Genomic DNA, 71,461 nt, shown 5'->3' on the forward strand with positions numbered 1-71,461 from the left:
CGGAGTTGCTTGGTGAGGTCCTCGTGTGTCTCCTCCCTCTCGTCTTAGCTCCCCTTTCTGCTCTACGTCCTCGGGTCCCGGCCCTCGAGCGAATCTCAGCCGTCGCTGGTATGCCAGGTCGCGATGCCGTGGTCAAGGCCAGAGGGTGAGGGCTGGAGAGCCAGTAGGAGCCCTGAGTCACGATGCTCACGCACCCCCCTTTAACGTGCAAGCGGTTCGCGCGGACGAAAGCGAAGGAAGCACAGTAAGAGCCTCGCCTGATGCAGCTCCTTCAGGAGGTCCTGCAGGTCCATCATAGAAAAAGCAAGGGATTGCCATACAATTGACGGTCAGCCGTTGTTGGGGAACGTAGTAATTTGAAAAATTTCCCTACGCACACGCAAGATCATGGTGATGCGTAGCAACGGGAGGGGAGAGTGTGATCTACGTACCCTTGTAGATCGATAGCGGAAGCGTTAGCACAACGCGGTTGATGTAGTCGTACGTCTTCACGGCCCGACCGATCAAGCACCAAAACTACGGCACCTCCGAGTTCTAGCACACGTTCAGCTCGATGACGATCCCCGGACTCCGATCCAGCAAAGTGTCGGGAAGAGTTCCGTCAGCGCGATGGCGTGGTAACGATCTTGATGTTCTATTGTCGCAGGGCTTCGCCTAAGCACCGCTACAATATTATCGAGGATTATGGTGGAAGGGGGCACCGCACACGGCTAAGAATATGATCACGTGGATCAACTTGTGTCTCTATGGGGTGCCCCCTGCCCCCGTATATAAAGGAGTGGAGGAGGGGAGGGCCGGCCCTCTCTATGGCGCGCCCTAGGGGAGTCCTACTCCCACCGGGAGTAGGATTCCCCCTTTCCTAGTCCAACTAGGAGTCCTTCCATGTAGTAGGAGTAGGAGACAAGGAAGGGGAAGAGGGAAGAGAAGGAAGGAGGGGGCGCAGCCCCTCCCCCTAAAGCCCAATAAGGCCCATATACTTCTTCTCCCATATTCCCGTAACTCCCCGGTACTCCGAAAAATACCCGAACCACTCGGAACCTTTCCGATGTCCGAATATAGTCGTCCAATATATCGATCTTTATGTCTCGACCATTTTGAGACTCATCGTCATGTCCCCGATCTCATCCGGGACTCCGAACTCCTTCGGTACATCAAAACTCATAAACTCATAATATAACTGTCATCGAAACCTTAAGCGTGCGGACCCTACGGGTTCGAGAACAATGTAGACATGACCGAGACACGTCTCCGGTCAATAACCAACAGCGGAACCTGGATGCTCATATTGGCTCCCACATATTCTATGAAGATCTTTATCGGTCAGACTGCATAACAACATACGTTGTTCCCTTTGTCATCGGTATGTTACTTGCCCGAGATTCGATCGTCGGTATCTCAATACCTAGTTCAATCTCGTTACCGGCAAGTCTCTTTACTCGTTTCGTAATACATCATCTCGCAACTAACTCATTAGTTGCAATGCTTGCAAGGCTTATGTGATGTGCATTACTGAGAGGGCCCAGAGATACCTCTCCGACAATTGGAGTGACAAATCCTAATCTCGAAATACGCCAACCCAACATGTACCTTTGGAGACACCTGTAGAGCTCCTTTATAATCACCCAGTTACGTTGTGACGTTTGGTAGCACACAAAGTGTTCCTCCGGTAATCGGGAGTTGCATAATCTCATAGTTATAGGAACATGTATAAGTCATGAAGAAAGCAATAGCAACATACTAAACGATCGAGTGCTAAGCTAACGGAATGGGTCAAGTCAATCACATCATTCTCCTAATGATGTGATCCCGTTAATCAAATAACAACTCTTTGTCTATGGTTAGGAAACATAACCATCTTTGATTAACGAGCTAGTCAAGTAGAGGCATACTAGTGACACTTTGTTTGTCTATGTATTCACACATGTATTATGTTTCCGGTTAATACAATTCTAGCATGAATAATAAACATTTATCATGAAATAAGGAAATAAATAATAACTTTATTATTGCCTCTAGGGCATATTTCCTTCAGCCATTGGTTGCTTCCGAGGGGTAGTGAGGCACTGAAGGCTTGACGAGGTGACGCTATGCGGGGCTGCCGCGGCCAGAGCTCAGCCATCCAGGTTTGTCGGCATTGCAGGGACGGACCCATGTGCAAGCGTCGTGCCGTTCAGGAGTAGCTCCGTTAGTTGGCGTCAGCTGGGTAGGCAACTAGGTAAAACACATTAGCTGCGAAGGAGTGGATTCGTTCAAATAGATGCTGGGAATGCGGAGATCACTGGGTCAGGCCCGAGCGACTTGGGGGTGATGCAGCTCAAGTGGCGCCCCCAACAAGGTAAGCTAATCGACGCGAAATAAAAGGGATACACGCCGCAGGGACGGACCCACGCGGCCTGGGAATAATGCAGCCCTGGGGGCGCTCCCAGCTGGAAGTAAAACTCGAAAGATGTCACCTGATAATGTTGAGGACGAAGGGGTGTTGGTGTAGCAGGCTCGGGGGCTGCGGGAGCCGATCCTCACGAGCCCCCAGGCCCAGGGGCCTCGGGAGGCTCCGGAGGCGCTGGCGGCTCCTCGCGGGCCACCTCCATCTCTGCCAGGGCTGCAGAACGCCTGGCCTCTCGTGCCTCCGTGATGCCCCTCATGAGGCGCCGATACGCGTCAGCCGCGTTCGGCAAGCCGTAAGGCATGCGAACATAGCTGTGGGGTGGACCTCCGCAGCGCCCCACTCGCGAGGGCCAGAGGCGCTCCAGAGAGACGACTCGGTTGAGCCCTGGTATGTCGATGCAGACGCACAACCCACCATCCTCGCCTGGATGGGGGGCCACTGCTGGTAGGCGGCGGGCGCCTCTCATGACTCTTGACTCCTGTAGCTCCTGAATGGCCTTGCTGACGAACTCATGTGGGTCTGGATCTCCTTGCCTTGCTCCTTATTGAGGGAAACATGCTTCAAAACATGCCTCCATGTGGTGCCCAAGCGCCTCCCTCGTGACCCTAGCTAGGTCGGTGGCCCTCCAGGGGAGAGCCCCCGAGCCCTGCCTGGGAGGGCGCCGGGCGCGCTTTCCTATGCGATGGAAGGAGGTTCCCCCTGGGCAGGCGCGGGCCCTGAGGGGCCCACCTCCTGAGGGGCCGGGCCGGACGATGTCTTCTTCTTCTTGGGGGTGGTCTCGGGAAGCCTCCTGCTTCCGCGATCCGGGTCTTCCAGTGATGCGGCCTGAAAGGCTCGTTCCAGGGAACACACCGCGTCCTTCTCTTCATAGGGCACCGTGATGACTCTGCCACTTCCTGGCATCTTGAGGACATTGTAGCCGTGGTGAGTTACGGCCATGAACTTGGCCAGCGCTAGGTACCCAAGGATGGCGTTGTACGGCAGTCGAATGTGAGCGACGTCGAAGTCGATGAGCTCGGTGCGGTAGTTGTCACGTGCCCCGAAGGTGACAGGGAGGCGGACCTGCCCAATCGGGACCGTGGAGCCGTCAGTGATACCGGAGATGGGCTTGGTTGGCTGAAGCTGGCTGTAGGGCACTTGGAGGTTGTTGAACGTCTCCATGGATAGGACGTTGGGCCCTGCCCCGCCATCGATGAGGGTCTTGGTGACCACCACGTTGCTGATGATTGGGGAACAAAGCATCGGGAGGACTCCGGCTGTTGCCGCACACTTGAGCTGATCTGCTGAGCTGAACGTGATGGCGCACGCCGACCACCTGAGAGGGCGTGTGGCTTCAAGTCTGGGGAGTACTGCGTTCACTTCACGGGCGAACTGCTTGAAGATGCGCTGAGAGGCTGGGGCTTGTGCTCCGCCCAAAATGCAGGCGATCGTGCGCGGCTCCTGAAAGCCCCCAGCCTCCTCGTCCTGATGGCGGTCATCGTTTCTCCTTGGCTACGGCGGCAGCGGTGGGAGGCCTGCGTTGCCTAGCGGGCGATCCTCGCGAGGCTGATCCCTCCAGTCTCCCTCACGAGGCTGATCCCTCCATCCTCTCTCGCGAGGCGGGTCTTGCCGGCGATCCTTGCGAGGTTGGTCGCGCCACCCTTGGCGCGGCCCACGGTCTTCCCAGCGTCCTGCGTTTCTTCCTCCTCCTCGACCGTAGCCTGGGTCACCGCGGTCGGGGCGACGGCCGATCCTTCCTTCACGCATGGCTCGGAGTTCTTGGCATTCGTTGGTGTTGTGGGTGTGGAGGTCGTGGTACACGCAGTACCGGCTGCCCTTGGGAGGTTTGGGCTGATCTCTGCCCCGCTTGGTGTCTGGTTCTGCCGCGAGCACTGCAGCCCCCTTGCGCTTCACATCCTTGGCCTTGAGCTTCTTCTCTTCTGGGTCCGCGGCAGGCAGCTCGAGGAGGGAGACACGCCCCTCCTCAGCCCTGGCGCACTTGTTTGCCAAGTTGAACAGGTCCAAGGAAGTGCACAGGTATTCATGCATCGCCAGCTCCTCCTTCATCTTGACGTCGCGCACTCCGTCGGAGAAAGCTGAGATGATGGCCTCCTCAGTCACCTTGGGGATCTTGAGGCGTGCGTTGTTGAAGCGCTGGATGTACTTCTGCAGGGTCTCCCCGGGTTGTTGCTTGATGCGGCGCATGTCGCTCACGGCGGGTGGCCGGTCGCGAGTACCTTGGAAGTTGGCGATGAAGCGGGTGCGCATCTCTTCCCAGGAGGAGATTGTGCCTGGAGCCAGGTTCAGGAGCCAGGTGCGGGCCCCATCCTTGAGCGCCATGGGAAACTAGTTCGCCATGACCTTCTCGTCTCCGTTGGCAGCTTCGATGCCCAGCTCGTAGAGCTGGAGGAACTCCGCAGGGTCGGCCGTGCCGTCGTAGCGAGGAGGCAGGTCTGGTTTGAACTTGCCGGGCCATGCGACGCTGCGTAGTTCGGGGGTGTAGGCGCGGCAGCCTGCTGTGGCCACGGGAGGCCTTAGGTGACGGAGAGCCTGGTCTTGCATGTCCCCACGCGCGGGAGCAGGGAGATGGTCGCGACGTGCTGGAGCAGGGAGCGCCCGGGCAGCTTCTGGCGGGCGAGGGACTTCTTGGCAGCTCTGTTCTTGCTGCGCTGGCACCTGACGGAGCGGGTTCCGCCCAGTGGCCATGCGCCTTGGAGCCATGGCGTCTTCTTGAGGAGGAGGCGGCCGGGGCACCACCGGAGCCTCTTCGCCCGCGCGGGGTGGGGTGCGGTGCAGCGGAACGGACGGCGCGGAAGAGGCCCCTGCAGCGCGGACGAGCTCGGCGACGCGGTCGAGCCATTCTTCGTAGATGTCATCGACGGGACGGTAGCGTAGGAGCTCGTTTGCCGCGATGAGTGCAGCCTGAGCCTCCATGGGCGCGCGGAGCGCGCGGGACGAAGATCCAGCTGGGGCGAGCGAGGGAGTTGCGGTGCGGCCGTCTTGCCGCACGGACGGACGCTGGGACGATGCTTGCCGCTCGTCCCCCGCCGGGCCGGTGGCGGCGTTGACGGCAGGTGACGGGGAACGGCATGGACGCCCGCCGAAAGGGGCCGTCTGGGCGACGCGGGAAGCGAGTGTGGCCCGGTGCTCGGCGCTGGCCCGACGAGCGTCAGACATGGGCGTGACGGTCGGAGGAGAACGGGGCGGTGGAAGATGAACTCCGGTGCACCCCTACCTGGCGCGCCAAATGTCGGATTTCGGGTTCCGGCAGACCCTTGAGGTTCGAACATTGGGGTGCGCGCAAAGATTTCGCCTCCTACCTACCTGCACCCCTCCGTCATGCTAGGATCTAAACTAAGGAAAGAACAACACAAGAGACACATGGTTTATACTGGTTCGGGCCACCGTTGTGGTGTAATACCCTACTCCAATGTGTGGTGTGTGGATTGCCTCTTGGGCTGATGATGATGAACCATACAAGGAAGAACAGCCTCGCGAGGGTCTGTTCTTGGCTGAGGCGATGAACTGCTGGGAGGAGTTCAGCCACCTTTCTCTCTCTCTCTCTCTCTCTCTCTCTGCTCTCCTCTGACCGACCCTTCTAACGGGCCTCTTCCTTCCTATCTCTTTTTCGTCCTCCTTTCAGCTATGCGGGTGGCTGGTCCTATTTATAGAGGCCCTGTTCCTCTCCCCAAATATTGAGCTGGAAGGGAGCCAACAATGGCGGGCTAATTTGAAGGGGGACAGCAAGTATCAGCTACCCTGATAGAAGTAGTCTTCGCCTGCGCAAAGCTCTGGTGATGACGCCGTCTTGGGCTCCACGGTGACCTCCGTCTCGTAGTCCTCCTGGTCTTGGTCTCGTTGCACCGAAATTGCAACCTTTGCCTGATGCCTCGGTACTCTGCGGCTACGCTTGCCCCCTTTGCACCAAAGAGGAAAGGAGGACGCTGCACAGGCTGGCACCCGCCTGGTGCCCTGAGTTGTCATGGCTTGCGTCATGGGCACCTCGTGAGGTACCCCGCCTTGATCTCTCCGCCTCCTCGCGAGCCAGCCTGACGAGGCCGTGCCTGAGGAAGCTCCGCGTCGTCCGCCCCGCGAGGCTTGGCCCCTCGCGAGGGTCTTGGGTTTGTGTTGGTGAAGATGGGTCGTGCTGGGCCCCCCCTTTGAGCCACGCCGCAGGCCGCAGGCAGGCAAGTCTGGGGACCCCCGTTCCCAGAACGCCGACAACGGTGATCTCGGCAGGGCTTCACCAAGCACAGGGAGACGGAGGAGTGTCACGGGAGGGAGAGGGAGAGGCCAGGGGCTAGGGTGCGGCTGCCCTCCCTCCCCCCACTATATATAGGGTCCCTAGGGGGCGCCGGCCCTAGGAGATCCAATCTCCAAGGGGGGGGCGGCCAAGGGGGTGGCTTGCCCCCCAAGGCAAGTGGGGCGCCCCCCACCCCTAGGGTTTCCAACCCTAGGCGCAGGGGGAGGCCCAAGGGGGGCGCACCAACCCACTAGGGGCTGGTTCCCCTCCCACTTCAGCCCATGGGGCCCTTCGGGATAGGTGGCCCCACCCGGTGGACCCCCGGGACCCTTCGGTGGTCCTGGTACAATACCGATTACCCCCGAAACTTTACCGATGGCCGAAACTTGACTTTCTATATATAAATCTTCACCTCCGGACCATTCCGGAACTCCTCGTGACGTTCGGGATCTCATCTGGGACTCTGAACAACTTTTGGGTTACCATATACTAATATCTCAACAACCCTAGCGTCACCGAACCTTAAGTGTGTAGACCCTACGGGTTCAGGAGACACGCCGACATGACCGAGACGACTCTCCGGTCAATAACCAACAGCGGGATATGGATACCATGTTGGCTCCCACATGCTCCTCGATGATCTCATCGGATGAACCACGATGTCGAGGATTCAATCAATCCGTATACAATTCCCTTTGTCAATTGGCACGTTACTTGCCCGAGACTCGATCGTCGGTATCCCAATACCTCGTTCAATCTCGTTACCGGCAAGTCACTTTACTCATACCGTAATGCATGATCCCGTGATCAACCACTTGGTCACATTGAGCTCATTATGATGATGCATTACCGAGTGGGCCCAGAGATACCTCTCCGTCATACGGAGTGACAAATCCCAGTCTCGATTCGTGCCAACCCAACAGATACTTTCGGAGATACCTGTAGTGTACCTTTATAGTCACCCAGTTACGTTGTGACGTTTGGCACACCCAAAGCACTCCTACGGTATCCGGGAGTTGCACAATCTCATGGTCTAAGGAAATGTTACTTGACATTCGAAAAAGCTATAGCAAACGAACTACACGATCTTTGAGCTATGCTTAGGATTGGGTCTTATCCATCACATCATTCTCCTAATGATGTGATCCCGTTATCAATGACATCCAATGTCCATAGTCAGGAAACCATGACTATCTTTTGATCAACGAGCTAGTCAACTAGAGGCTCACTAGGGACGTGTTGTGGTCTATGTATTCACACATGTATTACAATTTCCGGATAACACAATTATAGCATGAACAATAGACAATTATCATGAACAAAGAAATATAATAATAACCATTTTATTATTGCCTCTAGGACATATTTCCAACAAGGGGGGCTTTCCTTCTCCCCCCTCCCCCCCTTCTCTCTCTTTCCTTCCCCCCTCTGATGTATATGGAAGGAGGGAGACCGACTTAGAGGAGGCGCCCAAGTAGGATCCCTCCTACTTGGGGCGCCCCTTCCAGCCCCTCTCCCTCTCCCACCTATATATATGGGGGGGGGCACCGCTAGAACACACACCATTGATTCATAGCCGTGTGTGCCCCTCCCCCTTCATAGTTTACGCCTCCGGTCATATTGTCGTAGTGCTTAGGCGAAGCCCTGTGCGGATCACTTCACCATCACCGTCGCCATGACGTCGTGCTGACTAAACTCTCCCTCAACACTTTGCTGGATCAAGAGTTGGTGGGACGTCATCGAGCTGAACGTGTGTAGAACTCGGAGGTGCCGTACGTTCAGTGCTTGATCGATCGGAACGAGAAGAAGTTCGACTACATCAACTGCGTTGTCAAACGCTTCCGCTTTCGGTCTATGAGGGTACGTGGACACACTCTCCTCCTCTCGTTGCTATGCATCTCCTAGATAGATCTTGCGTGAGTGTAGGAATGAAACCCTAATCAAAAACAGTTCATCCGAGTGAACCGTGTGCCGTATATCGCACACACCTTGATCTGGCTGACCGTTTCTGTTGTGTTGCCTAATCACAAATAGCTCATCCGAGTGAACCATAAGTTGTATATCGCACACACCTTCATCTAGCTGCCCGTTTCTTTTGTTCTGCCACATCGGAAATAGTTAATTGAACTTAACTGTATGCCCTGCATCGCACATGCAACTAAAATCTGAACTGTGTTTGATGCATCCATCATCGCAAACGTTTTGCACCTTTTGACGGTTTTTTACACCACCGTTTGCGATTAATGCATCACGCACAGTTTCGTCAAAGGGTCTCTGATCGTAGTGTCGCGTTAGCAGCAACCTGCAGTAGTGTGTGTTCAACCGCGTACGATCGAAATGAGGTCATGTTGATCAGGAGGGGTGTGGTGTACCGCAAAACAGAGGAAACAGACTTGTGTTGGAGCGCCTACGGTAGAAACGGGGTCCTGTTCATCGGGAAGGGTGTGGCGTACCGCAAAACAGGACTCCACTGGCTACTGTTCATCCACCGTTGACTTCCCTAGCCTCCACGTGCTATTGTTCATCCACCGTCGACTTCCTCCAGGCTCCACCAGCTACTGTTCATCCACGGGGTCCTGTTCATCCAGCCTCCACCAGCTACTGTTCATCCAGCCCTCCACGAGATCCTGTTCATCCAGCCTCCACCGGCTCCTGTTCAACCAGCCCTTCACGGGGTTCTGTTCAACCAGTCCCTACACGGGGTCCTGTTATACCAGCCCTCCACGTACGCGGTCCCTCCACCGGCTACTGTTCATCCACCCCCACCTCCACGGGATCCTATTCATCCAACTCCCACCGGGAACTGTTCATCCAACCCCCACCGAGAATTGTTCATCAAGAGGCAGCTTCGATCGGCTTCAGTTAGCAGCAGTAGTGAAGGAATCACTCGGGTTCAGTTAACAGCAAGGGATCGATCGGGGTTGAGTAACATAGCTAGTGCAATCGCCCGGGTTCAGTTAGAACGCAACGCCTCGCACACACGCGCGTACATGTACGAGAGAAACACGCAAACCTCCGTGCATCGCTCGGCCCCGACCACCCACCGTAACCGGGAACTCACCAAAATTTTCCCCGCCCTCGCTTCTACCATGATTTTTCCATCATGAACGGCCCAAAGAATGTCATGCAGGTGCGTCTCCGGCCCGCCCAGGACGAAAAGCCCATTTTCTGTCGTGCTTTTTTTGTCATAGAAGTAGGAGCCCACCACATCTATGATGATACCAGGTTTTGTCACAATTATCGTCATAAAAGTGTCATAAGCATGACAGAAAAAAATCGTTCGCCCCAAAATGTCACGGGTGTGTCTTTTTTTTGTAGTGGCAGCACCACTGCCGATAGCAGAGACCGCTCCATTTCCTGTGGCATTTGAAGCCAGGACCTTAGGGACACCATTCACAGCAGAGGCCACCTTAGGAGTAGATCCACCAATTTTTGGCCCATTCCCAGTCTCATTCGTAGGATATGTCACCTTGAGTGCACCGTTAGGTCCATTCCCGGTACCATCCGCCACCTTGAGCGCACCATTAGGTCCATTTCCAGCCCCATTGGCACCGACATTTCCCTCCATGTTGTTCAAGCCACCATTTGATACCCCACCATTATTCAAGCCTTCCGTGGCATCCCCGGCACCTGGACTAATCGCCTCCTTGATTTGCTCTCCCATCATCCCTAAGGCCCCGGTCTCCAAGAACTTCACAAACTGTTTCACCCTCTGAATTATTTCTTTGTTATCCTCCAGGAACTTGTTCACTATCTCTGCATTCTCACTGATGCTTTTCCCTAACTCCACTTTCCTATTTAGATGTTGACTACTTTGTCAAAAACCCGAAACAAGAAAATACAATCAGAATAACTCAATTGCAACAGCATAGCTATCTAACAGAACAATCTAACAAGCTAATCTCGAAAAGTAAATTATAAACGATCAGAGTTAACACTTATGCTAATGTTTGGCCAGTTGATTTGGGTCGTTTCTGGTCGAATCCATCCATGTTCGTCGGTATGACGCTCGTGTTGAAGTGTACTAGTTTATACTGAACGTTTTTACTTTGAGATGACTAATATTGTCATTACAAATATGTTATTTCTATTTATATCAATTATTCAATATACTAATTATTTTATATTGTATATTTGTTATAATTTTCCACTATTTATATTTATAATTATTTTATCTAGCACCAACACGAAATTATACTTTGTTGTAGCATATATTTTTCATTTAATTTGTGATGCTTAAGAAACTGTATGGATCCAGTGGGTTTCATCACAGAGAAAAAAGAATCAATATTAGCTCTGTCTTTGTGTGTATATTTTCCATTGGATGTTTCATATCTATAAAACTTTAGAGTGTTTTACATTATATGCATCCTGTAAATAAATTGCAAGGGCTTTCTAGAATACAAGACTATCAAGCTTAGGGGTAGATAAGAAGATACTTCTAGATTGCATGAAATGTCATTCCATTTTCCACTCTAGCATTGCTAGACCCTAGTTGCCAGATTAATCTGGCCCAAGTGAATTTTGAACATTCCTTTCTCAAGTAGTGTCCCTCGACAATTTTGAGCATTCATGTGTCAAGTAGTGTCACAAAGGGCTTGAAGCCCCTTGAGACTTTTGAATATTCACGTCTCAAGCAGTGTCTTCAACATGGAATTGACATTAATCTTGTTTGTGGTTTCCTCGGATAAGGAGTTAGTTACCGCTCTTGCATTTGAAGAATTTGAGATAGAATATGAGAAGCATTTGATGATTTAGGCGATGAATTATCATTCTCATGTTCCAAGTATTTTAGGCAAGGAGGAACAAATTCTTCTTGACTAGCACTAATTTGTCGTGCGAGTGAGGGTCACTCTCAGTCATTAAATAATCATGAGCCACTTTTCGTTTCTTGAGATCTTGCTTCCTTTTGGGGAATTTAAAAGTAAGCTTCTCATGACCGGATGAAAGAGCCTCGTGATGAGAAGTGACGTCTTCAAACTTTGACTGAAGAAGCTTATGTTCATTAGTCATGGTCTGGTTTGTCTCTATTACTTCGATCAGTAAATCTTCTTGCTTATCATAAGTCCTTTGTTGTTTCAGACCATCATCACAAGAGTCATATGAGAGACTCCCTTGAGTGGACTCCATGTCATTTTTAGAGCCTATTTGTTGCATATTGATTGGGGTCACTCTCTAGTTCATGTTCTTGCATGTATGCCCTATGTAGAGAGACCTGGTTAAAAAGCTTGTCTCTCATATACAGTCCACCCTCTTACTTCGGGTCCATAAAGAAACTAAGGGTTATTAAGGTGACCTTGTTGGTCAACCGGAACAATGCATTAACACTCTATGAATACATTTTACCCTCAAATGACGGACAGTGAACATCAAAACACAGTACAACTAGTCCATACTTTTCTTCGATGCTAGTCTCATCCCTGTGTATCAGTATGGGTCTATAGTCTGACCTGGTGTACTCCAGGTTTTCTAGAACAGCATTAACAAATGTATCATTCCACATTACCGTTCGTGTGTGCATGACGGATACTTTCTCATTGCCAATGTGTACCGATCACCAACATAATGGAAGTCCGAGAGGTTACAGTCTTGTACGACATCTCAGAAGTTTGCATATATCTTTCTAGCCGAACATTCCCTTCCTTTTTAAAATGGATACATAATTTGTCTCAAGTCACCCCAACACCATCCAAGGCATAACACACACACACATGCAAACTCTCCGAGTCTCTGCCAAGTTAGATGTTTATCTCTCCACCTCGGCCCCCCGTACACGTGTGTCAATCTTCATATGTCATCCTCCTCACTTCCCACAAACACATCAATATAATCCGGTGTCTTATGCCTAAGAGAAGTCACCACCTCCTCATTCCAAAATAATACCAAGCCGCCACTCCTCCAATCACAGTAGACAACCTCTTTGTGATCCATCTCCGACGCCTTAAAATCTACAAGCACTTAATTCAATAAGCAAATGCATCATCGAGTTTCTGGAGAGAAGTAGTCCATGCAGTCGTCCTTCTCGTGCCATGACCACCTGTAACAACTTATTTATGTTTGCGTTATTCATAAGGTTGAATAGACAAAAGAACGCATGATCAAAAATGCAATGCCATTTTTTTCAGCTGTAATAGAAAAAAAAAATGAAAGGATGCTAGTTTGTGTAGAGGAAACCAGATGGTTCTTTTGAAGAGTTTCGATGAAGTGGACGGAAATGTTTGTAGGTAGGAAGGCTAGTGCAAGCGGGTCATCATCGAAAGAGAAACCATGCGGTTTTCACTTTTCAGCCCCACGAATCGATCAAATCAAAATCAACTACAAAGAATCAATCTTCACAACCGTAAATCAAACGTACGAGAGGCGCCCGAAACGGGCTCGCACGTAATTTGGCTTTTCCAAGGGGAGGCGGCGCGCAAAAGCGGCGCACACACGGCAACCTTGCCGCAGCGCGGCACGCTGAAATCCCGATACTGCCCTCCACGCGCGCACCGTCACTGCGATCCCCCACCCTTTCTTCCCACCTCCACACGACACGGAAGCGCAGCGCAACCCCTCCCAAAACCCCACCCACTCCGCCCCTCCCCTCCCCACCCCTCTCCCGTGCTCGCCCTCCGCACCGCCGCGGCGCCACCTCCTCCTCCGACCTCCTCGCGGCGCCCGGGATGTTCTACTCGCACCAGCTCCTCGCGCGGAAGGCGCCGCTCGGCCAGATATGGTGCGTCCCCTCCCCTCCCCTCCCTCCTCGCCGGCCGCCGCCGCTCGGTCCCCTCGTCGCGGCCGCCGGCCACCGATTTCGCCTGTCCCGCGTTTTTCTGCTCGGTCCCGGGCGTTTCCCGACGCGTCCGTCCGATCCGCTCCCAATGCGGGCTCCTCGTCGCCTCGCCTCCATCTCCTCTGACCCTCCTCTGTTCTGCAGGATGGCCGCCACGCTCCACGCCAAGATCAACCGCAAGCGCCTCGACAAGCTCGACATCATCAAAATCTGGTGAGCCACCGACCCGATCCCGCCGGTTTCCCTCTCCTACGACCTCGCGGTTCGCCCAATTTTAATTCGCGTGTGGCGCGATGTGTCTGATGCTGCTGCAGCGAGGAGATCCTCAACCCGTCGGTGCCCATGGCGCTCAGGCTCTCCGGGATCCTCATGGGTGAGCCGTCCACATGTCAATCTGTTATTTCGCTCCTTTTCTCGACGGATTTCTTCTTGTTCTCCCTCGGGGATGTGACGCGTGTTTGTTGCCTGTGTGTTTGGGCGGCGTGATGAGCAGGTGGCGTGGTGATCGTGTACGAGAGGAAGGTGAAGCTTCTCTACGGTCAGTCCATCTGTTGCCTTCCCTCGCTGCTTGCCGCACTTTTTTCTTGTCGAAATCTTCAGATTCTCACCGTTTCCAACTGTTCCTCGCAGATGACGTGTCCCGTCTCCTGGTAAACTTCGACTTCCAGTTTCCTCTGCATCCTGCTTGGTGATTTGGTGCTTGGGTTCATGCTTGTGCTCATTCCTTCCGCAGATTGAGATCAACGAGGCGTGGAAGATCAGGCCGGCCGTGGACCACACCGTCCTCCCCAAGGGCAAGGCTCAAGCCAAGTGAGTGCTCTCCGTCTCCATGCCCTGCCACAAGTTTCTGAATGTGCTTGCGTTGTGATAATGTAGATCCGGCGTCCATTTCTCTCTGGAGATGGGGTTTTCCTTGTGTGTTTAGACCGTGTGGTGTTAGCCTGATGGTTTGCATTGGAGGCTTTTGCAGGGTACCAAGGTGGCTGTATGTATGGACAGCTTAACTTTGTCTGTTTATGAAATTTCTTAGAGGCTCGATAGCAGTGCAGTCTCTGTCAGCAATTGGTGTGTTCTGCATTGTACAGTATTGAGTTTACGATGATATGTGATTTGTGATGTTTTCAGATGTTTCTAGTACAAGTTTCTGAATGTGTTTGCGCGGTGATGGTGGAGAGTTGGTGTCCATTTCTCTGTGGAAATGGAATTTTCTTTGTGTCTTTAGATCGCGTGGTGTTAGTCTGATGGTTTAGATTGGAGGCTGTTGCAAGGTGCCAAAGTAGCCGTATGAACAACTGAACTTTCTGTGTTTATGAAATTTCTTAAGATGCCTAATAACACTGTCAGTCTGTCAGCTTGCTTGGTAACTATTGGTGTGTGCTGCATTCCGCACTACTGATTTTACAATGACCAACGGCACTACTTTGTGGTGTTTTCAGATGTTTCTAGAAAATGCCATATCACTGATTGCGTGAAATGTAACTGGGATGCACAGCCCTAGCCGTGGGTCCTTGCTGTGTGATCCTGCTGTAACTTGACTCTGTTCTTGTGTTTCTGGGGCAGCAGCTATTCATATAGACCTTCATATGATTTTGTGGCTCCTGTCTTGATATTCTGATTGTTTGATTAAATTCATGGGTTGCAACTTTGGCTAAGTGGGGTCGTTTGGGTGTTATAGCTGCTGATGCAAGGGTTCATGCGGGTATTTATGTCTCTGTATGTTGCTGATTGTTATGTCTGGGTTAGCCAATTTTAATCGCCAATATGTATGTGTATTCTATGCAAGAATTTTTGCATTTTATAGTTTCTCCAGCTTTTTTAGGACATAGTTTGTCCATTTGTTATCTTTTAATAATGGGGTGGCTGGCTGGGACAGTGAGATTTCGGTTGGTTTTCGGTTGTTCAGTGCTGACTTATTATTTTGGTATTGGTTTCTTATTCAATATCAGTCAATCTCTTGAGACTGGATGATCTAATTATAGTAGATCTGGGGTTTTTATGGTACTTGAGAAATAATGCTATGTTCAGAGGGGATCTTTATCACCTTGGAAAACTGTTAACATATCTTAACATTCTGTCATGTTCAGAGCGCGGACTCTTGTCGCTCGCCTTTGAAAGTTTGTTAGCACTCCAAATGAGATATTTAACCTCTTGCTACTGTGCCATTGCCATTGAGAAAAGGGGTTTATGGAGAATGATTTGTCTTAAGATTAAGAAAGCAGTGTGTCATTTTATCTGAAAGTTCTGCTTCTTGCAGGTATGAAGCAGTAACACTGCCAGAGAACGCGATGGATATGGAGGTGGAGCAGCCCGTGCTTTTCACAGATACTGATACTGCCAGGTTCCGGGGAATGGTAATCATTGTCATCTGTGTATTCTGGAAGTTGAAACTCTGATTAAATGCATGGATGGATTTTTCTGTCTCCTAGTTTCTGTCTGAATTGCCTGCACTCATCTTGACTGAAGTCTATGCTTGTGCAGCGCCTGGAGGATTTGGATGAACAGTATGTCAATGTCAACCTGGATGATGATGACATCTCTCGCGCCGACCGTCATCATCAAGGTATTTCTTTCTGCTCTTTGGTATTGCTCTTTGAGGGTTCTTAAGGGCTACTGATTATTAACTCTTGGTTCTTTATGATCGTATCTCAGCTGAGGCAGTCAACATTACCCTGGTCGACAATTTTGAGTCTGGTCTTGCTGAAACTGACATCTTCAATCGTTTTGAGAGGTAAAGGAGACTTAAATTTCCCTAATTAAAAGAAAAGAAAAGTTATTCTTATTTTAGTGTGCCATTCTCGTATCATCAATGTTGCGTTTTCTTTTAATTTGGTGGTGAGTACCAATATTCATTGTGCAATACTACCTTGTCACCAGATTTGACATAGCAGATGATGACACTACAGTCCATATTACTCTCGATGAACACCCAGAGGCTCCAAGTACACTAGTTCCCTCTCCACCAAGGCCAGAAGACCCTCCTCAACAACAGGAACAGTGTGCTGCCCCATCCCCCATCCGCGAAGAACCTCAACAAGGTGAAATTAAGCACATGACTAGTATATTTGATGATGCTACAGTGGGAAATGGCTTATCACATTGTAAAATTGGAAATGATTTCGGTTTAACGCGAGTCTGCGACACATTTACCATGTTATTTCAATTCAGGGAAACTTCCACCAAGACTTGTTTGAACGCATTGACTTTTTCTTTGAGTTTCTTCTGGAATAGTACAACTTTAAGGTTATTTGTGAGAGCTTAAGATTTGCACTGGTGCTTAGCATATTGTGCGCTATGGCTATTCGGTCAAGTAGCGCTGGTTCTAAGCATATCATCTTCGCTCATTATCCCCAGTCGGTTTTGTAAATGGCCAATTTGAATGCGGCAGGACTATATATTATAGATTAAGTGGATAAGTAGTGTAGTATTGATTGCAGCTGAATTAACTACAGATTTTTGGTAATTTTCTATGTTATGACTGATCATGAGCAGCACTTATAATACGTACTGGATTTGCAAGTAAACTGATGTGGAACCTTTCTATTTGAAACGAATCTTGCATGTAGCTTATTGTCCTTTGGCTAGTTCACTGGTTGCATGTTATATTAGAAGTTGTACCACTGGACCCAGTTCAGCTACTCATATACTATAGGGCAAGTATCTTCTGCAGGGGATTCATTGAAGGAGCAAGAGGAGCAGAAGACGACGGTCTGTACCATTTACCTGATGAATAGTTGGCTTTAGTTGAAACTCTTATATGGAAAAGGAATTTGATGTTGTTTACATGAGGTTGCTTTTCGCAATACAGGAGCAACAACCAACTAAACGAGCAAAGAGGAAAGCACGCGGCAATGGCCCCCAAGTGATCATGGACAACCAGATAATGATCCCAGGAAATGTATATCAGTCATGGTTGAAGGACCCATCAAGCCTCATCTCTAAAAGGCGTCAAGTCAGGAGTGTATGTCAACGTGTTATTGATTGGAACCACCTATTTTCCGATAGTTCTGAACTCATGCATTGTACTTACCGAATTGTTGTTTTGCTGTTTACTATTTGCAGAAAATCAATCCTATTAAGGCAATTAAGATAGGCGAGCTCATGGACTTGCCACCGTCTGCCCTAATGTCTTGCTCCGATGACTCACAAGAGATATATTACCCTCAGCAGCTTATGCAGCTCTGGAAGGAATGCACCAAAGTCAAGCCCCCAAAGCCCTCATCTTCTTCAGGTAACTATAACACTGAACTTGTCACCCACCTTTTAACTTGCAAAAGTGCTAATTCCAAGCTGCACACTATCTCATATAGGAGATAAATCATCATCATCATCACAAGAAAAGCAGCCGAGAAACTCTCCGCCTCAGGTTGTTTCAGAACACATTTCTCTATTGATTTATTTTCATCAACATTTATCTCATAATTGGTTAAACTGGCAGCCTCAAGGAGATCAGAATGAAATGGGAGCTCAACCAATGGACTTCACAGATGGCATTGAAAAGATCAGAGCAAACAAGAGTGGAGAATTTGAAGGTGTTTTTGATGGTCCGCATGGTGACCCTAGTGTTACACCTGGAAGTCCTGGTAAGTTGAAAACCTTTCTTTTTTAAGTTCCTTCTTCTTTAGCCGCTTCATTACATCAACTATGCTGTAGGGCTAAGTCGCAGGTCAGCTTCAAGCTCTGGTGGCTCTGGAAGGGGGGGATTTCTGCCATTGGATCCAGAAATACTGTTACAATCTGGAAGCGGAAGGTGACTGTTGATACTGATAGTAACCTTGTTCTTTATTAGTTGCACGAATAATTGACTATGTGATCTTGTGATGAAAAAAAAAACTCGGTGATTAAGAAAGTTTTCTCTTTGTACTGGGTTATCCTTTTATTTCTATGCTCTGTCTAGAAACTGTTAGAGCTGTCTCCCTGACGTTGCGTTGTACATAAAGGAAAACGACTGATCATTGATGTTAACCATCATAAGTGGCAGCTTCCTGTGGTTTTTCATTGCCTTGCTTAGTTTCTTAGTGTAACTGTCTGAGGACTATTGTGCAGGGCCAAGAGGAGGCAGCTTTCATCTGGACGGAGCTTGGGGAACCTTGATCCAGTTGAAGAGGAATTCCCAATGGAGCAGGAAGGGAGGGAGTGCAAGCTGAGAAGGCTTTCAGATATTGAACCAACTCCTGGTTGGTTGCATTTCTGCCTTTCTGTCCTTACCTTAAACTGTTGTTTATGGATATGAGTATTTCAATCCTGTTTCCTCCACGAAAACAGCAGTTAAAAACATTTCTTGTTTCAGATCTTATGGTAGAAACAGAACCCACTCAAACCCCGTTCACAAAGCAATCCAGTCCTCCCGATCACATCACTGAATCAATTCACTCGTAAGTATCCTGAGAACATTGCTGATAATTCCTGGGTGGCTTATGTTTGACTCGCGGAGTACAAGTGTGTACATCCTGTGACGCTGGAGTTAAATTCATGCAGGTACCTAAAGCTCCACTTTGAGAGCCCGGATGCCCCGCCGTCTGAATCGCTAAGCCAGCTAACTTATGGGATGAATACAGCACAGGCTGCCCGCCTATTCTATCAAACATGTGGTATGGAATAGTTCTACATTGTGAATAAATCGTGCAATCACTAGAGTAAATAAGAAATCAAAGGTCTTACTGCATGATTTTATATAGTTGCTTTGCTGTTTATTGAGTATTCATAATTTCCATGGACGGTAACTATAATTACACACATTACATGCCATGCTTGCTTGTTCTTTTTCATTATACTGGGTCTTGGCTGGGTTAAAAAATTCTGACAGGTTAACTTAGCTGCGGTGTTAAAAGCAGATCATATATGTGTCATAGCATGAGAACCGGGGAAGAAACCACCAAGTTTCCTTGATAGCATCGACTAGACAGATAACCCCCTAGGACATTGAGTGCAACTCTTTTAACCGTTCTGTTTGGTCATGTCACTGAATGTAAACTATTGTTCACAGCGGGTTTTATCTTGTGCAGTCTTAGCAACGCTCGACAGCATCAAGGTCACGCAGGTGGAACCATACGGGCCCATCCTGATCTCGAGGGGCACAAACATGTGATATCTCCCTAATCTTAAACACACGGAAGAACCGGGAGCCTCTTGCACATCTCATGTTTATATATCTATAGTGTTTTAAGTCTGCACAGGAAGAAGTCTTGTAGGAAGCTGCTTAGTTGCATCTGCTGGTGGGAAGCAAGCGAGTGATGGTGCTGTGTTATTGCGGTAGTTTGGTCAGGCCACAGGGAAATTCTGTAAGATATGCCACGCTGAAAGAATCGAGAGGATTGACAGGCGGTGTGTAGGTTAGTTGCTTATACTATGTTGATCAGGGGGATATTTATTGTACCGGAGAGTAGCTGGTTAAGTATGTTTAACCGGATATTTATTATACTACTGTATGTTTTGCCTATCGCAAATGATGATGCACGTTTTGCCCCTCTTCGCATCATTTGGTTGGACTATGTTCTTGGACTAGTGATTCTTGTGCGTTCTTGAACTAGGTGCCGGTATGTCCGAAGCTGCAAGTTTACCATGCTTGCTGCTGCTTTAATCTGGTTGCCTTCAACATATCTTTTAGTATGTGGCAATGGCTTTTCTCATTGAAGCTTCAGTGTTCAACAAGAAACTGTGATTGTGATGTTGGTCTTTTGTTGCAATGCATGTGTTCAGGTGGGCGATCGCCCTCCCTTGTTTGCTCCTAAAAACAAAGGAGCTTGCTTCAGTGTTCAGGCAGGTGCCGAAAGTAGCAGATCTGTGTTTACCTTGCTACAGAGCAGAACAGAGCAACTTTCATCATATCCTGAAGGCTGAACTGTGTCAAGTTAACATGTGCACCAGGACTGCATCAGAGAAGATCACTCCTTCCAATGCAAGTTTACGGTGTTGTGTGATGGCTTTGGCGAGGGCATGAATATGACAGCGGGGGTGATGATTTGTCCGGCGAAGCGCCTGCCTGATCCCTTCTTCGGCATTCTTCCCAGCAACATTGCTACACCTACACTCCATGGGCGGCACCCAAATTCGCGTTCACATGCATATCAAATCATGCAAATTGGCTAGTATCTTGACTGGTGATGATTCTCGTAAAGGTCGGTTTTGGCAATCTTCACACCATAGTAGACTTGCTATACCCTAGTCTTCCACCCAACTCATAGGATATTCTTCTCATTGTTGACAAAGGCCATAATGTATGCAATCAATGGTGAATCATGTCACTTTTGACATTTCTTGTGTCTGCTGGATTCTTACAGCCTTTTCCAAGAATTTGCAGTTGCCCGACAATGATTCGACCTACACGCTTGTTTTTCCATGCAGATCCTTTGAGACAATAAGCGTGTCCACGTGTACATCAATGATTGCTCAATAATCGAAATGGAACCGAAGGCAATCTGGAAACTTCAATTCAAAGTGCAGCACAAGTCTCATTTCAGTCCCTCTTTTCAGCCTGCCGGTGAGGCCCGTGACTTGGACATTGCTGCTAATATTTAGCCATTAACCATGTGCGTGAACAAGCCCCGACCCTAGCAAGGTAGGATCTGAACACGCATTACATTATACTAATAGCACAAAGAAATAAGCACCACCATTAGTGACAGTGAGGGGGGTTGAAGCAATGATGCTCCTTTGATAATGGAACTTAGGCTTTGGAGCGCTTTTACCAACTTGGTAGTCATGATGCCGCTGCCTGTTTTCTCTTGCAGTTGTTGTCGCTTTGTCATCCGGTTTTGCCTATCGGGAAAAGACGGTGTGTGTTTCGCCCCTCTTTGTGTCATTTGATTTGAATATGTTCTTGGACTAGAGATTCTTCTATGTTCTTGAACTAGGCACCGGGATGTCCAAAGCTGAAAGCATGGTACGCTTGCTGCTGCTTCCGTTCATGCTTAATGTTGCAGTGACGTGTAGTGACGCGTCTTTGGCTTAATACTTTTGCTGTACTGGTTCAGTAGTTTTTTGGCACACTAACGCGGCTTTGATGATCTGCGTACGCTCTTGATAAGATGGGTATACTAAAGGCTGAAGTTTGTCAAGTTAATACTATGTGCATCAGGATTACATAGGAGAAGATCACTCCTTGCTCCACCAACTAATGAAGTTTGTAGCATCGCGTAGTGGATTTCAGCAGACATGAATGTGTCGGGCAGTGTGATGTTCCGGCGAAGCACCTGCCCTGATCCCTTCTTCTCAAGGGAACCGAACCACGGTCGAGCATTCAGTATTCTTCCTGGCAACATTGCCACACACTCACCCAAATTCGCATTCACATTCATAGGCCATGCAAATCAGCTAGCATCTTGACTGGCGATGATTCTTGTAGAGGTCGGTTTTGTCAATCTTTACACAATAGTAGACTTACTATACGCTAGTCTTCCGCCCAACTCATAGGATATTCTTCTCATTGTTGACAAAGGCCATAATGTCACTTTTGACATTTCTTGTGTCTACTGGATACTTACAGCCTTTTCGAACAATTTGCAGTTGTCCGCATGATTCGCCCGACCTACACGCTTGCTTGTTTTTCCATGCACCAATTATTGCTCAATAATCGAATGGAACCGGATGCAAATCAGGAACTCCAATCCAAAGTGCAGTGCAAGTCTCATTTCAGTCAGTCTCTGTTTTCATCCTGCCGGAACCACAAGGAAGCAGGTGAGGCCCATGACTTGGACATTGCTGCTAACATTTTAGCCATTACCCATGTGCACGAACAAGCCCTAACCCTAGCAAAGCTAGTATCCCGACCCACATTGCATTATACTAACACAAAGAAATGAAAACCACCATTAGTGTCAGTGAGGGGAGTTGAAGCAATGATGTTCCTTTGGGTGATGGAGCTTAGGCTTTAACCAACTTGATAGTCATGATGCCGCCCATTTTCTCTCGCGGTTGCCTTCGCTTTGTCATCCGGTGCTGACTTCGAGGCACCAAACCAGCAAGCCAGGGCCCTACCCTGGAAAACATTTGTCATGAACATGTCTAAAAAGAGTCTAAACCATCATCATCGCCGCTAATCTCCGCAATGATGGGGTGGCGATGGATCAACTCCTCCAAAGATGCACTAGCTGATCACACTACTTGCAGTAAGAATAAGAAATATCACTAATCAGTGTGGTATGGATGACCAGGACTAAAGCAAAGGGTATTTTACTGGTAGCTCCCCTCCTGACCCTTTCCCTAACCTTCTAGAGAAAGCACCTTTAAATCTCCTCTACTCATGGTACTACAAGTAGTAGATCATAGTCCTAAGCTACAATGCTAGTGAAAAGACAATTTGTACCGGTGACGTGTTGAGACCAGGATGCATGTGCGTCTCTAAAGAAAATTGGCTGTGGTTGGCACCTAAAAAAAGAAACACATGAATATTTGTTCATGCACGATATGACCAGGATTTTTTTTAAGAAAATCATGTGTCCTAAACTAGGCCATGGTCTGATTATCACTTTTTTCCCTTGATTAACTGGTAAACTCTGTTTTATATTTCTTTTTTTCTAGCAAAAAACTCTGTTTTTTCCACACTAAAAAACAGCTCCTTCTACTTGAAAGGCGGTGTTCCTGTCAGTTCCTTGAAAATAAAAACAGGGCCTTAGTCACACCCTGATCGCTGTCGACGGTGTTCGGACACGCAATGGCGGCATCTCAGGAACATGGAATCTGCAGCAAAGGATTTCCGTGGAGGCGACGACAAGGCGGCTCATGAACCGGAAGGAATTTTTCGGTTCGGGCCGGAATTATGGCGATAAGAACGGGGGCATTATTCAGAGAAAGGTGCTTTGTTGGGGCAAGTGGGGGTTCAGTAAAGCTGGGGAAGCAAGGGAAGTGGGAGAATTAGTGAGGCATCGGATTCTATTCGGGAACAAGCGGCACATATCCGTTTCTTAACACGGTTTCCCGGTTGAATTTCTTGGCAGGCGGCAGCCAGGGACGGACAGACAGGTGCATAATTGGATGTGAGTTGCAGAAGTGTTGCGGATTCGGCTGCTGTGCGTAAAGGTAAAGGTAAAAAAGGTGGCGGGTTGGAATATGTTGTGGAATTTTACGTCTGTGTGTTTTCTTCGTCTGTAACTTTCATCTGGAATATACAGTTAAAAAAAAGAACTTTCGTCTGGGATTATGCGTGTGTCTTTTTATTCGTTTGTAACTCTAACCAAGTTTTTGTAACTATGACCAAGTTTTTATTCTGTTCGGAAGAACAAAAAACTCAGTGTCGCCCTGGCTTGCACGGATGGAACTCGTATGGTACGGACAGGTTCAGTTAATTTGAAATTTGCAGTGTAAAGCGCCTGTAGCTCAGTGGATAGAGCGTCTGTTTCCTAAGCAGAAAGTCGTAGGTTCGACCCCTACCTGGCGCGTTTCTCTTAGTAATTGTTTTTTTATATATTCATTAAAAAAAGATTTTTTTTCCTTTGGATGAAGTAGGGTGATCATAACACAAAATTTAATTTTGTTTCCAAAGAGAAAAATGTTGAGCAAAACTTGCAGGCTATGCCCGCTAACTTTGTGCAGAGTTTGTGTCAAAACTAGACAGTACCTCCAAAAGGAGTGAGAATCTGAAACATAACTGGAGCAAAGGAGATGCTGCGCCTAATAAGCGTGCCACCATCGCATAGGTGAAAGTTGTTTTCGAACCTTTTTTCCCTTTGGACGAAGCACAAGGTGACCATAACACAAAATTCATTTTGTTTCCAAGTAAAAATGTTGAGCAAAACTCGCACACTCACTACCACCACCTTTAGGCAAAAAGTTGTGTTTTACTCATCCCCGCAACGCACATGGACACTAGCAAGTATAAGAATCTGAAACTTGCTTTGAGAAAAATCTGAAGCTTAACTGGAGCACCGTAGAAGCTGTACTGCCTAATAATAAGCGTGCCACCATCACATAGGACATGAGCTACTCTGACTCTGGTCTACACGTATCGCCTCGTTAATTGCACCGCGATCAGAATAGTGTCACCTCGTCAATTGCACCACCATCAGCCCAGAATAGTCAATCATTGCCGCCCGTCCGGCCGTCCGTCCGTCACCTTCTTTTGAAATTCAGAGCCACGTACCACATCCGGAGCTTCTTCTTCTTCTTCTCCTTCGTCGGCCTGCATGCGCCGTACACCACACGAGTCAAGTCCACGCAGCCGTGGCCACGACGAAAGATGGCCACGACCACGACCCGCCCATGGCCATGGCCACCCCTAGTTAGTTTAATCACGCTTGTCCATCATCACGGACGCTAAAGCCGATTTTCACCCGGGGTGGCCGGCTGCGGTGAACGGCGAAGCGGCGCCACCATCCGTGCATGTCCCCCCACCAAATCCCCTCTTTTTGTTAACATATGTAGACCCACTAATTAAACCACGATCGCTGCTAGCTAGTGCGCGTGTGAGGCGCCACAAACACGAAGGCTGGTTAATCAAGTGCCGCTTTGCATCCGATGGCATTAAGAAACTCGCATCATGGCGCCACCCCAGCGGCAGCAGCAGACCGGCACCCTCCTCCCTCCGGCACATGCACATGGGTGAGGTGAGCGGTAGACCAAGACGGCCCGGCGCATATTTAACAGTCTCCTACGCCAGATAGACGTGCCTTTCATCCATCCCGGCTAGCTTGTTAGCCTTTGCCTTTAGGCTTTTGGCGCAATCAAAAAATTTTGTTCCATGGATCCGTGTGCTTTTTGTTGTTGCACTGAACGAAAGAAAGAAATCGAAAGAGTGATCATGAATTCATGATGGATGGAGAGATCATGAATGTGTGCGATCCTGGGGAGTTCATGATCATGCGCGATGCGATCACACGTATCATTAGCTAGTAGCTCCTGTGGAATCGATCGATCGAGGATCTTTCTTTTCCGTGCGACGCGCGGCTAGCTTGCTAGCTAATGATATGTGTGCGTGCATGTGCCAGCGCGCGTGTTTGTGATGCTGCTCAATGCTCATACTGATACGCGATCGAGATCGGTCGGGTCGATCGATCCGCGGGTCAGGTGTTTGGTATGTGTGTTCTTGTCAGCGATGGGTTGACGGGGGTAGATGGGGGCTAGTTAATCTTACGCCGGTTTGGTTTAGTGGAAGTCGTGCACGTAGCCGAGGCTATGCCGAGGATCGCTCAGTTCGTTCGTCGCGTCCGCCTCCTTGGTGCTCTTGCTAGCCATACTAGCTAGTATCATTTGCTCAAAAAATATATTTAAAAATACTCTCTCAAACTGGAAATACTTATCAGCGAAATGAATGTATCTAGACGTATTTTAGGTCTAGATACATCCATTTTTATCCAGTTATGCAACAAGTATTTCCGGACAGAGGGAGTACTAGCTAGCATATATATCTGCAATATATGTGGGCCGGAGACGGATCATTTGGATTTGTGTTGAGTGAACGAGTGGTGACCGGTGGACGCGATCTTACTCCAGTTTGGTTCGGTGGCAGTCGTGCACGTAGACGTAGCTAAGCCTAGGCCGATCGAGGAATTCTCGGTCTGCTCGTCTCGTGGCTAGGCTACACGTACGTACGCTGGTGCTCTCGCTGGCTAGCTACATGCGATAATGCCCGGCCCGGAGATCGATCGATCATCAGCTAGTACGTGGTTGTTGGTGGAGTGAATGAGTGAGTGTGGCGACCGGTGGACGCGATCTTACTCCAGTTCGGTTTGGTGCCACTCGTGCACGTAGCTCAAGCTATGCTTAATTTGTTTCTTGCATTGGCTGGCTACTCCATTAGCTCCTTAGCTTTTGGCTAGGGTATCAATCGAGCGCGGGCTCGTGGCTACACGATGGCGGTCTAGCCTGTAGCAGCTAAGCTACGGCGGATCGGCGGGGAATCGTCCGGCCGGCCGGGGAGGTCGACCGGTGCGGCGTCGCGTCTCGTCGGCCGCTGGATCGATGGAACGACGTAAAGGCGGACACGTGTGCGTCTCGCGCCCCGTCCCGTCGCCGTCGTCCATCTCCTCGCCGCGCGCTCCCGGCGGGGGAGGGCAGGGAACCAGCCTATCTACGCGAAGCGCGCACCGGCCCTGGGCTGTGCGCGCGGCCGGCCTGTACTAGCTAGGTGCAAAAAAAAAGGGCATGCACGAGAAAAGGAAGGGAGGAGGGACGCGGACGCATCGACGCGACGGACGAGCGGCCATGGCGCACGGCGGCACATGCATGCGCGCTGCCAGCTCTTATCGTATCGCGGAGTGGATCAGTGGATTATCACGACGCCAGACGTGGGGGTGGGGGGCATGCCAGCCCAGCGGCGACACGCACGCACCAACGCACGGTGCCAGAGGAGGCAGCGAGCGATACGCACAGGCACAGGCATTGTTGGGGAATCTATGTGGCCGGGCCGGGGCGGGGCGCCGGGCTCGCCGGAAAACCCGTGGACGTACGCGCGTGGGACAGCTCGTCCATGGCGCGCAGGCAGGGTTCAGTTGGCACGAGCCCGGCCACGTGCAGACAGAGCCCGGAGACCGACATGTCGACCGACCGACCGGCGTCCGGCCATGGCGCCAGGGGCACAGTGCCACACGATGGTTCCTCCCGGGCCAGGGCCAGAGGCAGGGACAAAAACAAAGGAGCACCCCTCGCAGGAGAGCAACCGTGCGTGCGTGCATGCATGAGCATGGCAGCGACATGGAGATCACAGTGCTGGCACAGCGGACGCCACTGCCACTGCCATCCATACGTGCGTGCGTGCGTGCGTGTTGAGGCTGCCGCGACCGGGCCCTGCCCATGCACGCCCGCCCCGTCCGTCACGACGACGCACCACAGTGTACTACCACTACTACCAGCTCGTGGCTGGCAAACTGCGAACTGCTAGCAAGTCTGGCCAATCATATGCATCGCGCGATGAAGCGTCAATGACAAGTAGCCGGTCACTTCACGATCGGCAGGTGGCCGTCTCCCCAACACTTGCCATGAGACGTCCATGGCGCTTGAAGCAACACGATGGACGTGAAAGGGAAAACAAAATAATTAATTAGAGCTACCAGTGAGCGAGATGGCGATCGGAGTCGAGTGCTTTGGTCGAGGCCGGTGCATGGTGCATGTGCGGAGGCCGGAGGCAGAGGAAAGCAGCCAGGGGGAAAGGCCAGGAGAGACGGCGCGTCCGTCCATGGCCCCGGTCGTTTTCTCCTGGGCAGCAAGCTAGCCGGCGTGGCCCGGGGCTCAGCCCGAGACCACCCATGCGTCCCGGCGTCGCTAGCTAGCTGGAGCCCGAGCCCGTACTACAGTAGAGTGACGTGCGGCCAAATGGATCCGTCCCGAACGAACGAACAGGTTTGAACTGACCGAGGTCCGCATCGGCGGCCCCGCCACCGGCACCACGCGAATCTCCAGCCCGGCCAGGCCAATGGCACCCCTCGGGCGCCGAGCACCATGCAAGCAACCCGGCGGCCTCGTGATCCCCAGCGAGCAGAGCAGCCAGCTCCTGCTCCTCTCGCTACCTGCCGCCAAATGTTTGCTAAACTATGTTATCTGTTGGAAACCAGGCTTGTAGGTTCAAACAGTGCAGGAGGCAAGATTATGCGCGAGCGACGCATCTTGAGCTCGACTGGGCTTTTTGAGTTCTTCTTTTTATTATTCAGTTAGACAGGTAGACCACTTTGCGTGCTATTCTCCAAAGTGAGATCAAACTTCATGGAAAATTGCCTGGTTTTCTATTCGAATTTGCATGCTTTTCTACTTTTCTCTCATCAAACATCAAGCACCTGCTCCTTTCACAAAGTTCCTCTCCCAGCTGGTTCATCCAAAACTACTTTCTAGTACTCCCTTCGTTTCAAATTACTTGTCGTAGATATGGATATATCTAGATGTATTTTAGTTATAGATGCATCCATTTCTGCGACGAGTAATTTGGAACGGAGGGAGTATTACGCAGTGATGCATATATTCTGCCTTCTAAATTTCTTTGGGTGTACCGTGTCGTCGTGTCCAACTATTCGGTTTTTCCTTTAATTTGGTACAGTGAGCACACAACTTATATATATCAGGGTTTAGATGCACCAGAATTCTGCCCGCCTCGCCCGTGATTCCCAGCTACGTACCTCAAAGCTACTGCTGCTCATGTTCCGCGTTAATTTACGTTATCGCTTCGAAACCACGCTAGTAGTAGGTTCAAACAGTGTTGGCGCTAATTATGTGTGAGCAAGCACTGTGAGCCCCAAGCCCCGCCCCAAGGATATTTATAATTTGAATCATGCTGGTTTGAGTGTCAAACAACCCTTAAGATGACTCCGTGAATCACGAGATGATGTGTCGGCTCAGTCTCTAAGGGATGCTTACAAGGATAGAGTATGCGTGCACGTGCGCGTGTTCATAGGGTGAGTATATGTGCCCATGTACAACCGTCTGCATTTGTATTGTGTATCCGTAGCCCTGGATATTCTGTTGAATCAGACTTTTCTGGCTAGCGAAACAAGATGATCTACTCGTGCGAGAAAACTAGAGACTTTCTGCTCCTTGGAGATAGCATTCTTTAGAGATGGTTACTATGGAGCTGGTCTGATTTGTAGAATTAAAAACCATAGAAACTGTTTTCTCTCTCGAGTATGTTGCACGCAATTTTTCGAAAGGGAATTCTGCGCTCAGTCTAACATCGCAACAAATTCCCTGATTGTTTTAGAAATTTCTTCCGAGTTTTTGGTGATGTTACAACCAAAAGTACTTCCGCATGTAGTGGTTTATACATTTTAAATTCCTTTAGCATGCAACGTGTTCTCATGTCCAACTGTTTTATTATTTTCATTTATGCGCTATAACAGAATCCTGCAAAACAAAAGGCCCCAAAGGCCGATTTGACACGCTGGAATACTTATAGGAACGTGCTTTCGTTCATGGGGAATAAAATGGCATGTTGCAAATCTGGTTCCAGAGGTTACAACAAACGAAAAAATCCATCCAAAAGGTTACCCGTCCATCGTTGTACAAGGATCAAGATTATGTGCGTACCATCACTTTTGTAGTGATTTAGAGCATGGAAATTAATAGATCCCCATGTGTACTTTACCAATATTTTGAATAGCGCGCTACAAAATATAGCGAGGCCCTTCTCTAAATGCTACACAAGTTATAGCGCGCTAATAGCGTGCTATATTTCAAAATAGCGTTTGGAAAAAAAATCAAATATATCTAGAAATAAAGTATTTAAGCAACTAAATTTTTCATAGGAGCAAGCAATATATGCATAAGGGCCAAATCCAGTACATAAAAATAGTAAATCTCAAACATCAACACTCAACAGCCATAGTTTAAGAGTCTCTAACATGAACAGCCACCGGGGCAGCAACAATACGACACAAAATAACACATGAGTTTTAAGATAGTCTGCATCAATAGCCACCGAAAGGGACAACATTACAACATAGCACAATCAAATTATTCAGAATCACTCACTGGTAAATGCATTTCATCATCTTCCGATTCAGAAGAAGACTCAGCTGATTGCAACTCATCATCACGATAAATAGGAAGCAACTTCTTCTTCTTCCTAGGACGAGATTGAGACACTATCTTTCTTTTTGATGGAGCAACTTCTCCTTCTGATGTTGATTGTGCAACTTGTACATCTTCAGGTTCAACTCCTGTTTGCACTCCTTCAACAGACACAACACCAGTAATCCACTCATTACCTTCATCTTCTACAACATCTACAAATGTGTGGTCCTCAATTGGGTCCCTGTTTTTCATCCCTCTCTTTTCCTTTAGTTTGGAGTTGAACTTGATGAACACAAGGTCTCTCATTTTGTCATGAAGTAGCCTACTGCGTATTTTTGTGTGAATCTGTAGGTGATGGGATTAGAGCATTGATTTCTTAGTATGAAAAAACAAGTAAACAAATGCAAGAAAAGTATGGCAAAGATACTGGGTTGTCCTTCTAATGTGACAATAAACAAGTTGACATATGGCATGCATCTTTCTGACCTGCTGAAAAACACTGAAATTCCTCTCACAAGCCGAGGAGCTGCATGTCAAACTCAAAATCCGCATCGCCAATACCCTGAGATTTGGTGCACTTGACCCATGATTGGACCACCAATCAGCTTCATTAAGAGTAAAAATCGGAGTTAAGAAACCATTGCAAGTTCTGATATGAGAATGGAGAAAAAGTTAAAATGTAAATATGCACCTGGATCAAAGTTTTTGTTTTTCCGCTGCCTTTTAGCAATGTCTCTTCCAAATGACCCCTCTTCACCTTGATATGCCTTAAGTTCATCTGTGATTTTGTCTTGAAGGTGAACATCTTCCACCATTTTTCCCATGCAACTGACAACCCCATCTTTAAATGTTGGATCCAACCAAATTTGTAGCTTGTTTTCATAAAAGTAGTATGGATTTAAGTAGTGGCCTCTTCAATTTGTTGTCCCATCTTTTATCCACTATATCCAACACTTCTTGAAAACAAGATTCTTGTTGTTCATTTTCAAACTTGGCTGAGATCTCTTTCTTTGCATCCAAAAAGGCGCCGTATATGAATCCCATAGCTGGTACATCACTGTCCATTCTCCTCGGCAAGTTAGCCAATGGTTCAAAGAACTTCACGGCAATATCTACTCCTCTCCAGAAAAAATCAGAGCGCACAGTCTTGTTGGCTTCCCTTCCTTTAACCTTTTTTAGATAGCCCATTTCATCAAGTTGATCTGATCTAAATAGCTTCTGGAGTTGCTTCTTGTTATCCAATATGCTCTTCAAGTTTAAGTATGCTGTAGCAAACCTAGTAATACCGGACCTAACCAAATCTTTCCCAAGGAACTCCCTCATTAGGCTCAAAACCCTTGTGTGTGCATAAAGGAAAACTGTCACAGCTCTAGCTTTTGTAATAGTGGAGTCAACTGATGGCAGCTTACCGACGTCCTCTAGCATCAAATCAATACAATGGGCAGCACAACCATTCCAGAATATGCTGGGCCGCTTTGCATTCAACAATGTAGATGCTGCTTGATTCACACTTGCATTATCAGTCACCACTTGAACTACATGTTCATCCCCAATCTCTTCAATGCAATCATCTACAAGGTCAAAGATGTACTTGCCATCTTTCTTCACAGCTGAACAATCAAAAGAATCGAGAAAAACCACACCATATGCACTATGGACTACCAAATTCATTACCCCTCTTCCTCTTATGTCGGTCCACGCATCTGTCATGATTGTACATCCAGTGAGCTCCCAAGCTTCCCTGTGAGCCTTGAAGGATTCCATCACTTTCTTCTTCCTCTTCTTCAAGAATGGGCCACCCATTTCATAAGGACTAGGACCTGGCAAGTCTTCGTCGTATTGTCCAATTGACTGAAGCATAAGGGAAAAGCTTGGAAGTGTGACTGAATTGAAGGGAATGCATGCTTCATAGAAGAACTGGCATATGTACTCACAAGCACGGTTCCTTTTCTTCAATCTCTCCTCAGTTGTCAGCTTTAATTGAATGCTCTCACTAGATTTTGCCTTCCTTGCAGCTATAGCATCTTCAGGTGATAGTTGGCAGAATTTTTCCATAGGCCCACCTGAGGATTTAGATGTTTTGCCTCTCGCTGACTTAAGCATAACAACAGAATTTCTTCTGCCATCCTCATCACTTGAACCTTCCCCCTCTGAGTGGCTCAAGTCCACTTCACTTCTAATCCTCTTCTGCTCTGAAATTTTTGCTGCCTTTTTATCACCCTTCTTTGTCAAAAACTCAGTCATTTCATCCCTTACATCAGCTGGCACTTTTGTACAGGGAACAACACCGGAAGTTGGAATGTTTGCAAGGTGGAGCTTGATTCGAGTAATACCATTGGTGTACACATGATGACAGAAAATGCACTTCAAAGAATTCCTCTTGTTTTCATCAGGACAAATGCAATATTTCCATCCTGGGTCTTTTGATTTCACATTCACAACGGCAGCTTCTCCTTGTACCGTTGATGCTGCGCTTGAAGCACCAACGCCTACAATCAGACAAATTATATATCAAATTAGCAATGCCTACGTCTTCAGTGCAGTACATATATCTTTAGTATAGAGTAAAATCGGCCCATCCAAGCATTAACACAAGTTACTCTTGTTACTATAGTTCAGTTCAGTACCATATGGCCTGAGAACTCAGATACACACAAATATACATAGTTAATTAGTCAAACTGTAAACCATATTGAGGAAATCAACATCTTTCTATGAATATACAGGGATCTCCTTCTGAATCCTACTTCCCTTTGTTGGTGCTCTTGTCGGCATTCATTTGGTGGTGCTCTTGCCAGCGGCATAGCAAGAGACGGGGAGGGCATGGAGATGGCTCAAGGGAAAGTGGGTATGCGACGGTGTGGATGCTTGATTACCTGGTGGTTGACTTGCCGACGGTGCGGTTGACATCGCCCGTCGGTGTAGGATGGAGTCGAGATGGAGGACGTTGCCGCGGCGAGATGATGCTGTTGCCGCTGCTCAAGATATTGCCGCCGCGCTGATGACTAGATCTTGCCGCTGCCTGCGCTCACGACCAGATGTTGCCGTCGCCGTCGTCGCCGCCGGCGCCGCCGCCGCTCATCTGGGCTGGGAACTGGGAAGGGGATGAGAAGTGAGAACTAGGGTTAGCCGGTTAGGTCTCGTGGGAGAATATGTGAGAAAGCTAGTGGTCGGTCGTGGGTTGGTTTTGGGCTTTTGGCCTGCTGGGCTGCTCAAGATATTGCCGCCGCCGTTCATCTGCATGTTGTAACGTTGTAACATTACAAATTTATAGCGTGTGTAGCGCGCTAATTACGCGATTAGCGCCGTAGCGTCCGATTTTGCCAAAACGTAACGTCTCCCTTCCAAATATGCTATAACCGCGTTATAACGGCGAAATAGCGCGCTATTTAAAATATTACCACAATGAATTTGAATTCCGAGTATTCTTTTACTTCAATAGGTAGTACATTATTCCCCACACACACAAAAAAGAACCACCAATATAAAATTTGGTAGGTTCTATCGTTCTATTGAGTATTGATACCACCAATGATTGTCATCCGACAGTAACATCATATGCTCCATTCAAGTACGTACATTTCCATAACCAACATAATTATTTCAGAATGTTCTTTTGATTTTTTGGTGGTGTAACCAAAACTACTTTGTCATGCAGTAGTGTCTGCCTATCTTTTTTTACTTCATTTATATGTTACCAGAACCTTTTAAATCCATTAACAAAAAAGAAAAATCATGAAAAAAAATCAAAGGTCGATTTGACACACTGGAATATTATTGGAACATGTGTTGGTTCCTGGAGAATAAAATGGTACGTAGCAAACCCGGATCCGGAAGTTGTTAACAAATTGAAGAAATCCAACAAAAGGTTACTTGTCAGTCGTGGTACAAGGAACACAATTATGTATTTAATAAAACCTCTTTTGAGTGAATTCATCATGGAAATTTGATAGATCCCCTTATATGTACTTTACCATAACCAATTGAATTTTGGGTCTTTTTGACTTTGATAACCAGTACCGATATTCCCCACACAAGAAATAACTATAGACAATGCATAACTTGAGTGGTTCTGATATTCTCCTGAGTATTGATGCCACCAATCATTGTCATGCAACAGTAAGCACGCCATGTTGCATTTCTATTGTTCTGTTTGGCATATTTCCATAACCAACAGTAGTGCTCCCAGCAATGGCACATCTCGGGCGCCGAGCACCAAACAACCCGGCGGCCTCGTGATCCCCAGTAAGCCGCTAACTCCTGCTCCTCTTGCGACCTGCAGCTAAATGTTTGTTACATTATTTTATCTGTTCGAAACCAGGCTTGTAGGTTCAAACAGTGCAGGAGGCAAGATTATGTGTGAGCGGGCATCTTGAGCCTGAGTGCGCATTTATTACACAATTTAATTCGAAGAGGGAGGATTCTATATGAATTTGAAGAGGGAGGACTCTATTTTGTTGAAATTGTTTTCTTTTCGTAGACCTCGCTTTATTTGTTGGATTTGAGATTATCTTTTTATTCTTTAGGTAGACTACTTTGCATGCTAGTAGTTTTTTCTAAAGTGATATCAAACCTCATGGAAAAATTCCCGCGTCTCTATTGGAATTTTCTTACTTTTCTAGTTTTCTCTCATCAAACACCTACTTATTTTAGGAAGTTCCTCTGTGTGCTCCCAGGTTCAACCAAAACAACTTTTCGTCACGCAGTGGTGCATATACTCTACATTCTAAATTTCTTTAGGCACTTGATGCTTCTGTTGGAAATATGCCCTAGAGGCAATAATAAAAGCATTATTATTATATTTCCTTGTTCATGATAATTGTATTTATTCATGCTATAATTGTGTTATCAGGAAATCATAATACATGTGTGAATAATAGACACCAACATGTCCCTAGTAAGCCTCTAGTTGACTAGCTCGTTGATCAACAGATAGTCATGGTTTCCTGACTATGGACATTGGATGTCATTGATAACGAGATCACATCATTAGGAGAATGATGTGATGGACAAGACCCAATCCTAAACATAGCACAAGATCGTATAGTTCGTTTGCTAGAGTTTTCCAATGTCAAGTATCTTTTCCTTAGACCATGAGATCGTGTAACTCCCGGATACCGTAGGAGTGCTTTGGGTGTACCAAACGTCACAACGTAACTGGGTGACTATAAAGGTATACTACGGGTATCTCCGAAAGTGTCTGTTGGGTTGACACGGTTTAAGACTGGGATTTGTCACTCCGTATGACGGAGAGGTATCACTGGGCCCACTCGGTAATGCATCATCATAATGAGCTCAAAGTGACCAAGTGTCTGGTCACGGGATCATGCATTACGGTACGAGTAAAGTGACTTTTTGGTAACGAGATTGAACGAGGTATTGGGATACCGACGATCGGATCTTGGGCAAGTAACATACCGATTGACAAAGGGAATTGTATACGGGGTTGCTTGAATTCTCGACATCGTGGTTCATCCGATGAGATCATCGAGGAGCATGTGGGAGCCAACATGGGTATCCAGATCCCGCTGTTGGTTATTGACCGGAGAGCGATCTCGGTCATGTCTACATGTCTCCCGAACCCGTAGGGTCTACACACTTAAGGTTCGGTGACGCTAGGGTTGTAGGGATATGTATATGCAGTAACCCGAATGTTGTTCAGAGTCCCGGATGAGATCCCGGACGTCACGAGGAGTTCCGGAATGGTCCGGAGGTAAAGAATTATATATAAGAAGTGCTATTTCGGCCATCGGGACAAGTTTCGGGGTCACCGGTTTTGTACCGGGACCACCGGAAGGGTCCCGGGGGTCCACCGGGTGGGGCCACCTATCCCGGAGGGCCCCATGGGCTGAAGTGGGAAGGGATCCAGCCCAAAGTGGGCTGGGGCGCCACTTCCCCCTAGGGCCCATGCGCCTAGGGTGGGGGAAACCCTAAAGGAAGAGTCCTAGGAGGGGAAGGCACCTCCTAGGTGCCTTGGGGAGGAGGGATTCCTCCCCTTGGCCGCACCCCCCTAGGAGATTAGATCTCCTAGGGCCGGCGCCCCCCCCCCTTGGCCCTCCTATATATAGTGGGGAGATGGAGGACTTCTTACCTTGATCTTTGGTGCCTCCCTCTCCCTCTCCAACACCTCCTCCTCCTCCATAGTGCTTGGCGAAGCCCTACCGAAGTACTGCAGCTCCATCAACACTACGCCGTCGTGCTGCTGCTGGAGCCATCTCCCTCAACCTCTCCTTCCCCCTTGCTGGATCAAGAAGAAGAAGACGTTACGCTGACCGTACGTGTGTTGAACGCGGAGGTGTCGTCCGTTCAGCGCTAGGATCTCCGGTGATTTGGATCACGTCGAGTACGCATTCCTCATCCCCGTTCTTTGAACGCTTCCGCGCGTGATCTACAAAGGTATGTAGATGCAATCCAACCGCTCGTTGCTAGATGAACTCCTAGATGGATCTTGGTGAAACCGTAGGAAAATTTTTGTTTTCTGCAACGTTCCCCAACAGTGGTATCAGAGCTAGGTCTATGCGTAGTTCTCTTGCACGAGTAGAACACAATTTGTTGTGGGTGTTGATGTTGTCAACTTTCTTGCGGCTACTAGTCTTATCTTGCTTCAACGGTATTGTGGGATGAAGCGGCCCGGACCAACCTTACACGTACGCTTACGTGAGACCGGTTCCACCGACTAACATGCACAAGTTGCATAAGGTGGCTGGCGGGTGTCTGTCTCTCCTACTTTAGTTGGAGCGGATTCGATGAAAAGGGTCCTTATGAAGGGTAAATAGAAGTTGACAAATCACGTTGTGGCTTTCACGTAGGTAAGAAAACGTTCTTGCTAGAACCCTACTTCAGCCACGTAAAACTTGCAACAACAATTAGAGGACGTCTAACTTGTTTTTGCAGCAAGTGCTTTGTGATATGATATGGCCAAAGTTGTGATGAATGATGAATGATCTATATGTGATGTATGAGATGTTCATGCTATTGTAATAGGAATCACGACTTGCATGTCGATGAGTATGACAACCGGCAGGAGCCATAGGAGTTGTCTATATTTTTTTGTATGACCTGCGTGTCATTGAGAAACGCCATGTAAATTACTTTACTTTATTGCTAAACGCGTTAGCCATAGTAGTAGAAGTAATAGTTGGCGAGCAACTTCATGGAGACACGATGATGAAGATCATGATGATGGAGATCATGGTGTCATGCCGGTGACAAGATGATCATGGAGCCCCAAGATGGAGATCAAAGGAGCTATGTGATATTGGCCATATCATGTCACTATTATTATTTGATTGCATGTGATGTTTATCATGTTTTTGCATCTTGTTTGCTTAGAACGACGGTAGTAAATAAGATGATCCCTCATAATAATTTCAAGAAAGTGTTCCCCCTAACTGTGCACCGTTGCGACAGTTCGTTGTTTCGAAGCACCACGTGATGATCGAGTGTGATAGATTCTAACGTTCACATACAACGGGTGTAAGACAGATTTACACATGCAAAACACTTAGGTTGACTTGACGAGCCTAGCATGTACAGACATGGCCTCGGAACACAGAAGACCGAAAGGTCGAGCATGAGTCGTATAGAAGATACGATCAACATGAAGATGTTCACCGACGTTGACTAGTCCGTCTCACGTGATGATCGGACACGGCCTAGTTAACTCGGATCATGTTATACTTAGATGACTGGAGGGATGTCTATCTAAGTGGGAGTTCATTGAATAATTTGATTAGATGAACTTAATTATCATGAACTTAGTCTAAAATCTTTACAATATGTCTTGTAGATCAAATGGCCAACGTAGTCCTCAACTTCAACGCGTTCCTAGAGAAAACCAAGCTGAAAGACGATGGCAGCAACTACACGGACTGGGTCCGGAACCTGAGGATCATCCTCATAGCTGCCAAGAAAGATTATGTCCTACAAGCACCGCTAGGTGACGCACCTGTTCTCCCTGCAGAACAAGACGTTATGAACGCTTGGCAGGCACGTACCGATGACTACTCCCTCGTTCAGTGCAGCATGCTTTACAGCTTAGAGCCAGGGCTCCAAAAGCGTTTTGAGAGACACGGAGCATATGAGATGTTCGAAGAGCTGAAAATGGTTTTCCAAGCTCATGCCCGGGTCGAGAGATATGAAGTCTCCGACAAATTCTTCAGCTGTAAGATGGAGGAAAATAGTTCTGTCAGTGAGCACATACTCACAATGTCTGGGTTACATAACCGCTTGACTCAGCTGGGAGTTAATCTCCCGGATGACGCGGTCATTGACAGAATCCTCCAGTCGCTTCCACCGAGCTACAAGAGCTTTGTGATGAACTTCAATATGCAGGGGATGGAAAAGACCATTCCTGAAGTATTTGCAATGCTGAAATCAGCAGAGGTAGAAGTCAAAAAGGAACATCAAGTGTTGATGGTGAATAAAACCACTAAGTTTAAGAAAGGTAAGGGTAAGAAAACCTTCAAGAAAGACGGCAAAGGAGTTGCCGCGCCCGGCAAACAAGCTGCCAGGAAGAAGCCAAAGAATGGACCTAAGCCCAAGACTCAGTGCTTTTATTACAAGGAAAGTGGTCACTGGAAGCGGAACTGCCCAAAATACTTAGCGGACAAGAAGCCCGGCAAAACGAAAGGTATATGTGATATACATGTAATTGATGTGTACCTTACCAGTACTCGTAGTAGCTCCTGGGTATTTGATACCGGTGCAGTTGCTCACATTTGTAACTCAAAGCAGGAGCTGCGGAATAAGCGGAGACTGGCGAAGGACGAGGTGACGATGCGCGTCGGGAATGGTTCCAAGGTCGATGTGATCGCCGTCGGCACGCTACCTCTACATTTACCTACGGGATTAGTTTTGAACCTCAATAATTGTTATTTAGTGGCAAGTTTGAGCATGAACATTGTATCAGGATCTCGTTTAATACGAGATGGCTACTCATTTAAATCCGAAAATAATGGTTGTTCTATTTATATGAGAGATATGTTTTATGGTCATGCTCCGATGGTAAATGGTTTATTCTTAATGAATCTCGAGCGTAATGCTACACATATTCATAGTGTGAGTACCAAAAGATGTAAGATTGATAATGATAGTCCCACATACTTGTGGCATTGCCGCCTTGGTCACATTGGTGTCAAACGCATGAAGAAACTCCATGCAGATGGACTTTTGGAGTCTCTTGATTATGAATCATTTGACACATGCGAACCATGCCTCATGGGCAAAATGACCAAGACTCCGTTCTCTGGAACAATGGAGCGAGCAACCAACTTATTGGAAATCATACATACTGATGTGTGCGGTCCAATGAGTGTTGAGGCTCGCGGTGGCTATCGTTATGTTCTCACCCTCACTGATGACTTGAGTAGATATGAGTATATCTACTTAATGAAACACAAGTCTGAAACCTTTGAAAAGTTCAAGGAATTTCAGAGTGAGGTTGAGAATCAACGTGATAGAAAAATCAAGTTTCTACGATCAGATCGTGGGGGAGAATACTTGAGTCACGAGTTTGGCACACACTTAAGAAAATGTGGAATAGTTTCACAGCTCACGCCGCCTGGAACACCTCAGCGTAATGGTGTGTCCGAACATCGTAATCGCACTCTATTAGATATGGTGCGATCTATGATGTCTCTTGCCGATTTACCGCTATCTTTTTGGGGCTATGCTTTAGAGACTGCCGCATTCACTTTAAATAGGGCTCCGTCAAAATCCGTTGAGACGACACCGTTTGAATTATGGTTTGGGAAGAAACCTAAGCTGTCGTTTTTAAAAGTTTGGGGATGCGATGCTTATGTCAAGAAACTTCAACCTAAAAAGCTTGAACCCAAATCGGAAAAATGCGTCTTCATAGGATACCCTAAAGAAACTATTGGGTATACCTTCTACCTCAGATCCGAAGGCAAGATTTTTGTTGCCAAGAATGGATCCTTTCTAGAGAAGGAGTTTCTCTCGAAAGAAGTAAGTGGGAGGAAAGTAGAACTTGATGAAGTATTACCTCTTGAACCGGAAAATGGCGCAGCTCAAGGAAATGTTCCTGAGGTGCCTGCACCGACTAGAGAGGAAGTTAATGATGATGATCAAGATACTTCTGATCAAGCTCCTACTGAAATTCGAAGGTCCACAAGAACACGTTCCGCACCAGAGTGGTACGGCAACCCTGTCTTGGAAATTATGTTGTTAGACAACGGTGAACCTTCGAACTATGAAGAAGCGATGGCGGGCCCGGATTCCGACAAATGGCTAGAAGCCATGAAATCCGAGATAGGATCCATGTATGAAAACGAAGTATGGACTTTGACTGACTTGCCCGTAGAGCGGCGAGCCATAGAAAATAAATGGATCTTTAAGAAGAAGACAGACGCGGATGGTAATGTGACCATCTATAAAGCTCGGCTTGTCGCTAAGGGTTATCGACAAGTTCAAGGGGTTGACTACGATGAGACTTTCTCACCGGTAGCGAAGCTGAAGTCCGTCCGAATCATGTTAGCGATTGCCGCATTCTATGATTATGAAATATGGCAAATGGACGTCAAAACGGCATTCCTTAATGGTTTCCTTAAGGAAGAATTGTATATGATGCAGCCGGAAGGTTTTGTCGATCCTAAGTATGCTGACAAGGTGTGCAAGCTCTAACGCTCGATTTATGGGCTGGTGCAAGCATCTCGGAGTTGGAACATTTGCTTTGATGAGATGATCAAAACGTTTGGGTTTACACAGACTTATGGAGAAGCCTGCGTTTACAAGAAAGTGAGTGGGAGCTCTGTAGCATTTCTCATATTATATGTAGATGACATACTTTTGATGGGAAATGATATAGAGCTTTTGGACAGCATTAAGGCCTACTTGAATAAGAGTTTTTCAATGAAGGACCTTGGAGAAGCTGCTTATATATTAGGCATCAAGATCTATAGAGACAAATCAAGACACCTCATAGGTCTTTCGCAAAGCACATACCTTGATAAGATATTGAAGAAGTTCAATATGGATCAGGTTAAGAAGGGGTTCTTGCCTGTGTTGCAAGGTGTGAAATTGAGCTCGGCTCAATGTCCGACCACGGCAGAAGATATAGAAGAGATGAGTGTCATCCCCTATGTCTCAGCCATAGGTTCTATTATGTATGCCATGCTGTGTACCAGGCCTGATGTAAACCTTGCCGTAAGTTTGGTAGGAAGGTACCAAAGTAATCCCGGCAAGGAACACTGGACAGCGGTCAAGAATATCCTGAAGTACCTGAAAAGGACTAAGAAAATGTTTCTCGTTTATGGAGGTGACGAAGAGCTCGTCGTAAAGGGTTACGTCGACGCTAGCTTCGACACAGATCTGGATGACTCTAAGTCACAAACCGGATACATGTATATTTTGAATGGTAGGGCAGTAAGCTGGTGCAGTTGCAAGCAGAGCGTCGTGGCGGGATCTACATGTGAAGCGGAGTACATGGCAGCCTCGGAGGCAGCGCATGAAGCAATTTGGGTGAAGGAGTTCATCACCGACCTAGGAGTCATACCCAATGCATCGGGGCCGATCAAGCTCTTCTGTGACAACACTGGAGCTATTGCTCTTGCCAAGGAGCCCAGGTTTCACAAGAAGACAAGGCACATCAAGCGTCGCTTCAACTCCATTCGTGAAAATGTTCAAGATGAAGACATAGATATTTGTAAAGTGCACACGGACCTGAATGTAGCAGATCCGTTGACTAAACCTCTCCCTAGAGCAAAACATGATCAACACCAGAATTCCATGGGTGTTCGATTCATCACAATGTAACTAGATTATTGACTCTAGTGCAAGTGGGAGACTGTTGGAAATATGCCCTAGAGGCAATAATAAAAGCATTATTATTATATTTCCTTGTTCATGATAATTGTCTTATTCATGCTATAATTGTGTTATCCGGAAATCGTAATACATGTGTGAATAATAGACACCAACATGTCCCTAGTAAGCCTCTAGTTGACTAGCTCGTTGATCAACAGATAGTCATGGTTTCCTGACTATGGACATTGGATGTCATTGATAACGAGATCACATCATTAGGAGAATGATGTGATGGACAAGACCCAATCCTAAACATAGCACAAGATCGTATAGTTCGTTTGCTAGAGTTTTCCAATGTCAAGTATCTTTTCCTTAGACCATAAGATCGTGTAACTCCCGGATACCGTAGGAGTGCTTTGGGTGTACCAAACGTCACAACGTAACTGGGTGACTATAAAGGTATACTACGGGTATCTCCGAAAGTGTATGTTGGGTTGACAAGGATCAAGACTGGGATTTGTCACTCCGTATGACGGAGAGGTATCACTGGGCCCACTCGGTAATGCATCATCATAATGATCTCAAAGTGACCAAGTGTCTGGTCACGGGATCATGCATTATGGTACGAGTAAAGTGACTTGCCGGTAACGAGATTGAACGAGGTATTGGGATACCGACGATCGGATCTCGGGCAAGTAACATACCGATTGACAAAGGGAATTGTATACGGGGTTGCTTGAATCCTTGACATCGTGGTTCATCCGATGAGATCATCGAGGAGCATGTGGGAGCCAACATGGGTATCCAGATCCCGCTGTTGGTTATTGACCGGAGAGCGATCTCGGTCATGTCTACATGTCTCCCGAACCCGTAGGGTCTACACACTTAAGGTTCGGTGACGCTAGGGTTGTAGGGATATGTATATGCAGTAACCCGAATGTTGTTCAGAGTCCCAGATGAGATCCCGGACGTCACGAGGAGTTCCGGAATGGTCCAGAGGTAAAGAATTATATATAGGAAGTGCTATTTCGGCCATCGGGACAAGTTTCGGGGTCACCGGTTTTGTACCGGGACCACCGGAAGGGTCCCGGGGGTCCACCGGGTGGGGCCACCTATCCCGGAGGGCCCCATGGGCTGAAGTGGGAAGGGATCCAGCCCAAAGTGGGCTAGGGCTAGGGTGGGGGAAACCCTAAAGGAAGAGTCCTAGGAGGGGAAGGCACCTCCTAGGTGCCTTGGGGAGGAGGGATTCCTCCCCTTGGCCGCACCCCCCTAGGAGATTAGATCTCCTAGGGCCGGCGCCCCCCCCCCCTTGGCCCTCCTATATGTAGTGGGGAGATGGAGGACTTCTTACCTTGATCTTTGGTGCCTCCCTCTCCCTCTCCAACACCTCCTCCTCCTCCTCCATAGTGCTTGGCGAAGCCCTGCCGGAGTACTGCAGCTCCATCAACACTATGGCGTCGTGCTGCTGCTGGAGCCATCTCCCTCAACCTCTCCTTCCCCCTTGCTGGATCAAGAAGAAGGAGACGTTACGCTGACCGTACGTGTGTTGAACGCGGAAGTGCCGTCCGTTCGGCGCTAGGATCTCCGGTGATTTGGATCACGTCGAGTACGCCTTCCTCATCCCCGTTCTTTGAACGCTTCCGCGCGTGATCTACAAAGGTATGTAGATGCAATCCAACCGCTCGTTGCTAGATGAACTCCTAGATGGATCTTGGTGAAACCGTAGGAAAATTTTTGTTTTCTGCAACGTTCCCCAACAACTTCTTTTATTTAGAACATGGTTAATAATAACAGCCCATATCCGGCTATATGAAGTGTTTATAGCCAACCTAATAGCTTGTTTATACAATAGTAAGTCATATTTGTATACTATGCCATTAATGCGTGGTCCACTTTTTCTATCTCACAAAGGGTGTTGGAACACGTGCTACAGCCGGCTGTAAGTTTTATAGTCAGCTTCTCTTCTTTCCCCTCTCCTCTCTCCTCCTCCTAGGCAAAAATCTTATGTGGCATGTCTTATATCCCGCTTACATTATCCTATTGTACTTGCTCTTAGTACCGTATATGCTTTGAGAATCCCGATGCACTAGAATTCATTTGCTACGTGTTGCTCATGTTCTGCGTTAAAGTTTAAATTACATTATATGTTTGAAACCAGCCTAGTAGTAGGTTCATACAGTGTTGGCGCTAAAAATGTGTGAGCAAGCACTGTGACCACCAAGCCCCAAGGATATTTACGCAATGTAATTTGAATCATGCTGGTTTGCGTGCCAACAAGGGGATATTATTCTTTTGAGATGATTAGTATGGAGCTCATCTGATTTATAGAACTAAATAATATATATATATATATTGTTTCCCTATTGAGTATGTTGCACGAATTTTTCGAAAGGGAATTCTCCGCTCAGTCTAACTTCACAATAGATGTCCTCATTGTTTCAGAAAGTTCTTTCGAGTTTTTTGTGGTGTTACAACCAAAACTACTTTTGTCATGCAGTAGTCTATACATTTAAAATTGCTTTAGCACGCAACGTGTTCTCGTGTCTAACTGTTTAGTTATTTTCATTTATTTGTTATAGGATCCTGCCAATCAAAAGCCCCCAGAGGTCGATTTGACACACAGAATATTTATAGGAACATGCTTTCGTTCCTGGAGAATAAAATGGCACGTCGCAATTCTGGTTCCGGAAGTTATCAAGGAACGAAGAAATCCATCCAAAAGGTTACCCGTCGATCACCATACAAGGATCAAGATTATGTGTGTACCACCCCTTTTGTAGTGAGTTAAAGCATGGGAATTAAATAGATCCCCTTATGTGTACTTTACCATAACGATTTTGAATTCCAAGTCTTCTTTTACTTCAATAAGTAGTACATTATTCTCCACAAACGAAAAAGAAGAACCACCGATATAAATTTTTGGTGGTTCTGCTGTTCTATTGAGTATTGCTACCACCAATCATTGTCATTCGACGGTAACTCTATATGCTCCATTCAAGTACATTTCCATAACCAACATAATTATTTCAGAATGTTCTTTTGCTTTCAATGGTGTAACCTAAACTAGTCTGTCATGCAGTTGTGTCCTGCTATTTTGTTACTTCATTTATGTGTTACTAGTACCTTTTAAATCCATTCGCAAAAAGGAAAAATAATGCAAAAAAAGTGCCCCCAAAGATCGATTTGACACACTGGAATATTTATAGGAACATGTTTCGGTTCCTAGAGAATAAAATGGCACATCGCAAACCCGGCTCTAGAAGTTGTCAGCAAATTGGAGAAATCCAACTAAAGGTTACTCGTCAATCGTTGTACAAGGGTCTTGTATTTGGTAAAGCCTCTTTTGAGTGAATTCATCGTGGGAAATTTGATAGATCCCCTTATATGTACTTTACCATAACCAATTGAATTTTGGGTCTTTTTTGACTTTGATAACTACTAGTACCAATATTCCCCACACAAAAATTAACTATAAACAATGCATAACTTGAGTGGTTCTAATATTCGGTTGGGTATTTATGCCACCTATCATTGTCATGCAACAGTAACAACACCATGCTCGAATTGTGTTCGATCGCAAAAGGCTGCATCATGTGCATTTCCATAACCAACACCAGTTCCCCCAGCAACCAGAAAAGAACACTATTGCCCATTCAGCAATTCCTTACAAAAATCCACTGTAGATATTAAACAATGATAAAATTGGAATAGATAATGGCAAGATGACAAATATATTCCCATGGAGCGCAAAAGGCCACCGGAAATGGGCTATATAAGCCCACCACCCGCCTCGCCTCTGCCAAGTGCTCAACCTCCCACGCTCTCCTCCTCCTCCAGCTGAGAAACCCAGAGCCAGAGCAGAGCCAAACCCCCAAGAAACCAGTGCCCCGCCACGTGCTCTCCCGAAGTAGCGTCGCGCATGTCCGCCATGGCCGCCACCGGAGCAGCGCTGCGGCTTCGCCTCCTGTTCCGGATGCTAAGGGTGGGGGAGCTCATCGCCGTCGCGGCGCTCCTATCGTGGTCCTCCTCCCGCGCGCCGTCCGTGGCCGCCGCCGCGATGCGCGTCGCGGGCTCGCTCCTCTTCAGCCCCCGCTTCGTGTTCGTCCTCGGCAACGCCATCGTGCTCCTCCTCCTCGCGCTCTCCAGGCGCGAGCGCGTGGAGCCGTCCCCGGCCTCCTCCGCCGCGGCCTCCTCTGCCGGCGCCGGTGTGGAGCAGGGCCAGACCCCTGCCGCCAGCTTCGCTTCGTTCGCCGTACAAACGACGCCGACGCCGACGCCGATGCCGACGCAGGCAAGTGAAGCGCCCGTGGTGGTGATGCCGGCCATGGCGATGGCGATGGCGACGGTGCCGGAGGAGGAGGAGGAGGTGGTGAAGCCGGTGGTGTCGGTGACGACGCGCGCCGCGGCTGCCGTGAGCAAGGCCCGCGCGCCGAGGCGGACCCGGTCGGAGAAGATGGGCCGGCGCGGCGAGCTGTCCAGGCGGTCGGCGTCGCCGGAGCCGCTGCCGCTGATGCGGCGCTCGGAGTCTGACAACGGGCGCAGGCGGCGGTCGTCGGTGACGGCGCGGGACGTGGCGGAGGTGGGCGTGGCGCGCGGGTGGGCCGGCACGGACGACGCGGAGGAGTTCCGGCGCACCGTGGAGGCGTTCATCGCGAAGCAGACGCGGTTCCGGCGCGAGGAGGAGTCCATGGCCGGCACGCTCGTGGTGGTCGAATAAGTTTCGTCGTCGGTGATGGTCCGGGGTTGATGGGGACCTGGTCGGAGACACTGTCAGTCACTATGTGCAAAGTACATAAGGAGGAGGAAGAAGAAGCTCTCGTCTCGTCGCTTCACTGGTCAGTAGCTAGGAGAGTTCGGTCATGGCCATGGGCACGCCTTCTTTTGTGGCGAGGCACGCACGGGCATGGCAGAGTGGGTGCGCATGGGACGGGAGCGACGTGGTTGTACCGTGGCCGTCGGATCGCGGATCGCTCGTGGTGCTGGATTTACTTACTGTAGCGGAGGAAACCATGAGTCTCAAGATGTCTTTCTCTTGTGCATCGCCGGTTCAAAAAACTTGAAATAAAACGTACTCCCTCTATAAAGTAATGTAAGATCTTTTACATCACTACAAAGTACAGAGGGAGTGTATAGTCGAAGCGGTTTGGTGTGTGATTCCAAGGGGACATGGTAAATCTGCATTTTGTTTGCTTTTCGATCTCTCGTCCTTTTTACACGTCGTCTCGGCCAATTCCGATGTTGGTCGAAAATTCAAAGAGAGAAAAGGGGTGCGAAAAGTGTGCGCCGGGCGGGGCTCTCCCTGCCCCCAGGCCAGGATAAACTCGGGGAAAACTGGAGCGAGCGGCAGAGTGCCACACGACGGATCGGAATCAGATGCCCATATGCCGTCGCCATTGCCAAGCGGATGGATAGGCTCGGCGCCACCCGTAAAGCGCGAGGCCAAACCGCCTAGTGAGAGTGTGAAACATGGGACGACGATCATCGTGGCCCGATTGCTACCACCACATCCACAGGCGCGTGCGAATTAGATGTAGATGTAGCCGCCTCCGGCCAAACGGGCGGCCGATGGCATGCAGGTGCAGGAGCGAGTCTCGTCGGGTCAGACGCGACGCGACGCGCACGGGGCGTGCGCAGATCGGCAAGACGCGCGCCATGGCCCGATATGTCTCGCCCGCGCCCGCCCCCTGGGTTTCCTCTCCATTCCGTGGCCGCTGGCTGGCTGGATGTCCTCCTAGGTAATAGGTAATAGGGCCGTACGTAGGAAGCGAAAGTGACGGCTCGGCCCGGCCCCGACCCGTCGGCGTCCGCACGTCCATCCATCCGTCCGTCCGCGCGCACAGCGCCGGCGGCTTTCTTTCTTTCCTTCTCTCTTTGCGTGGAGTGTGCGAGTTGTTGCGCCCGTGCACAGACACTGTTCCCGCGCTCGCCACTGTTGGCTCCTTTGGGCCCTGCTGCCTCCAAGCGCCCACCGAACCCAAGCAGGCACGGAATAAATTCCTCCTCCACGCTGAATAGTCCATCGTGTTCCCGTCGCTCCTGCCGCGCCGCGGTTTTCGGCTCCTGATTATCCGCCTCTCCGTTGCCGCCTGATAGTCGATCGTTTCCCGGCCGGAACCCACCACCACGAATTATGCGATTGTTCCTCCTCCTCGCAAATGCAGACGTTTTCTCGCAAGATGCCGCGAGAATTTGGGCTTTCTTTTTTTTTTCTCTCCCACAACAATGGTCACCAAGCTACTAAATAACGGAAAACCAAGCAAAATATGCCCTTTAAGAAAAGGGCGACACAAATGCAGACACTTACCTACATGCACATACCCTCATTTTTATTTCTCATGAATACGTAAAACTTGTGTATCAATTCAATGATAAAAGAAGAAAAAAGTGATTACAAGGTATGGAACAACACACAGGACCAACACATGAAACGAATGGCGTGGTGCCCGGAGACCAAAGCACCGAGACATGGGGTGCTCAGCCCAAATATAGAGAACACCACGACAAAGCTTCTCCCAGCTCAAGCCAAATAAAGACAACCAACAAATCCAACTCCACCATGGGGACGCCACGAGCAAACAAAACAACGCCTTGCTGAAGGGGAACGACGTTAAAGACGCCATCATCAAACGTTCCGAGTACCAGAACCCAGGGTTCCCCCTGATGCGCGAAGAAGGGCAAAGATACCCAAAAAGGTTTTCGCTCCGCTTTATATGTAAAGCAACAACCACCAACATATACCAACATATGGAACCAATACAAATCGCAACACACCACACAAAGACCCACACTCACGCAGGGCTGGATACATAGGTGTCAAAGGGCTATAACAACAACACACTGAAAGACTCGACGTAGACTACAAAGGAAGACATCAAACATCACTACGGAGCCGCCGACGCCCTACCGATGAAGATATCGCAAAGAGTTGAAGTTGAGAATCGATGAACCTTGCACTCCAAGACGGTGCCTTCAGGAAGGACACGACACCGCAACGCGCCCACTGCCCTATCCAAAGATCGGATTTTCTTCCGAAGCACGACGAATGGAGGGAGCAACCACAACGGAGCCTTCGGGAAGATTACGACGCCCACAGATGAGAACTCTGAGTACGTCCTTGACCTTTCCAGCTTTGACATGGGCAAGAACTTAGAAACCGCCAAGAAGGCAACCGAGGATGTTGATGCCACCGTCGACCTAGCCAACTGGTGCGTATAGTCCGTTCATTCCTTTCCTGTTTATTCCTATGTTGGTTGCACTTGTTGTTTATACAGATGTATCTGTTGTATGTGTAGTACGTGATAACATGGTTACATATCTGTACGAGATTAATACTGCATATGTCACTATCATGATTTATTATTTTCAAAAAAACTATCATGATTTATTTGTAGATTAAACTAATCAGAAAATTGCTAATTTATCTAACAGGAAGATTCCTATGTTACAAACCAAATTCTATCATGCCGGGCAGATGGGACAATGAGTCAAAGGACTTGCTGTCTACAGTGGACGGATCAGATGCCGCGCCACCGAAGACGGTGCAACGGGAGCAGACGGACAAAATCGTCGCCATGGAACCCAATCCGCTGTACGCCCAGTGGATATCAAAGGATCAACAAGTTCTTAGCTATCTTCTGAATTCTCTGTCCATGAAGATTCTCGCCCAAGTTGCGAGTAAGGAGACCACCTTTGATCTCTGGACTGCCATCACCACCTTGTTCTCCTCGCACTCCCAATCCCGCATCACAAATTTGCGGATTGCCATCACCAACACGAAGAAGGGTTCCATGGCCAGCAGCGCCTATATCTCCAGGATGAAGAACCTGGGGGACGAGCTCGCAGCGGCAGGACACCCCGTCTCGGATCCAGAGATGGCGGACCATGTTCTTGCCGGCCTCGACGGAGACTATGATCCTGTTGTGGCAGCCGGCGGTGCAATCAAAAATCATATCACAGTTGATGACCTGTTCGCTCAGATCGCGTCGTTCGACCAGCGAGTCGAGATGCTTGGCGATGGCCCTGATGGGGGATTCAAGTCCTCTGCAAACCTGGCCTACAGGGGGCGTGGGTGCGGCTACAACAGAGGCCGCGGGCGCAGCAGCAGCAGGGGCCGCGGACAAGCCAAGTGCCCTTCCCCGACTCCATCTGGTGGCAACGGCGGCGGCGGAGGTGGCCGCGGTCGCCCACAACAGCAACGACAGCAGCAAGCACGCGATTACCCAGAGTGTCAAATCTGCTACAAGCATCATCCAGGAGGTGCTCGTGATTGTTGGCATAGGTATGATGAAGATGAACATGAGGAGAAGAGTGCAAACATGGTCACCGACTCCTATGGCGTCGACACAAACTGGTATGCAGATACCGGTGCTTCACATCATATCACCGGCGAACAAGACAAGCTGACGTTCAAGGACAAGTACCATGGACATGATCAAGTGCACACCGCAAGCGGTTCTGGTATGAAAGTTGCTCACACTAGTCATTCAATCGTTAAAACCCCTAAAAAAATCTTGCATCTAAACAAAGTTCTTCATGTTGCTCAAGCTTCACAAAATCTTCTCTCTGTTCATCGATTTACTTTAGATAATCGTGTCCTTATTGAATTTTACCCTTATTTCTTTTTGGTAAAGGACTTGGACACGAAGAGAATCCTGCTTAGGGGCAAGTGCGTGGAAGGTCTCTACCCACTTATATCTTCTTCATCATCATCATCGAATAAACAAGCGTTTGTCGCTATCAAGCCTTCATCTTCAAAGTGGCATAGTAGATTAGGTCATCCTTCATCAGTCATTGTCAAATTTGTTCTTAGCAAAAATAAACTCCCCTTCTCTCATGATATAAGTGAGTCAGTTTGTGATCCATGTCAACAGGCTAAAAGCCATCAATTTCCATACCCTGTATCTACTAGCATGTCTACTGCACCCTTGCAACTTGTTTTTTCAGATGTTTGGGGGCCAGCTCCTACTTCAGTTGGTAGATACTCATACTATGTGTGCTTCATTGATGACTATAGCAAGTTTACGTGGATTTATCTTCTTAAGAAACGGTCTAAAGTGTTTCAAGTTTTCACAAACTTTAAAATCTTGTTGAAAGAAACCGCCAAGAAGGCAACCGAGGATGTTGATGCCACCGCCGACCTAGCCAACTGGTGCGTATAGTCCGTTCATTCCTTTCCTGTTTATTCCTATGTTGGTTGCACTTGTTGTTTATACAGATGTGTCTGTTGTATGCGTAGTACGTGATCACATGGTTACATATCAGTATGAGATTAATACTGCATATGTCACTGTCATGATTTATTATTTTCAAAAAACTATCATGATTTATTTGTAGATTAAACCAATCAGAAAACTGCTAATTCATCTAGCAGGAAGATCCCTATGTTACAAACCAAATTCTATCATGCCGGGCAGAACGGGACAATGAGTCAAAGGACTTGCTGTCTACAGTGGACGGGGTACTCTAATGGCACACTTATGCTCGTCCGCCGTTCGGATAGACCATTAGGTGAACCACCCTAATCATAGGTGATGGGCAGACTACTTCACTGATTCAAAGAGTAACGCACTTGTTCTAACAAAATCTAGCAGACTCCTCCATTAGGTTAGATACTCTACTGGCCATACACAAGCAGATTAATCAGCTCACACCAGTCCTCGCGGTTGCGGGCAGGCACGGTCCTTAATTTTCTAACGTAATCTATTCCAGTGACTCACTGAAACCAACTAGGAGGAAGAGAGGGTAGCCTTCATCCGTCGCCGGCTAAACATTAATTAGAATGTTCCTCATTCGAGAGGTTTATTTTGTGTAAGCTTTGCACCTCTTTGGGCTGCTTTGTTCGATCCTCACACAATTATTTTGTTCTTTGTTTCGTCTCCACTACCGGGAATACTATCCACTAATGTTTATAGCCCCCTTTGGCTAGTCTGATTACAGTAGATTATGCCACCACTGCACTGCTGCTGGTTGTCTCCAAATCCATCATCCATGGAATGATTCTCCTTGCGTGGCAGAGACAAAGGCAGGGTCAACATCCTCCCCCCAAGCGGCCAAGCCCAGATTCCAGACACATTGTTTAGCCCTTCTTCTCTGGACAGGAACGTTTGGTTCCTGGTGTATATAAACTCTATATGAAAAAAACAGCAAAAAAAAAAGAAGTAAAAAAATCTGAAAATATTTTTGAAATAAACTTGACCTTCTATTGTACTTGTAAAAAAGATCACAAAAAAAACACCCGTTGGCTTGAGGGCAAAAAAATTAAGGTCAAATATATGTGAATAGTAATGTGTAAATAGCAATATTTTTTTCCTAGAAATTTATATACTACTAGTGCAAATGAAAGTCAAGTTTATTCCAAAAAAAAAAGTTATGAGATTTTTTTACTTTTTATGAATTCATTCATTTCCCATATCAGGTGTATATACACCCATAAACCAAAGGGCATTTCCCTTTTTCTCTGCCTTTGTTTTTATCATGCATATGTCTCTCCCATTGTCTGAAGCTGTTTATCATGAAGCAGAGTGTGTCGTCCTTGCGGCTCTGTCAGTGTCGGTGGGTAGTGGATTACTACTACTACTACTACTAACAGAAAATGGCCTTAGGAATCTGCCATGTTGGTGATATTGGCCGTTGTGTATTTGTATGTGCTTGGTGCTGGTATGTCGCCAGCCTGGCCCTACATGTCCTTGTGTGATTTACTAGCAACGACTGGGGTGTTTAGCAGGCAGGCAGTAGTTGATGTCTAGTGTGACTGCTGCTGTCGCCACACATCTCAACTGAATGATGTTGGTGTTTAAGTGAATGGAGCCGTGGCGCATATGATTGAGCTGAAGGCTCCTTGAGACTTGAGAGCCAAGAATCACTGGTTCATTTTGGTATTGCACTGCATGCATGCATACGTACTTGCTGGGATACTGCTCAACTCGAGGTACTGTGGAGTGTCCTCATGGCCGGTCTCCTGCGTTTCTCTGCTACTTGCAGAGTTGCAGTGAAAGCTCCAGCTTAGGTATTCTCCCGTTGTATTTAGGCCAACTCCACCGTGCAACCTTAAACGGACGTCCGTTTTATCCGGATTCTGTCCGTTTGGGTAGCGATTTGGAGTTATGTCTGGACGTGTCATGGAATGCGGTGGCCGTGCGCCCAGCGCGCGGTCGCATCCATTTGCCCCATCCTGTCCGCGAGTCTATTTAAAAAAAGCAGAAGCAACGTTTCAAATGCCAAGCCCTAGTTCAGACCAGCGGCCCCGGTTCATCACGTCGGCAACAGAGCCAGCGGCCTACACGTCCATCGCCGGCATCAGCCAGCGGCCGGCAACACAGCCAGCCTCCAAAAATGAATAGTTGTCCTCGCCGGCAACACAGCCAGCGGCCGGCAACACAGCCGGCCACCAAAATGAATATTTTCTCGCCGGCACACAGCCAGCGGCCCAGCGGGCGGGCGGCATCCATACCAGCCTAAAAAAAATGGCCACGGCCGATCGAACGACCTAGTTCAGGCCTTCGGCTTCGAGCATCTCCTTCTGCTTGGCCTCGAACCAGACCCTCGCCTTGTCGCTCATCTTCGACAAGTCCACGCTCATGATCGCAAGGGCCACCTCCTTCGCTTTGGTGGCGGCGTTCGTGGCCTCGATGTCGAGCTGCCTCTGCCTGGCCTTGACGTTGTCGGCCTCGATGTCGAGCTGCCTTTGCTGGGCCACCTCCTTCATGTCGATCTTCCTCCTCTTAGCCGTCTCCTCCATCTCAAGCTTCTTTGTTTGAAGGTCTACGTATTGCTTCATTTGCTCCTCCTTGCTTTGCCGCTTCTTCTCATCCCTCACATCCTTTTGGGACATCATGCCATGCAAAGTGTCATGCAATGCCATGGATGAGGCATCACGTATGTCATCAACCTTGGAGTTGGTCTTGCCCCTCGGCCTCTTCAAGGCCTCGCCATCTCCACCTCCAGCGTACTTGGCCGTCTTTAGTCCTCTCTTCCTTTGTAGTTCACGGTATTGGTCCTTGAACTTAGGGCAACTGTTGATAATCGTCCAACAATGCGTAAGAGTGAATGGCTTGTCATTGTGCCGGGCTTTGAATGCCTCCAAAGATTGAAATGCCTAAATCGCATGATCAACAACAAGTGAACATGCAAACATATACACGGCCGAAGTGTCATGGCCGTAGGAAGGAAAGGGCTAGGAAGAGGAGAGCATACCATGTCCCCAACGCCGAGACCACTCACGGGCCGTGCTTCAATGCTCTCAAATGCGGCGCAATACTTGTTGCACTCTTGTTGGATGAACAACCATCTCATTTGAATCGAGCCGATGCCACGGTTGCTTGTAAATTGGTAGGGCTCAAACATCTTCCTTTCATGGAATGTTTTGTGGATTCTCGTCCAAAAAACAATACCCTTTTGTTGCGCGCCGGTCCTCGGATCTTGGCTAATCTCCATCCAAGCTTGGCAAATCAACTTGTCCTCATCTTGTGTGTATGAACCCGTGCGAATGCTCTTCCTCTTCTTTTGTGCTTCCGCTCTTTGGGTGAGCTCGTCGATGAACAATGGCTCGCCACTAATATCAACGTCATTGCCTTCTTATTCATCACCTTCGACATAGATGTCATCGTCTTCATGCCACGAGTCACCATGGTCGTAGTCAGCACGGTCGTCGGCCTCTTCATCGGGCATGTACTGGGCACGGCCGTCCTGACTTTGGGTCTCATCGGGGTCGTAGGCATGGCCATGCCCACCCTCGAAGATCACGTCCTCCATGTACTGGTTGTAGAAGGGGTCATTGACCGTTGGCGTTGGGGTTGGCATTCCGTCAAACAAGACGCGGGGGGCCGACATGGTGCCCATGAACGGTGCCCGTGCCTGCTTTCTTTGCATCTCGACGGACGGCCGCCCGCCGCTGCTGGACCCAGGCGTGACGTTGAGGTCGACGACGGTCGCGGGGCGCGGTGTGGACGGCGCGAACAAGCCCACGTCCGGCGACGCCAAGAAACAGGTCTGGCCGTCGTGCCTTGGCGGAGGAAAGCCGGGCGACATGGGCGCGGCGCGCGACGTGGTGACTGGCAGTGCGTAGGCCGGGCGACCGACGAGCCTGTGCTCGCCGGGCCGACGGCCGCTGCAGGGAACCCGGCCGGACGGCCCATGCCAAGCATGAGGATGGCGTGCGCTTTGTTGACGAGGTCCTCCTTCTCGTCGGCAGTGGCCTTGCGCCGCGCGGCCTCCAGCTCCTCGCGCTGGGCGGCGAACTTAGCCGCGGCGGCATTGACCTTGATGGCCGCTCTCCGTTCCCTCCTCTTCGCCGATTCCGCGTCCAACTTGGCGATCTCCTCCGGCGTGCACTCCGACCGCGGCTTCCTTGACGCCTTCTTCTTCACCTTTGCGGGCGGGTCGACGGCCAGGCCGCCGAAACTCGGCGGGGCGTCGACCATGGCCGGGGGAGAGAGGGGCGGCGGGAGGGACGTGGAAGGGTTTGGGGGAAATGGCGGCAAATGGGCGTGGGGGGTTTTGGTTTCTCCCACCGACAGGCGGGTCAGGGGAGGACAAGCGCGCGCGTCCCGTCCGTCCGCGCGTTGTCCGTTTCACCCCAAAACCAGTGCAAACTTGGGCCGGGGATGGGTCGAAAGCGGACACAAAGTGGACAAAAGTCCGTTTGCGTCCGCGCGCTGGGCCGTCTCGTTTGTTCATTTTACCCCAAACGGACGGGGACGGACAGGATAGAGTCGCGCGGTGGAGTTGGCCTTACAGAAGGATTTCATACCTCATCAGAATACATGCATCGTAGCCGCCGAAATCAGCCATCGTCATCGCGGTCATCTAATTGCAGCTCGTTGGCGTTCGTGTCGGCATGTTCATAGCAGTGCACATTAGCTCTCACAGTACCACGGTTGCAGCTCCGTGCACCACCATTGCAGCTTCCCAGAAGACGGTTACATCTTTTTTCTCTAGTTGCCGGTGCTAGCAGCATCACGGTGGTAGCTCCCGTGCACCACCATTGCAGCTTTCCCAGAAAACGGTTGCAGGCCTTTTCTCTTGTTGCCGGTCGCACTCACCGCCGTGCCCCAACCTAGCATCTAGCATTTCCCGGTTCTTGTAAAACTTCTCACCGATTGCAGCAAAAAAGTTGCTGATTCTAGCACCTTGGCAACTGCTCACCACCATGGTTGCAACAATCCAAGTCGCTAGTTCCAACAAATCCAAGTGCCGGTTCCAACAAAACAAGAATGCAACCGTTGGTTGCCCCCGCCAGTTGTAACAAAAAAGACGACCGGTTCCAGCATCTGATGATGTCGGTTGTAGAAACAAAGTTGCCTGTTGTAGCTCGAGTGAAGTCTGTTTTAAACGCTGAGAATGTAGAGCGCGACGCGAATGAACCCCGACGTTCAAATCCCCGAAGTTTCATACCCTGACCTCGCCGACCCCGGTCGTTTTTGACCTTTAGGTTGTATCCAAATAGGGGGGTTTCTACCTGGCCAGAGAGAGGACAGGATCGGGGTGAGTCAGCTACCTACGAATGGGTCCCATGGTCGCCTGACTTGCTCTGCAGGCTCCCGCACCGAGCACATGCCCTCTCTGTGTGTGTCGTCTAAGAGCAACTCCAACGCGCTGACCCACTTTGCCCGCGCGCGTCCGTTTGGGTCGCGGCGGATAGAAAAGGTTACCCGCAGACCAGTGAAGCAGCAGGAGCAGTCCAGCATCCGCGCGCGAACACATGAGCGATCCAAGGCCGCGCCGCGTCGGTGCATGAGGCTGAAGGCCACTTGGCAGCCGCAGATGAAGGCCGCAACAACCTGCAAATCAGCACACAGCAACCAGCGCGTACGCATATGTTGGCTCGTGCATGCATTGTACGCAGATGACTTGGATTAACCCGCGTCGTGAAGGCTTGTGGCATGGTTGCTGGCTTGGTGTCGAAGTCTGCATGGACCGGGTCTATATCCAGACGGAGGCGGGGTTGGCTGTAGGCAGGGGCGGAGGCATGATTGAAGCTTAAACGGGGCCGAACATGGTGATTCTTATTTAGAGGGGGCTAAGAAAGCTAATTTTGTCTAAACATCATGCCTAAACTAGCCTTAAGTACAAAATCATTCGTATTATACAATGCCATAGGGGGGGGTCAGGGCCCCTGCTGGTGCCCCCTAGCTCCGCCACTGGTTGTAGGTCCTGATCGGAGCCGGCGATGGTGGGTGGCTAAGAACGACGAGCGGATGGATGCGCCGACGACGGCCGTCGGGCCAACGTGCCACGCAAGGTCGCCTTGTTGACGAAGAGGCCAGGGATACGCGCCGGTGTTGGAGTAGAGGCACGCGAACGCGAGGACGACGAACGGCTGCTGGCGATGAAAACCGATCTTAGATCGAAAAACCGAAAAGAAAATATCGATCAATGCGAACGGCGGAAGAGAGAAAATCCTGGATCAAGCGATCGGAGAAAAGAGTTTCTTGGCAGCCGATCAACACGATCGGTGGACGAACCCTACGTATGGGCGGCGTGGCCTCCAGCGGCGGTCATGGTGGGCGACCGTCCCGAGGGCGGCGCGCAGCTGAAGCGGCGGGCGGCGGCTACGGTTCGATCGCTTAGTCTGATACCACATTAGAAGGGATTGACGTAATATGATGAATGTATTACTGAGCTCTCGAGGACGAGTATATATTGAGTACAAGACTTGAAGGGCAAGAAATTTCTCCTAGAGATAAGGTAGGAGATGGACTATAAATTCTAAACTACCAAATACATGTAACCCGAATATATTTTTGACAAAATATGAAATGTCCTTTAAAAAATGTATCTAGCTGTTTCCAAGGTCCATATTACCAACCAAAATTTATCTGGCCGTGCAGAACCGAAGAAGTCAGACTTGCAATCCATGGTGGACAGAGTACTCTAAGGGCATATCCAACTAACCTGTATATTTGTCCGGCAAATCTTCACTTTTATGTCCGGATAGAGGTCCGGACACAGATACGGAAGCGTGCAATCCAATGTTAGTCACAAACATCGGCCTCTATTTTCTCGGACATTACCAAACACGGTGTACGGCGTGCCAACCTGGGCGCGGCCGTGGGCACGCGGCGACGACGCCAGCGGGGCGGCCAGCTCTTGGGTCGGGCAAGCGCGGCGACGGAGGCCGACGAGCTCGGGCGCAGCCACACGCGGCGTGACGGCGGGCACGGCCACAACCGCGTGGCGTCGGGCGCGGCCACGCGTGCACGGCAACGGAGGCAGGCGAGGTCGAGCGCACGACCACGACGACAGGGGCGTCGGGCATGGCCACGGGCATGTGGCCACGACGGCACACAAGCTCGGTCACGGCGATAACGATAGTGGCCACGGGCGCGCAGCCACGATGGCAGCGGCGTCGGGAGCGGCACGATGGCACGCAAGCTCGGGCGCGGCCATGACGAGCGTGGCCGCGGGCGCGCGGCCACAATGGCAGGGGCGTCAGGCGCGTCCAAACGCACGACGGCGGGGATGGAGGGCTCGTCGGCGGCCATGGGAAGGAGAGGTAGGAGGAGGCGGCGAGGGGAATGGATGGCTCGTAGGCCGCCATGGCGGATGCCCTCGTGGTGGCACCGACGCTCTGTGCGTCACTTTCTTTTTTCAGGACAGAGAAGAGAGATGGCGTGAATACATGACGCTTCTTCGTTCGTGGGCCAGATGTCCTGACTCCCGCAAAATTTTCCCACCTTTGTTTCGATTATATCGGAATCCATACGTCCGGACAGAGAAGAGGACATATACGAGCCCTGTTGGATTGCAAAAATGATCCGAAAGATGCAGTCCAGACATATACGGGAGGTATGCGGGTCCGTCTTGAAAGATATCCTAATTGCACACTTTGTTAATGTCCACATTGCAACATGCTCGTCGCGATATATTGACGATCAGCTCACCAACGCTAATCATACGTGATGGGAAAACTACTTCACTGATACGATCGAAGTGAGAAAGACACGTGCACTTGCTCTTACAAAATCTAGCAGGCACCTCCACTGGATACTCTACGGGCCATCACACAAGCGAATTAATCAGCTCACAATCAACCAGTCACCTGGTCGAACGCTCATAGTCCTTGCGGGCAGGCATGGTCCTTTTCTCACACAATCCATTCCAGTGACTCACTGAAACAACTAGGAGGAGAAAGAAAGAAAGAAAGGCTGGCTTCATCCTTTGCTTGCTAAACATAAATTAGAATGTTACTTGCTCAACCGGTCTCTTTTATGCACGCTTTGCACCTATTTTGTAAAGCTACTATCCCAGCAGGGTTGGTGTGCGTTTGTATCTTCATTTGATTTGTATTGATTGTGGCTTCATATATAAGGCGGGAGGGAAGCTTTTTTGGGTAATCTATTGGAAAAATTGTGAATTAGAGGACCGGACCCTGTCAAACATCATCCGGTATGTGCACTCAATCCAGATATTGGGTGGCGGAGCGACCAGTTGTTGCTTCGAACAATGTTGGTGCTTTACAGAATGTGTTCTTATTTGAGAAGTTTCTTGCGGGGTTGAGCTAAGCACCTCAGTGGGGTGTATAAGATCGAGAAGGATAGGCTCCTTTCTCTTGTACAGGCCCTGGATATAAAAGCTGAATCCGCGATTTTGCTGCCTCCTGAGCTCCAGGTTAAAAATGAGGCGGAGAAGAGGTTGAAAGAACTTCTCCGCGAAGAAGAATTGAAGTGGGCTTTGCGAGCCAAGGTCCGCAAAGTGGTCCAAGGGGACGCGAATACTCAATTCTTTCACCTCATTGCTAATGTTAAGCACAGAAAGAAGCGGATCTTTCAACTTGAACAGGATGAGGGTACTATTTTAGGTCAGGATAATCTCAAAACCTATATTATCGAATATTATAGACAGTTATTTGGACCTCCGAAGGATAATTGTGTGTCCCTCGATGAGTCCAGTACTGAGGATGTGCCTCAATTGTCTGATGCCGATAATGATATCCTGGTTGCCCCATTCTCAGAGAAGGAGGTGTTTAATGCTATTGCACAAATGAAAAACAATAAGGCTCCCGGACCGGATGGGTTCTCGGCTGAGTTCTATAAAAAGTGCTGGCACATTATTAAGGGGGATTTCCTACCTATGTTTCATGATCTATTCTCTGGACATCTTCAATTATTTCACTTGAATTTTGAAACTATCACATTGCTCCCTAAGAAAACGGATGCTGTGAGAATTGAGCAGTTCAGGCCGATCTGCCTACTCAATGTTAGTTTCAAAATCTTCACTAAGGTCGGGACCAATAGGCTCACACAGATTGCGCATTCTGTGGTGCAACAATCCCAAACTGCTTTCATGCCGGACAGAAACATCCTTGAAGGGGTGGTTGTTCTTCATGAAACGCTACATGAAATCCACTCCAAAAAATTAGATGGAGTAATTTTTAAGGTGGATTTCGAAAAAGCGTACGATAAGGTCAAGTGGCCATTCCTCCAACAGGCATTGCGTATGAAAGGTTTTGATGAAGCCTGGCGCCGACAGGTCGAATCCTTTACGCAAAAAGGGAGTGTGGGAATTAAAGTGAATGACGATATAGGTCATTACTTCCAGACACATAAAGGCCTCAGACAAGGAGATCCAATGTCCTCTATCCTGTTTAACATTGTGGTGGATATGTTAGCAATTTTGATAGGAAGGGCTAAGGAGAATGGTCAAGTGGGTGGTTTCGTACCTCATCTTCTTGATGGAGGTGTATCCGTCCTTCAATACGCTGATGATACAATCATCTTTATGGAGCATGATTTGGCCAAGGCGAGAAATATGAAGCTGGTGTTATGCCTTTTTGAACAATTGACCGGGTTAAAGATTAACTTTCATAAGAGCGAGTTGTTCTGCTTTGGTAGAGCCAAAGACGAACAGGAGTCTTATAGGCAATTGTTTGGGTGCGAGTTGGGGAGTTTACCTTTCTCATACCTTGGTATTCCGATACACCATCGTAGGCTGACAAACAGAGAATGGAAGTGCATCGAGGATCGATTTGAGAAGAAACTGAGCTGCTGGAAGGGTAAGCTCATGTCTTACAGAGGCCATTTGATCTTGATTAATTCGGTGCTCACGAGTATGCCTATGTTCCTCTTATCGTTCTTTGAGGTCCCAGTTGGTGTTAGGAAAAGACTGGACTTCTATCGGTCACGTTTCTTTTGGCAGGGTGATGAACTTAAAAGAAAATACCGGCTTGCTAAATGGGACATCATCTGTCGACCAAAAGACCAAGGGGGTCTTGGTATTGAAAATCTTGAAGTTAAGAATAAATGCCTTCTTATTAAGTGGTTGTGGAAGCTTTCCTCCGGGACTGAGGCCATGTGGGCGCAGATCCTCCGCAGCAAGTACCTCCAGACTAAAACATTGTCCCAGGTTACAGTCAGGCCGACTGATTCGCCTTTCTGGAAAGGACTAATGAAAGTCAAACAATCAATGTTCAATAGGACGAAGTTTGTTATTGGAAACGGTGCAAGTACACGTTTGTGGGAGGATACTTGGCTTGGCGACTCACCTTTAGCCATTCAATATCCATCTTTATATCGGATTGCTCAACGACGTGAGGTGTTCGTGGCAACGGTATTTCAATCTATCCCCCTTAATATTCAATTTAGACGGTCCTTAGCGGGCAATCGTTGGGAAGAATGGCTCCATCTAGTTAGGAGACTAATGGAGGTTCAACTTTCTCACCAACCCGATGGATTACGCTGGAAGTTGGCTACATCTGGAGTATTTACAGTTAAATCAATGTATATTGATATTATTAATTCGAACTCCATTCCAACTTCCAAGTTTGTCTGGGCTGTCAAAGTTCCTTTAAAAATTAAAGTGTTTATGTGGTTTGTCCATAAACAAGTTATTTTAACAAAGAACAATTTGATAAAGCGTAATTGGACAGGACCTACTAGGTGTAGTTTCTGTGATCGGGATGAGACGATTAAGCATCTATTCTTTGATTGCCCGTTGGCCAAAGTTATTTGGCGGACGGTCCATATTGCTTTTAATATTACTTCACCAAATTCTGTCAACGCATTATTTGGGACATGGCTTAATGGGGTTGAGCCTAACTTAGCAAGACATATTCGGGTTGGAGTTTGCGCTTTGTTGTGGACTATCTGGAATTGCAGAAATGATTTGGTTTTTAACAGAACATCACGGATTCATTTTTTGTAGGTTATTTTCCGAGCTACAGCATTGATCCGTTCGTGGTCACTACTCACTCCGATGAAGGTCAGGGAGCATTTGGTTACTGGATCTATCCGTTGGGAGATGATAGCTCGGGATATATTCAACCGGTTTGGATGGCGCTCATGTAATAGGATAGGCAATTAGCTTACCTATCTATGTTTAGCCAGACGGTTGTGGTGTCTTTTCCTGGCTAGTTTGTGTATCTAGCCTTTTAGGCTCTGTGTGAGCTGTCTTTTTCTTTTTTTCAGTTGGAGACTTTGGAACCTTGTTGATCCTTTTGTTTATTTGGTTAATAAGATGACCGTATGCATCACTCTGATGCAGAGGCCGGGAAGCACCCTTTTCAAAAAAAAACAAAACAGGCAGGCACGGTCATTTTTTAACACAATCCATTCCTGTCACTCGCTGAAACAACTAGGAGGAGAAAGAAAGAAAGAGAGAAAGGGTGGCCTTTATCCTTAATTTGCTGGCTAAACGTTAGTTAGAATGTTCCTCACTCAAGCGGCTTCTTTTATGTATGCTTTGCACCTCTTTTGGCTGCTTTGTTTGATCCTCACACAATTATTTTGTTCTTCGTTTCGTCTCCACTACCATTACCGGGAATACTATCCACTAATGTGTTCTGCCCCCTTTTGCTACAGTTTGATCTGATTGCAATACATTATGCCACCACTGCATTGTTGCTGGTTCTCTCCAAATCCATTATTCATGTAATGATTCTCCTTGCGTGGCAGCGACAAAGGCAGCAGGGTCAACATATTCCAGACGCATTGATTAGCCTTTCTTCTCTGCCTTTGTTTTCACCATGCATGGGTCTCTCCCAAGCCCATGTTCTGAAGCTGTGTATCATGCGGCACAGTCTGTCGTCCTTGGGGCACAGTCAGTGTCGGCGCGAAGAGGATTTGTGGCTCTTTGATGCAACACACACCTATATAAATATAGCATTAAATACGTATCAGAAAATATTACTATTTTTAAAATTTTGGGATATGAAACCTGGGTGCCTTTAGTAAACCTTTGTTCAATTTCATGAGGAATGGATGCCCGTGGTAATATCAGTAAAAAGCCAAAAAAAGATCATACGTATAGGAAAAAAATTAGATGTATCGTAGAACGGACCGTAATTCTCGCGACGCTGATAACATGGGTACCCATTCCGTGTGAAAATGAACACGGTGTACAATGAACACCCAGGTTTGATATCCCAAAATTTTAGATTTTTTTCCTCAAATTTCCTGATATTTTTAATGCTTTTTTTATATAGGATGCGCGTCACCCAGGAGCTCCAATGCATTTCCCAATACTTCTCTTCCTACTACTACCAACAGAAAATGGCTTTAGGAATCTGCCATGCTGGTGATATTGGCCGTTGTGTATTTGTATGTGCTTGGTGCTGGTATGTCGCCAACCTGGCCCTACACGTCCTTGTGTGATTTACTAGCAACGACCGGGGTGTTTAGCGGGCATCTGGCATCATGGCCTCCCCTATCCCTGGCTCCTGGCTACAGTGCTCCCTCTGACATCCTATACGCCTCAGATTTTATTTAAGATTTCCCCGAGATGAGCAAATATACTTTCTTGAAAGGGTCGCGCTAGGCGCTGGTCGACCGACGCCAGTTTCGGCCAGTCAATCAGGAGCCCTCAGATGCACTTTATTTGCCATTGTCGGATCTGGGTCCGTTGATTCCCAACTACCAAGGGAAACATAGCGGCTGCTACCCTTGCCTCGGGCGCCACCTATCTCACCGAAACGCCCACTTTCCCTCACTGTCGACGCTCACCGCCGTTAGTCGCAACAAAAGAGTTCGCCGGTAGCAGCTTTTTCACCGCCTACCCTAGCAGCCATGGTAGCCGTCAGAATCAGTTGTCGTCATCGCAAAAATCTCCATCGTCGCGATCGTCTGATTGCAGCTCGCCATTGTTCATGTCGACATGTTCATAGCAGTGCATGCCAGCTCTCGCAGCACCACGGTTGCAGCTCCGTGCACCAGCATTGCAGCTTCCCAGAAGACGGTTCCTGCTTTTTTCTTTGGTCGCCAGTTCTAGCAGCACCACGGTGGCAGCTCCCGTGCACCACCATTGCAGCTTTCCTAGAAAATGGCTGCAGCTTTTTTCTCCCGTCGTCGGCCACAGCTCGCCGCCGTGCCCCAACCCAGCATCGAGCATTTGCCCGATCCAGTAAAACTTCTCGCCGAGCTCAGCATCTTTACTCCTTTCCTGCTAGTGGCTTTCCTCCCCTCTTGACCTTCTTCTGCAGGATGTTCTCTTCAGTGCAGACTTTTGGATCCACCTTGCAATAAGAGGAATTAAGGTTCTTAATTACTTTGGAGTTACAGATAGGAGGTTTAGCAGAGCAGGCCATACAACTCTTATCATGACAAGTTTTCTTTCTATAGCCCTTATTTAAATGCTACAATCTTTCACTTCTTCTTACATAAGATTCAACTAGAGGCACTCTCTCTTTTCTTTTTTCCTTTGGCAGCAGCAGGACTGCAGAAGCTAGCATCTTCAATCATAGGTGGAGGTTGGACTTCCTCCAAGCCAAGATTCTGCAACTGAGAGCATGAAGGGGCCACAGTTACAAGACAAGGAGATATGAAGAATACAAGATGTTGAGACTGCTGAAATTCTTCACAGATGATATGCCACATAGGGGATTGCAGAAACCCTTTTTCCCAATCAAATTTATCAGGTGTCAATAAAGTAGAGCAAATGAAATCCGTCCAATCTAAGGGTACCTTGACTACAGTGGAGCCATCTATGCTGACAGAAAAGTGTTGCTCCCAAGCAGAGTAAAAGCCATTGCAGGAATATCAGAATCTGCAGTATAGCCAGCAGGGACACAATTAGCTAGATACTTTCCTTTGATATTAAAACCTGGAGGTGCTGAACAAGTTGAAGATGAGGAGCAGGTGACATTAATACTTTCTGAGGCCGAATCTGGTTTGGAGGAAACATCTGAAGAACTGTCTAGGATTTCAATTTCCTCATCAACATAGGAGCTCTGATCATCTTCTTTGTGCATAGCAGCCAGTAATTCAGAGGGAGAAGCTAGCTGAATCACAGGATCTTCCCCTTCAGCAAGATAAAAAGAGCTCCCTCCTCTTCCACTAAATTCATGTCAACTGTGAGTTCATTGCCAACCCTGGGAGAAAAAACTTGGGCTTGGATGTTAAGACCAGCAGGTGAGGACTGAGGTATCACTTGGTTAAGATCAAGATCATTTCTAACATTCTGTCCCACATGAGGCAGCAGGTTTGTGAATTCCAGGGGAGCAGCCAAGGCAGGTTGAGCACTAGCAGGCTGAACAGCAGCAGTCTGATCAACAACCAGCTGAGCATGTGGCTGAAAGATTCCCTGAGGCAAAGCTGGCATGGGCCCCAGGCCCAAATTAAGGTCTGGAATACCCACTTGGGCCAGATTGAGATCTGGAATACCCACTTGGGCTTGGCCCAATAAGTTCAAAAGCTCATTTCCCTCCAAGTTTAGGTGAGCATTGTCTTCAAGCATGTCAATATCCACCCCATTGGATCCCACAGAGAGAGTTAACTCACTATTCATATCCATATCAGGAAGATTATTTTGTTGTTGTTCATCCAACGGCTGAAAAAGATCAGCAAGCTCCATGAATTCACCCTCTTCCAGCTCCTGGTCAATGAGATCATCATTCTCTGCTGGCATTACCCAATGCCCCCAGCCAGGAAGCTCCTCATCATCCTCTTCTTGATCTGCATCTTCTGCATCCTGTTGCATAGCTTGGTGATGAAGATTCTGAGGATCACCTCCCATAACATCTTGAGCCTGGTGTTGCTGAATAGGCCCAACAAAATGGTTAAGTTGATTGGGATGGAAGAAATTGTTAACAGGTTGAGGATGAGGATTGCCATCAACTGGAACTAGATCCTCATCAGGTGGGCCATCAGCCAATAGCTCTTGCTGGATAATGACAACTGGAACAGTCCAAGATTCAGCATTGGGATCATCAAATTCACCCACAACAATACTTATAGGAACATCACTCATGTTTTCCACTTTGATCTTGACCATTAGGGCGGCTTGAGTGCTCCTAGCCCTGTCCCAAAGTAACAGCTTACCAAAACTTCTAACAGAGTTAGCTAGTTCATGCATTTCCCTCTTATCAAATGGAAACCCAACCAACAGAGCCCAAATATCTCTATTTAACTCAGGATTCCTCTAGTTAAGGTTGTGATTATGCCTCTGAAATATAAGAGGAACATCTCCATGCACATGCGGGCTTTGCAGAACCAGAGCATCACGATCAAAAGGAGATCTTAATCTAACATATGATTGACCAAAAGGGCACTGGCAGATCTCATGAAACCCTAGGTGTTTGACTTGAGTAAGAAACTCACCAAGAATCTGCCTCACATTAGGAAAATAAACTTGCTGATTGGGCATAGGAACAATGGTAGCAATAGCCCAATCTTCATGCCGAGGCAGAGCAGGGTCAGAAATTACCCTCACTCTAGCGGGTCGCCCCTCCACTTGGACTGCTTGATGATGCGGAGGAAGAAACGGTGTCGGATCAAACGGGAAGTTGGCCATTGCACGTGGGACGAGCTCTCCCTCCTGCTTTGAAGATTGCAGTAGCCTGCTGACGGTTAGCGGCGGAGGAGGTGGAAGAGGGGAGGAGCGAGAAAGATGAGGCTTGGGAGCAGAGAGATTGGTAGGTGGAGGAATAATATCTTGATAGCCGGGGCGAGCGATAGCATTCCTCGATTGAGGCACTGGAATCGCACCATTAACGGGGGCAGCAACAGTAGTAGCTGATACAGAGGCAGTCAATTGATTTGACAAAGCGAGGGAGCGAAAGCCCGAACGGCAGTCACTGGCAACATGGCCCCACCTTTTGCAATTATTACCAGATTTTATTCTTGCAGCCCGATCTCTCATGGCCCTTTAGCAAACAACGGACACAGAAAAGGTTGGGCCAGGCCTCTCCAGAAGCATGGGCCGCCAAAGAACCCGGGGCAGCTGCTGGGCCAGTTTGAATTCGCTGATTTGCCGCCTCATTATTTCCCGTTTCCGGAAATTGAAGCCAATGAAAGACTGTAGTAACTACCACCGTTGATTGAGCGGGGCGAGATCTACGATTCTGAGTTTGAATTGAATGGTTGAAGAATCTTGGAGCACGAACTACATCAGCAAAAGAATTCACATTTCTTGATCTAGAAACTAGAGTCCATCCATTGTCTTGATCAGGATCAGCAAGGGAACGAAATTTAGGACCATTAGAACCCCAAAGGAGAAACCCAAGATTGAATTCCGGCAGAGAAACATTTCCTCCATTGTAGATCTCAAATCCCACATTGATCGAAGAGACAGAGAACTTGAAAAGATGCTCACACATCTTGCGGACCTTGAATAGAGAAGCTCGACCACCAAAGCACGAAAGAAGAATGGTACCTACCGATTCCTCTGTGAGTCGAATATTTGATCGGGTAAATTCCGCCACCAGAAAGAATTCCCTTTGTCCAGGCTCCGCCGTGAAGTTGAGTGGCAGTTTCATGGAGGAGCGAATACGGTCCTCGAAGGCATGCCCTCTCTCAAAACGAAGGTCAGACAGCGACATGATTGTAGTGGCCGTCGCAACCGGAGTGGAGAACGACGGGAGAAGAGGCGGTGGCCGCCGTGGCCGGAGTGACCAGCGACGGGAAGGCTAGGCGGTGGCTGCCATGGCCGGAGTGGCCGGCATGGCTAGGTCAGCAGGGATGCTGTAGCTGTCACCCACGTATGTGTCTCGGCTTGGTGATGGCCTGATGGGCAAACTACTTCACAGATCCAAAGAGAGAAAAACATGTGCACTTGCTCTTACAAAATCTAGCAGACACCTCCATTAGATACACCACCGGCCTATCACAGAAGCAGATTAATCAGCTCATACTCAGCCAGGGCAGGGCAGGCACGGTCCTTCTCTAATACAATTTATTCCAGTGACTCACTGAAACAACTAGGAGGAGAAAGAAAGAAAGAAAGGCTGGCTTTATCCTTTGCGGGCTAAACATTAATTAGAATGTCGCTCACTTTCTTTACACTTTGCACCTCTTTTGGATGCTTTGTTCGATCCTCACAACACAATTATTTTGTTCTTTATTTAGTCTCCACTACCGGGCATACTATCCATTAATAATGTCTCCAGCCCTCTTTGGCTAGGCTGATTACATTACATTACATTATGCCGCTACGCTGCTGGTTCTCGCCAAATCCATTATCCACGGAATGATTCTCCTTGGGTGGCAGCGACAAAGGCAGGCCGGTCAACATTCTTTCCATGCCAACATACAATTTATTTATTTTTAACTCCAAGCCCATATACATATTCCAGACACATTGTTTAGTCCACCTTTTTTGTCTAAAAAAAGTCCTCCTTTTTCTTCCCTTCTCTGCCTTTGTTTTTATTGTGGTATGTATGGACCCCAGAGAGAATTCTGAAGCAGTTTATGCACCACTGTCAGTGTCTAGCGGAATACTACTAATGCAACAGAAAATGGGTTTAGGAATCTGCCATGTTGGTGTGCATCAATATGGCCGTTGTGTATTTAATTTGTATGTGCTGCTTGATGATTGGCTGTTAGGTGTGGCACCAACCTGGTCCTACATGTTTTTCTGTGGTTTAGTAGGAACGACCGTAGAGGTTATGTTTTGTATGTGCAGTGCAGTAGTTGACGTGTACTAGTGTGTCTGTCGCTCTGACCACAAGGATGAGGCACGTCTCAACTCTGATCTGAACAATGTTTTTTTGTGTTTAGGTGGGTTGAGCCATGGTCTATTGTGTTCTGTTTATTTTTGTATTGCGCTGCAGCATACCTGCTGGGAAGCTGCTCAACTTTGGCAGGGGCGGAGCCAGGATTTGGTTATGAGGGGGGCGAAAGCCAACATTCACAAAAAGTCATGGAAAATCACGATATTTTAAGGCTCACGATAGTGTTGATGATAAATCATCAAAATGTATATCTGAAACTACAAAAGAATGAGATATTTCTGTTAACTTAAATTGACTCTACGACCACCAGTGTTGGACAAGTTGATAATGTGAAATTTACAACTATTTTTCCTTAACAATATAGACAATCATATAATGTTGAAAAAAATCGTCTTCATTTTGATTCGAAAACATTTTATTGACTAGTTCATACTGAAAAAGCTTGTTTGGTTGTCGCGGTTGATATTAGAAGAATTATGACCAACCGATCAACCATTGAGTGTGTAGTAGTTTTACTTGTTTAAAACCATCTGACGATTAAATTGGCAAGTGAAGATGAGATTTTTAGGTTTCAAGCTAGAAACGGGCAAGTTTAGATTCAAGTTGAGCCCATTCTTGACTAGAAAAGACTACAGGATACAGAACTCCACCACTGTGGATGTATTAGACACGTGAAATACCTCATGTCGTGGATCCGAAGATACACAAAATTGTCAAAAGCTCTATTTTGTGCGCAGTGCTAATTAACGAGACTAAGATCATAATTCATGAAAAGAACTACTGGTGCGTAGTAGTGGTACCTGCTGCCAATATCTTCGCTCCTGGTCACCTGGCTAGCAGCCTTCTGAATTTCCTGTGTCTGGTCGTATCCGGACAGCGTACTTAGACCAGTGGATGGTGTGGTCATCGTGACGGGCGGCCGCCGCGGCAATGGCAAGCACTCTAGCAGGACACGCATGACGGCGGATGGCATGCACGGCGGCCGGCGGCCGGCGGCCACGGCAAAGCCCTAAGAGTCCAGTAGAAGACGCACTCAATCGATCGGATGGATCAGATTGTATCCAGAGGAACGCTAGTCAGCCACAACTATACGCCTAGATGTATGGGCTAGTGGGCTCTGGCCTTTTATATTCAGTGTTGCTGGTGCAATGAATAATACGAGTAATACTTGTATTTTTATATGAGCTAATAATGATGCCATTAGCTGCGGCCATTAGCGGTGTATACAGCCTGCTGAAAACGGTTGAATCCGCCCCTATTGGCACTTTTTTTTTTGAAGGGCCCCTATTGACACTTTGACAGGTCCATGAAAGTGGAAATGCCATTTGTCCAATTGAAGTTTTATGCAACCGGCAGTTCCCTTGATCAGTAAATACTGGCCCGTCTGTCCTATAGCCATTTGTTTAATGGTACATTATTTCAACCGATAAATTATTTATTTTAAACCTATAGTGCCATCACTGATTTACCTTGATTGTTTGCGAATATTTTTGTGGGCATATAATAAGTAGAGTATGATGAAAAACTCTAGTCAGCGTGGCGCTTTTAAAATCGTGTTTATAGAAGTTGGTATTGGATAGCAGTATATGGCATCACTTACACAAGTCTCGAGATTGAACGACTTGTAAGTATCGTGTAGCTGGCATGTCCATGGATTCTTTACGTACCCTGCAGTCCACTGGGATGGAGTACTCAAAATTGCATGTGTTCTGATATATATGTTTGTTTTATGTATGCTTTGCGCCTACCTCTTTTGGCTGCTTTGTTCGATCCTCACAAGACAATCATTTTCTTCTTTGTTTCGTCTCCACTACCACGAATGTTATATAACCACTAATGCTTGATTCAACCCACCAGTGCACTCTTTTAAGTCTACAACAAACATATCCTAAATGTTAAACTAGGGGAAGCCAAGACTTCCGTATGTATAATAACTACTAAAAAAAAGTCAAACATCGGGTGCTCAAGGCCTTGGACATTTTCTTCCCCAGGTACCGCGCGGCGACCAGGCCGCCAGAGGCGAGCAGCCCACAAGCTGCTTGCCGTGCGCTCGAAACCATTACGCGGCGCCTCAGAGCCGTGCGGACGGATGCCGCTGCCACCTCTTTCGATGGAACCAACGTGCGGGTCGGTATGTGAGTCAGTATTTCTAGGGAGAAAACCAATCATTAGGATGCGTTGCAGGAATCGGCAGCGCGAATATGAATGGATCTGGACAGAAAACATCAGTACCTGTGCTATTTGATGTGAATCTTCCCTGCAGTCTCCTTTGGATCATACGCGGGAGAGAAGAGAACAGTTCATTCGTTGCAGATACACCACAGTCCTGCACATATATCTTTGATAATTATCAAGATGTTCAAGAGACGCACATAAGCACATTTGCATGCACACACCGGTTCATAGAAGTTCTTGCTGAGAGAAAGAACTCTGATGTTTATGGTTGGTTCTAGAAGTTCTTATTGTATTCTCATTGTTGGCCCTAGTGCTGATTGTTTGTGATTGATGCCATTTTCTACTGAGTACAGACAATTTATACAACCAGTAGTTCCCTTGATCAGTTAATACTGCCCCGTCTGTCCTAGAACCATTTGTTTAAGTGGTACCTTAAACCATATTTGAACCGACAATTTATTTATTTTTAGCCTATAGTGCCACTACTGATTTACCTTCCTTGTTTGTCAATATTTTTGTAAGTGTCTGCATATTTTAAGAAAATATAATTTTGTGGTTGATGCATTTAGCATATAATAAGTACAGTATGATGAAAAACTCTAGTCAGCAGGGCATTTTTCAAATCGCATTTATAGAAGTTGGTATTAGATATCAGTATATGGCATCATTGGAACTACACAACTCTCCAGATTGAATGACTTCTAAGTACCGTGTAGTTGGTATGTCCATAGATTCTTTACCCTGTTGTTTTGGTTAGGCCTGGCTCTCAATTGTAGTGTTGTGCTTATGAATTTTGACAGCAGTGAACCTTGCGAACAATTTCCAGTTTGTTGAGGTGTA

At 48.0% G+C, this 71,461-nt stretch overlaps 3 protein-coding genes, 1 non-coding gene and 1 pseudogene across 5 annotated transcripts in view; 3 read left to right on the forward strand and 2 right to left on the reverse strand.

Annotated features, from left to right (window-relative positions):
- Positions 1–13,175: 13,175 nt before the first annotated feature.
- SYN1 (Rad21/Rec8-like family protein) lies at positions 13,176–19,855 on the forward strand. 2 transcript variants are annotated; one of them, XM_048695245.2, is made up of 20 exons: positions 13,176–13,323; positions 13,525–13,593; positions 13,695–13,753; positions 13,874–13,918; positions 14,011–14,030; positions 14,114–14,190; positions 15,635–15,731; positions 15,859–15,940; positions 16,030–16,108; positions 16,255–16,415; positions 17,030–17,085; positions 17,186–17,338; positions 17,440–17,608; positions 17,688–17,743; positions 17,816–17,960; positions 18,031–18,127; positions 18,424–18,554; positions 18,668–18,752; positions 18,856–18,968; positions 19,383–19,855. In XM_048695245.2, the coding sequence occupies exons 1-20, from the start codon at positions 13,271–13,273 to the stop codon at positions 19,463–19,465; spliced, it is 1,830 nt and encodes a 609-aa protein (XP_048551202.1). In that variant the 5' UTR covers positions 13,176–13,270; the 3' UTR covers positions 19,466–19,855. The 2 variants fall into 2 exon arrangements, with proteins under 2 accessions (XP_048551202.1, XP_048551211.1); XM_048695254.2 differs by having other exon boundaries at positions 17,048–17,085.
- A 3,825-nt stretch (positions 19,856–23,680) lies between these two features.
- Positions 23,681–23,753, forward strand: TRNAR-CCU (transfer RNA arginine (anticodon CCU)). The gene has a single exon. It is a non-coding gene; the product is annotated as a tRNA-Arg (tRNA).
- Positions 23,754–29,722: 5,969 nt separating this feature from the next.
- On the reverse strand, positions 29,723–32,887 carry LOC147992895 (uncharacterized; annotated as a pseudogene).
- A 12,466-nt stretch (positions 32,888–45,353) lies between these two features.
- LOC125530840 (uncharacterized) lies at positions 45,354–46,656 on the forward strand. Its single transcript, XM_048695264.2, has one exon. The coding sequence runs from the start codon at positions 45,488–45,490 to the stop codon at positions 46,283–46,285; it is 798 nt and encodes a 265-aa protein (XP_048551221.2). The 5' UTR covers positions 45,354–45,487; the 3' UTR covers positions 46,286–46,656.
- Positions 46,657–70,268: 23,612 nt separating this feature from the next.
- LOC125539668 (translocator assembly/maintenance protein) overlaps positions 70,269–71,461 on the reverse strand; it is a 3,663-nt gene continuing 2,470 nt past the window's right edge. The window contains exons 8-9 of the mRNA XM_048703177.2: positions 70,679–70,772; positions 70,269–70,595 (exon numbers count right to left, since the gene is read on the reverse strand). Of these exons, the coding sequence (XP_048559134.1) occupies positions 70,384–70,595; positions 70,679–70,772 (306 nt within the window). The 3' untranslated portion in view covers positions 70,269–70,383. The remainder of the gene's footprint in view (positions 70,596–70,678; positions 70,773–71,461) is intronic.

Source organism: Triticum urartu, chromosome 1A (assembly GCF_056163025.1).
Source record: "Triticum urartu cultivar PI428250 chromosome 1A, HENAU_Tu73, whole genome shotgun sequence".
In the NCBI taxonomy this organism is placed as follows: domain Eukaryota; kingdom Viridiplantae; phylum Streptophyta; class Magnoliopsida; order Poales; family Poaceae; genus Triticum; species Triticum urartu.

Excerpts from the sequence above, each read along its gene's own strand:
- SYN1 (XM_048695245.2), top strand. The coding sequence starts at position 13,271 with ATGTTCTACTCGCACCAGCTCCTCGCGCGGAAGGCGCCGCTCGGCCAG. Across the intron at positions 16,109-16,254 it reads ATCTTCAATCGTTTTGAGAG|ATTTGACATAGCAGATGATG; the intron begins GTAAAGGAGACT and ends CCTTGTCACCAG. Across the intron at positions 18,128-18,423 it reads TTACAATCTGGAAGCGGAAG|GGCCAAGAGGAGGCAGCTTT; the intron begins GTGACTGTTGAT and ends ACTATTGTGCAG.
- LOC125530840 (XM_048695264.2), top strand. The coding sequence starts at position 45,488 with ATGTCCGCCATGGCCGCCACCGGAGCAGCGCTGCGGCTTCGCCTCCTG.